Source organism: Apium graveolens, chromosome 7, assembly GCF_009905375.1.
Source record: "Apium graveolens cultivar Ventura chromosome 7, ASM990537v1, whole genome shotgun sequence".
NCBI classification, from domain to species: domain Eukaryota; kingdom Viridiplantae; phylum Streptophyta; class Magnoliopsida; order Apiales; family Apiaceae; genus Apium; species Apium graveolens.
The window spans coordinates 19,361,866-19,433,954 of record NC_133653.1 but is presented as its reverse complement, the minus strand read 5'-3'; the positions used below and the strand labels follow the sequence as shown (position 1 = coordinate 19,433,954).

The 72,089-nt window shown below is 35.7% G+C and overlaps 1 long non-coding RNA gene across 1 annotated transcript in view; it reads right to left on the bottom strand.

Moving 5' to 3' along the window:
• Positions 1-70,326: 70,326 nt before the first annotated feature.
• Positions 70,327-72,089, bottom strand: part of LOC141670746 (uncharacterized) — a 2,993-nt gene continuing 1,230 nt past the window's right edge. The window contains exons 2-3 of the long non-coding RNA XR_012554709.1: positions 71,524-71,724; positions 70,327-70,511 (exon numbers count right to left, since the gene is read on the bottom strand). This is a non-coding gene — a long non-coding RNA (uncharacterized LOC141670746). The remainder of the gene's footprint in view (positions 70,512-71,523; positions 71,725-72,089) is intronic.

Below are 72,089 nucleotides of genomic sequence, written 5' to 3'. Positions count from 1 at the left end.
TATTAGAAGCATATGTCTACAACTTCTGTGAAAAATTTGGCATTGGTGACTTGATACGGCTAAATTTTCTGGCTTCGCGCTCATAAATATATGAATAAATAACATTCAAATCTTAATTTATTGAGAATTAAAAGATATTCAAGTTTACACACATAATACTTTTATGCAAAATAAGATTAGGGTTTTGAGAGTCGACCCCCGAAACTAGAGTTCTAGCCACCACTTCTCCATTCTTCAACCTTCATCCATCAATCGATTAAGCCCCCTTCACTCTCCCATCTTCTCTTTATTTATCTATCATTTTCTTAATAAAACAAAGATCTAATTCTTTTCGGGTAAGATCTTGTCGAGTACCTTGTTATCAAGGTTGTTAGTCATGCCCATCTTTTTTAGATGTTAGTGTTTTATGTTATCATGTTATTGTTTCGGCCGCTCTGATAAGGATTTATATGATATTTTTTGAGATCCGTAAGGCAGATCTGAGATGGTGGTGGATATCGCAAAAGCTCACCTTTCACAACAAAAAAATGTTCATATTTTAGGGGCTTTTGTTGCTCTAATATCAATTGATATAATTGATAGTTCAGAACATTGAGCTACAGATAATGTTTATGTGAAGGTCAATTGTGTTACTACTAATTTTCGAATTGATGTAGGTTGGATTACCTTTCAGATTAAAGAATTTGAATATTCTATGCGTTAAACAATCTGAAAACAAAATAACTATTTAGTTAGCTCGATTTTTGTTTCACAATCAGGCTACAGTTGACAGTTCGGGGGTTTGTCACGGCTGGGTTCAATGTTTTAATGAATTCTTCATTTTGTTAGTAAAAAAAAAGATATTCAAGTTTTAATTAAACAACTTGCAAACTTAGAGGACTATTCAATTTATTTCTAAAGAGATTAAAATAATATTGTATTGAGCCAATTAACAATTAATCATTTACCCTTCCATTAGGGACATTATTATTTCCAAGGAACTAACAATGAGATTTACAAAAGGGGGGCTCAATGTAAATCTCAAAACTTTTTCAAGTTTTGAGCAGTTTCAAAAGCTAAGTGTATGATGAACAGATGCGTGTGAATTGCTTTGAGCAGGTGCAGATAGATGTATATTCAAGACACAAATATAAAGAACACAAAGGCTTTAAAAACTTTTTTGGTGGCTTTGTTGTTCCACCAGAGATGTGTATTTCAGAAAATCTGTGATACAAAGAATTATTCACAGCTGCTTCCTAGTATAAATTAGATGATTTTCTCTCTATGTTTTTCTAAACAGCTCTGGAAAATTCACACCTAATTACTAGCTCGAACTTGGTTTACATATGACACCAAGTTTACAAGTGAAGACAAAGATAAAATATAATCATAAAATAATTTTTCACATGTTTCTTCTTCATTTCTCTATCCAATACAATCTAAGATAATCTGTGAATCTTTGAATACTCCTTTGTTTGCATCAGAATGGAAATGCTGCTTTTTCTTGATTCCTCCAAGAGGCTACCACACTCCAATTATCTCTGTCAACCCATGTGCCTCTGTTACCTTATGAATTATCACTATCAACTGCTATGGAACTGAGAATCCATTGAAGCTTTCATCCATTGATGGCTTTTTCCGTTGATGCCTTAGTGACATCCGTTGATGCTTTAACATTTGAAACTTTTTCCGTTGATGCACTCATCCGTTGATGGATGTTATCCGTTGATGCTTTAGAGACATCCGTTGAAACTTTATTTCTCATCCGTTGAATGCCTTTAATCTATCAATTGACACTACTTCATTTATACAAAATTACAAGGCATGAAATATTTACAATTAGCCCTCCTATTTGCATATCTATTAGTAGTCAACATGACTTATAATTTCCCACAACTTCTAAGAATTATAACTTAAATACAGAGACTGAAATGTGCTACAATACTAAACTTATTTCTAAGTAAAGCTACTCCATCAACGGATAGCCAATAGTGGTCTTATCCGTTGAGGCTACAAACACTAGATTTCTACTTAAGTGTTTTGTTTAACTTATCATCAAACTAATACATATATTCCTAACAATCTCCCCCTATTTATATGTACTAGAATTATAGGCATAAATTCAAGGTTAACTTGATGATAACAAAACACTTAACAAATATATGAGTTGAAACCAAGTAGAAATTCAAAAGTACTGCAAAAGTGTATGTACTGAGATAGAATTGAAGATTTACAGTGTTTCCAAGGGTGCTCCTTTAGTCTGAGCAAATCATTTTCTTTTCCTTTGTTCCCTTATTTTCTTCCCTAGCCTCCTGTCATTTTCCTCTACTTGGAGTTGGAGTTAATTGTAGAATTCAGCTTCATCTTCTTCACTGATATCTAACTTAGATTGCATGTCCTTGAGAGTTTCATTACTGGCAATTTTAAGCTGGTCTTCAAGTCTAAAAAATCTTCTGACTCCTTTATTTTCTCTGAACTCCATCCACCAATGAGGTGATTTATAATTATAATTCCATGCTCAGGGATGAGTAATGTTCTAGGCAAGGAATTTAACTCCCACCAATTCTTCCTTATACTGTCATTGTTGTTTAGAATCTCAGTTTTGGCAGTCCTGGTAAAGCCAGTAATGAATAGCCCTCACATAGAATTCTTTGAAGAGGCCAAGTCCTTTCCAAACTTCCTTTATACTTGGACACTAACCTTTCTGGTAGCTGTCCATAGGTATTTATTCCCCTTACTTCCTCCAGCTCATCCAGGTAGAGTTCAATATCTGTATATTCTTTTATGTCACTAATGTGAACATAATCATCCTTTGAGGCTTGTGGCTTAGGCTTAGGTTTATGTTTCTGAGTGAATTTACTTGAGGTTAGAGGAGGTGTTGATTTGGATTTTCTTTTCAATTTCTTTGGTGGTGGAGAAATAGTTAAGAAGGTAGGCGATTTGATGTTGTCCCAATCAATAGGTTCCTCTTTAGGGATGATTTTTTCACCATGGATATTTATACTGGGATCAGCCACAACAGGTTCAGGTATAAAAGGTAGTTGTTTAGATTTTGATTGGGTTTCCTCAGTGTCATCTCCACTCTTCTTTTTTGCATTGGCCTTCTTTCTGTTCCTTTTCTGTCATTCCTTTCTTTCCTCACTTCTTTCCTCCACACTATCACCAACCATATTCCCCATATCCACATTTATGCTTTCAGTCTTGTCTCCTTCACTCTTGTCTTCAATCTTCTTCTTTTCATCAATTTGACTCGACTTTAGCTGTTTTTCAAGCTTTGCTTGTGCTCTTTTGTCAGCCTTCAGGTTTTTGGCTTCTTCCTTAAGCCTCTTGGTCTCTTCTCTCTTGGCTATTGAGAATTTGGGATGTCCTTGCATCACACAAATGCTCTTTCCCTCCCTATATATGATAGCCATATCCATTCTTTCCACTACATCCTTGGTCTCTTTTTGCTTTATGATATTACCACCCAAAACTTTGTCTTCATCAGGCTTTGGAAGAGGAAAATCCACTTCTTTTAGTTGAGCAAAGCTTAGGGGATTCTTTGTAGAGTCCTTGTTGAATCTAGTGGTTTGCTTGAGTACCATGGGCTTCAGGTTCCTCCAACCTTATTCCTCCTTACTGGCTTGTGCCCCATAATGATTGGCTCCACGTTTGTTCTATGTTTCATAGATAAGGATTTTGTAGTTGTAGAGCCAAACACTTATTGCATCCTTTCATCAATTCTTCTCCTTTGCTCTTTCACCTTCATCTCAGCTGCTACTAGCTGGATTAGATCAATTTTATCAATCTTTCCTTTGATTTGAAGTGTTGGAGAAGTAGTGATGGCTGGAACTAGCAGTTTTGATATTTGTATATGTGTAGATGGCTCCCCTTCCCCTTTCCCTTTATTCTCCCCCTTTTTATTATCATCAAGGAGAGGGTCAAGCCCTGTGCTTTAGCTAGTTGCATTAGAAGACTAGTCTGAGACTTTTGATTGTGAAGAATTGTGACCATAGAGTTTTCAATAATTTGAACTCTTTCCTCCAATTTGGCCATCTTCTTTTCAGCATCTGATTCTCTTCTCAGTCTCAGTAACAGTTCTTGCATGGTTCTAATGGGCATGATTGAATCCAGCTTCTCAATATTGTAGGACTTCAAGTCAGCTATATCCTTCTTGAGTTCATCCACACATAGATTCCATCTTAATTGTTGTAGCTTCATGAGATGTAGGGAATCTAAGTGGGATTGAATAATAGCCTTGGTACCAGCATTTGAAGTTTCCTGAATTGCCTTTTGGATAGCCATGACTTAGTTGACTAAGGATACATTGAAATGCCCTGGTGTAGACTCCTTTGTCAATGCCCATTCAGGTAACTCTGGAATAGAACTTAGGCCTTCATCTCCCCCTAAGTTCATGCTTCCATCAAAAGAACCAGAGTCATCATCATTAGAATTTACTCCAAATTCCTCAGATGGCTCACCAGCTGTAGAATGCATCATATTGATAACAGCTTTATCCCTTTATAGAGATTCTGAAGTATGTACTAGGTTTAAAGTCTTTTCTGCCTCCTCATTGCCCTGAGTAGCCAACAGTTGATAGGTTGACACAGGATGAGTAAAAGTATCAGAATTCAAGGAAATATTATCAATTACAACTTTGTAATGTTGTTGAAATTGTCTTTCCATTTCAGCATCATCAACAATCATTGACTCACTAGCAATGGTTGGATCCACCCTTATACCTCATGTACCTGCTTTTCTCTCAATTTATCTCTTTTCATGCATCAGGGGCTCCCCCTGGCTCACACTCCTCACACCCTCACCTTCACCTACTAAGGTGGTATTCTTCTTACTTTCTTTTGCCATGCTGGAAGAAATAGAATGCATATTTAGACTCTCAAGCTCTCCTTTTTCCTTGGAGCAACCCAGCCTCTCACTCAAGTTTTCACTCCCTTCCCTCAACCCTAGAAGTGATTGTACAGTAACCATGTATTCTACACTTGAAGTTAATTCAGTTGTTTGTGTAGAGACCATCAACGGATAAGGAATATTCGTTGAAGTTGAAACTGATGGTATCAACGGATAATTGCTGTTAAGCTTATCCATTGATAAACAACCACTTGTCAATGGATGAGGGATATCCGTTGAAGAAGAAAAAGAAGTAGAAATTGAAAGTGACATAATTGTTGAATCTGTATGGATTGATTTTAATTTAGGTAACACAGATTCTTCAACTAAGTCTGAAAGAATTGGCTGATGATCCAACAAATCATCTAAGAGATGATGATCACCAGTATTTGAGTGGGGCTCCTCCCTGAGTTGTAAAGAGGGAGAATCAGGAATTGATGTGAAAATCATGTCCACATCCAGAGATGGTGATAGAGAATTTGGTGGTTGGTGTGTGTCAATTTTGGGAGAATGGGACTGTGACTCCATATTTGTTGGAGTCACATCAAGCTGAATTTGAGAAGACATAGATACAGGTGGTTGTATATATGCAGTGTGTGCACCCTATGCTGAAACTAGGTTTTGACCTTCTTTCTTCTTGTGAAGGCTTTTACAGGTGAGTATGTGGCTTCAGTGTCCCTCCCTCTTTTGTTATGTGTCCCTGGTTGGGGACTATTTTCAATAGCTGCACCCATTTGGGAGGATGCAACTAGGGATGAGTTTGAATCCTTTTCAACCACCACAGTCTTTTGAGAAACTGTGGCTTGGCTAGCTTGGGTACCACTTACCTCTCCTACCTTATTCTGGGGGTTTTCTTGATGTTCACCCCTCCCCTCACCACTAACACCTTGTTCACTCCCCTGAAGGTTTATGGTAGGTATTACAACTGTTGTCTTTTGAGAGATAACAGAGGTGGCTTTCTTTGACTTGGATTTTGAAACTTTAGGTTTGGTGGCCTTGGTAGGAACCTGTTGGGGCATTAACACAGATTCCATGGTCACACTTGAAGGCAAAGAAATGATGGGGTTGGAAGTAGTAGGATTTGAAGAAGTATTTACCTTACTTACTTGAGATGCATCCATGATTGGTAAGTATACCAATGGCACCTTACTGTTGAGGTTAATCCTTAAAAGGTCTGCAAGGACCCTCTTCTCTTGTGCCCAGCATTTGAGTTTATTACTCTCATTATTTATGACCAAACCTTCAGCAACATGGTTAGCCAATAACATAAAGAATCTAGCATAGTAGATGTTATGAGGTCTATTAGCCTTGTTACCTAACCTAGTACCCAATTCTAGCATAACATAGTTGCTAAAATTGTAGTACCTATCAGAAACCAGCATATAGAGCATATTAACAAGAGATGAAGTTATTGCATCAAAATTACTAATTTTCCTAGAGAAAACCTTGATAAAGGCATCACTGAGAAAACTCCATTCTTTCCTAAGGCCTTTTCTCGTAATACTGCCTAAACTAGTAGAATCAAGGTAATAACCTATGGAATATAACATGCTAGATACATCATTATCAGTGTGTGGTGTCATGGCATTGTTTTCAGGTAATTTAAAATAGGACTGTATATCATCACAGTTAATACAGTAATCCTTACCTTTGAGAGAGAAAAAGATGGTCATATCAGTGGGGCTGAACTCAGCAGTTGTCCAAATTTCCTCAACTACCTCACAGTAAATCATTGGGGCTTCCAGCATTGCATAGCTCAGTTTGTAGTTTTTGATGAAGTCCATCATCTTGTGATAATCTGAGTGGGCTTCATTCTTTTCCACCAAAGCTACGAAATTGATTTTCTCATAGACAAACCCAGATTGGGACATTATCTTTACTACTGGTGCCATTGTTGTGGTTAGAAGTTGCAGAGAAAAGTTGAGAGTTTTGGGAGAGAAAGAGAGTAAAAGCTTTTGAAAATTGCAAGAAAGCATAAAGTGAAAATAAGAATTCAAAGGGACTTTTATAATTTCTCAAATTAAAACATAAAGAGAATGATTAAACAATATTTTTAAGTGAATTACAGCCGTTTGAGAATAAAAGAAAAACTTTATGTATTCTAAAAACTGCCATTAATACAAATACATACAACTTTATATATGTATCAACGGTTAAGAAAATAGAATCAACGGCTGTGACTCACTCAAAATGACTGATGTGACACTTCAACGGATGAGGTAAATAGTTATCCGTTGAAGAATAACACAGTTTTATTTGTTGAAGGATAAAATTACCAGAAATGTATTTATCTTTCAACGGATAATGGACATCCGTTGATAGAACAATTTTGACTTTCAACGGATAGGGAATATCCATTGATAGAATAAACTTTACTTAAAGCCAACTTTGTTCTTGCAATAAATTCATTTCAGGCTATATAACAAATTACAATTAGGACATGAGTTTAGGAATAATTAAGCATACCTAGCTCACTTACCAATCTTGTGAATGTTGATTCATCAAGTGGCTTGGTAAATATGTTTGTAATTTTTTTTTCACTTGGAACAAAATGAAGTTCCATTATACCATTGATCACATATTCCCTTATGAAGTGGTACTTGATGCCAATGTGCTTGGTTCTTGAATGCTGCACTGGATTTTCAGTAATGGCAATGGCACTTGTGTTGTCACAGAATATTGGAATTTTGTCAACATTTAGCCCATAGTCAAATAGTTGATTCCTCATCCATAATATCTGTGCACAGCAACTACCAGCAGCAATGTACTCAGCCTCAGCTGTTGATGTAGAAACATAATTTTGCTTCTTACAAAACCATGAAACAAGCTTATTCCCTAGAAATTGACAGGTGCCAGTTGTACTTTTCCTGACTATTTTGTAACCTGTATAATCTGCATCTGAGTAGCCAATTAGATCAAAACCAGACTCTCTAGGGTATCAAATTCCTAGATTTGGAGTCCCTTTAAGATATCTGAAAATTCTTTTAATAGCAACTAAGTGAGATTCTCTAGGATCAGCTTGAAATCTAGCACAAAGATATGTAGAAAATATTATGTCAGGTCTACTAGCAGTTAAATATAGAAGTGAACCAACCATGCCTCTATAGTTTGTAATGTCCACAGACTTTTCAGCCTTGTTTAATTCAAGCTTAGTGGTAGTGGTCATGGGAGTTTTTGCAGATGAACATTCCATTAAGTCAAACTTCTTTAAAAGATCATAAATATATTTAGTTTGACTAATGAAAATTCCACCACTAACTTGTTTAACTTGTAAACCAAGAAAATAAGTTAGCTCTCCCATCATGCTCATTTCATATTTACTTTGCATTAACTTAGCAAACTTTTTACAAAGTTTATCATCTATAGAACCAAATATAATATCATCTACATAAATTTGACAAGTATTGTAGATCCATTAACATTTCTAAATAAAAGAGTTTTGTCAACAGTACCTCTTGTGAAGTAATTATCTAGGAGAAATTTTGACAAAGTCTCATACGAGGCTCTAGGTGCTTGCTTTAGTCCATAAAGTACTTTCAACAGATAATACACATGGTCTGGAAATTTTGGATCCATTTTGATAGACTTTGAAATTGGCATGAGCTGCATTGGCTAGAAAAATTCTGATGGCTTCAAGTCTTGCAACAGGAGCAATGTCTCATCAAAATCTATTCCCTCTTGTTAAGAGTAGCCCTTGGCAACCAATCTAGCTCTATTCCTTATGACAATACCATTTTCATCTATCTTATTTCTGAATACCTACTTTGTGTCAATAGAACTCTTGTTCATTGGTTTGGGTACCAGCTTCCATACTTTGTTCCTCTCAAATTGGTTTAGCTCCTCTTGCATTGCTAAAATCTAATATGGATCCAACAGAGCTTCTTCCACTCTCTTAGGTTCCTCCTGTGATAGAAAACTACTGTATAGACATTCATCTTGAGTAGCCCTTCTAGTTTGCACCTTAGATGTTGCATCACCAATGATTTGTTCAAAGGGATGATTCTTGGTCCATTTTCTTTGAGGTTGTAGATTAGCTCTAGATGAGGTGGCCTCAGTGTTGTCATGATGTGAGATAGAGTGTTGATTGGTTGAAACTCCCCCTGAGTTATTGGTCCTTTGCAAGGAACTGGGAGTTCTATCAACTGATGATGTAAATTGATTATCCGTTGATGAACTATGATCAACGGATGCTCCATTATGTACTTCAACGGATGATGCACTTTGTCTTTCAACGGATGCTGCATTACTTCTTTCAACGGATGCTGAGTTATGACTTTCAACTAATGCAGCATTTTGTGTATTATCCAAAGCCAAATTTTGAATCCTTTTTGAAGTGTCTTCTTCATTATTCTCATCATCACTATCATCACAATATATCTCAATGTTGTCAAATTTGAGTCCTTCATGATGTCCCTCATCTGTTAGTCCATCAATCTTTTTATCATCAAACACAACATGCACAGATTTCATAACAATGTTGGTTCTTAGATTGTAGACCCTATATGATTTTCCAGCAGAATAACCAACAAATATCCCTTCATCAGCCTTTACATCAAACTTGCCTTTGTGATCAGGTTAGTTCCTTAGAATGTAGCATTTGCAACCAAAGACATGAAGGAAATTTAAGGTTGGTTTTCTTCTCTTGAACAATTGATAGGGAGTCATGCCTTTTTCCTGATTAATTAGAGAAATATTCTGAGTGTAACATGCACAGTTAACAGCCCCAGCCCAAAAATATGTTGGGAGTTTTGACTCTTCAAGCATTGTTCTTGCAGCTTCAATTAGTGATCTGTTCTTCCTTTCCACCACACCATTTTGTTGTGGAGTCCTTGGAGCTGAGAACTCATGCATGATCCCATTTTCTTCACAGAACAACCTCATGGTAGAATTCCTGAACTCAGTTCCATTGTCACTCCTAATGTTCCTTACTTTGAAATCTGGATGGTTGGTGACTTGCTTGAAATGATTGATATTGATTTCACTAGCTTCATCCTTTGATCCAACAAAATAGGTCCATGAAAACTTTGAGAAATCATCTACAATCACTAGGCAATATCTTTTCCTTGAAATTGACAATACATTGACTGGCCCAAAAAGATCCATGTGTACCAGTTGTAATGGTTCATCAATTGCTGATTCAAGCTTCTTACTGAATGATGCTTGCTTTTGCTTTCCTTTCTGACAAGCATCACACAGTCCATCCCTTGAGAATTCCATTAGAGGCATTCTTCTAACTAAGTCCTTTTTGACTAGATCATTCATTGTCTTGAAATTCAAATGGGACAGCTTCTTGTGCCATAGCGAACTTTCATCTTGACTTGCTTTACTAAAAAGACAAGTAATTGATTTTGCATCTATAGAGTTGAAGTCAGCCAAGTACATATTCCCTTATCTAACTCCAGTTAGAACCACTTTGTTGTCCTTCTTACTGGTAACAACACAGGCTTCAGAATTGAAGGAAACAATATTCCCTCTATCACATAGTTGACTGATGCTCAATAGATTGTGTTTGAGACCATCAACTAATGCAACTTCACCAATGATGACATTTTCCTTTGAAATCAAGCCATATCCCATAGTGAACCCTTTGTTATCATCTCCAAAGGTTATGCTAAGGCCAGCTCTCTCCTTGAACTCTATGAGCAGGGTGAAATCTCCTGTCATGTGCCTTGAACAACCACTGTCCAAGTACCATAGATTCCTTCTTTTTCCCAGCACACAACAAAATCAAATCAAGTTGATTTTGGTACCCAAGTTTCCTTGGGTACAGCCTTGTTAGTCTTTTTCTTAGACTTCATACTTCCTGCACCTTTTGACTTAGGTAACTTTGAGTCAACCTTGGTCTCAGATATAGTTGGTTAAAGTGTAGGGTTAGTCACAGAATCATTTAGCACATTTGGTTGAATTTGATAAGGCATAGATTGTGCAAATATATTATTCCACATAGGCATGTTGTATAGCATTTGAGGCATACGAAATGCAGCAAAATAAGGATTATTAACATATGGCATGTTTGTAAATATGCATGTGGATTATGTTGAGACATAACAGGCATAGCATGTAGTGGTGATATAGACATGTTAGGCATGGAAGGAGTTAAAGGCATGGGAGCATTCTTAACAGATTTTCAGTTAGCAGCTAAATGATTAACACTACTACAATGCACACAACTATTTCTAGGAGCATACTTATCAGGTGTGTAGATGTTATGTTTGTTAATCCCTACCTTCCCATTTCTATTAGATTTTCTTTTTGTTTCCTTCTTATCCTCAACCAACTTAAGCCTATTTTTCAACTGATCTAAAGTCATGTGTCCTATATTCACCTTACTGGTATCTTTGGATGTGCTAGCTTCTTCTTTGACAAAGTTCTTGGAAGTTGAACCAAACTTCTTATTGAGATTTTTCAAATTATCCCTTTTAGAATCATTTTCCTATTTCAATTGATATGCCTTCAACGGATGCTCCTTTTCTTCCTTCAACGGATGATTCTCATCATCCATTGATTCCACATCCGTTGACAGTCCATCAATTAATTCCAATTCCTTTTCATTTTTCTTCTAGGCATTCTCACAGAGTGATTCAATTCCTTGAACCTTGACAATTTGAGCACTAACATCCCTAGATGTTATCCAGGCCTTGATTACCTCTTGCTCACGTTCTAGTTGTTTAAAAAGAACATCTACTTTCTTAACAGACTCTTCTAGTTCACTCTCAACAGATAAGCATTTGATTTTAATCTTTTCAAGCTCAATTACCTTACCCTCTAACACAGCATTCCAATCACTTCAAAACAGATTATTCTCTTTAATTCTCGTGTTCTCTTTAGCCAGTGATTTAAGGGAAACGCGTAAATGATATCATTTATAGCTTCATTGCATTCATTTTTAGAAAGCAAAGAGAGGTCAGTACTGATTACCTTGTTTCTTGATGAACTAGTTTCATTTTCATAAGAATTAGCCATCAGGGCTAAGTTGACATACTCCATATCATCATCTTCATTGGCTCCATCAGCTGCCCAGTCATTTTCCTGAGTCGGAAAAGCCCTTTCCTTTTGTTTGAACAATTCAAAATATTTCTTTTTGTAATCCACTTGCTCAAATTTCTTCTTTTCAGAAGTTGGCTTTCTGCACTCACTTGGAAAGTGTCCACTGTTGGGTTCCGAAGGCATAAAACGCAGTAATTAAGGTCATAATAAATACATTTATTGAATGATCAACTGACATAAAGATTATAAAAGAATAATGTATTGCCTCTAGGGCACCTACACTAACAATCTCCCACTTGCACTAGAGCCAATCACCCATATATCTAATACCCATGGAACTAGTGTGACCATCGTGCTTCTGCTGCGACAATCCTTTGGTCAGTAGGTCAGCAATGTTATCATTTGTGTGCACTTTACATATGTGTATATCACCCCTTTCATTAATCTCTCGAATAAGGTGAAATCTCCTGAGTATATGTTTAGCCCGGGAGTGTGATCTAGGTTCTTTAGCCTGTGCAATGGCTCCATTATTATCGCAGCATAGATCAATGGGATCTGCGATCGATGGAACCACTCCCAAATCAGAAATGAACTTTCGAATCCAAACGGCCTCCTTAGCTGCTTTACAAGCTGCAATGTACTCAGCCTCCATTGTAGAATCAGCTACTATTTCTTTCTTTGAACTCTTCCAGCTTACAGTACCTCCGTTTAGACAAAAAACAAAACCAAACTGTGATACAGTATCATCTCTGTCTGTTTAGAAACTTGCATCGGTGTAACCTTTTACAACAAGTTTCTCTTCTCCTCCATACACCAAGAATGAATCTTTAGTTCTTTTCAGGTACTTAAGAATATTCTTAACTGCCGTCCAGTGACCTTCACCCGGATTAGACTGGTATCTGCTCGTCATGCTCAAAGTATACGAGACATCTGGGTGAGTACATACCATTGCATACATGATAGATCCAATTGCTGAAGCATATGGAACTTTATTCATGTGGTCCTTCTCTTCCAATGATTTCACACACCGGTCCTTAGAGATCGTTATCCCTTGAGACATGGGGACATATCCCCTTTTTGCATTTTGTATTCCAAAATGATGCAAAACCTTATCAATGTATGTGCTCTGACTTAGACCGATCATCCTTCTAGATCTTTCTCTATAGATCCTCATTCCTAGAATGTAGGATGCCTCTCCTAAGTCTTTAATGGAGAAATTGCTCCCTAACCAAGTCTTAACAGCCTTTAGAGAAGGTATGTCATTCCCCATTAGTAGTATATCATCAACATATAGTACTATGAATGCCACATAGCTCCCACTAATCTTCTTGTAAACACACGGTTCATCTTCGTTTTGAACAAAGCCATACTGTGTGACTATTTCATCAAAACGGATATTCCATCTCCTAGAGGATTGCTTCAATCCATAAATGGATCGACGCAATTTACATACCTTGCCAGCATTCCTTGGATCGACAAAACCCTCAGGTTGTGTCATGTACACATCCTCTTCAAGGCTTCCATTAAGGAAGGCTATTTTGACATCCATTTGCCAGATTTCATAATCATGGAATGCTGCAATAGAAAGTAAAATCCTTATAGACTTGACCATATCCACTGGTGAGAAAGTTTCATCATAGTTAATACCATGAATTTGTTTGAAACATTTTGCAACCAGCCTAGCTTTATAGGTCTGAACATTTCCATCCATGCCCATTTTCTTCATAAAAACCCATTTGCACCCTATGGGTTTTACCCCTTCAGGTGGATCAACCAAAGTCCATACTTGGTTTTCGTACATGGAATCTATCTCGGATTTCATGGCTTCAAGCCATCTCTTAGAGTCTGGACTGTTCATAGCATCTTGGTATATGAGAGGCTCATCTTCATCTATGAGCATAAAATCACCACACTGAGTCATGAGAAATCCATATCTCTCTGGCTCATGGCGAAATCTACCAGATCTACGAACAACCTGTGTTTGTTGAGCATTATCATTATTCTGCTCTTGTTCCACTTCAGGTTCAATGCTATTTTGCGGTTCTCGATCTTCATCGAGATCTATAGTTCTCCCACTGTTTCTTTTGGAAACAAAATCTCTTTCCATGAAGACAGCATCTCGAGCAATAAACACTTTCTGCTCAGAAGGACTATAAAAATAATACGCCTTTGTTTCATTAGGATATCCTACAAAAATGCACTCTTCGGATTTAGGTCCAAGCTTGTCAGATTCTTGACGTTTCACAAACGCCTTACATCCCCAAACTTTCATAAAGTTCATGCCTGACCATTTCTCCTTCCATATCTCATATGGAGTCTTTTGAACCTTCTTAGTAGGAATACGATTAAGTGTGAAAGCCGCTGTTTCTAGAGCGTAACCCCAGAAACTAATTGGAAGATCTGCATGACTCATCATCGATCGCACCATATCCAACAAGGTGCGATTTCTTCTCTCTGAAACTCCATTCCATTGAGGTATTCCTGGCGGAGTGAGTTGTAATACAATACCACACTCTTTCAAATACTCTCTAAATTTGGTGCTTAAGTATTCACCCCCACGATCGGATCGTAAGATCTTAATACATGCATCTCCGCCAATTTGCTTCTCTACTTCAACCTTGTATTCTTTAAATTTTTCAAAAGAATCGGATTTGTTCTTCATAAGATATATATATCCATATTTACTGAAATCATCAGTAAATGTTATGAAGTAGTAGTAGCCTCCTCTAGCCATTACACGCATTGGGCCACAAACATCACTATGTATTAGCTCCAGACGTTTAGTGGCCCTTTGACCCTTACCAGTGAAAGGGGCTTTAGTCATCTTCCCAAGCAAACAAGATTCGCATTCTTGGTATGATTCAAAATCAAACTTATCCAAGTATCCATCCTTATATAATTTGGATATGCGTTTCTCATTTATGTGGCCTAGACGAAAATGCCAGAGGTATGTTTGATTTGAGTCATTTATTTTAAGTCGTTTGTTTTCTATATTACAGACAGGGTTATCTAAATCAAGAACATAAAAACCATTAAATAAACGCACAACACCATAGGTTAAATCATTCAAAGCAAAAGAGCAACTGTTGTTCTTTATTGTAAACGAAAAACCTTTCTTGTCCAAACAAGAAACATAAATAATTTTTCTGCGAATCGCAAAAGTCTTCTAGTTCTAAAACAAGCCTAGAGGGCATAGATAAATAATAAGTCCCTACAGCTAAAGCAGCAACTTTTGCTCCATTGCCTACTCTTAGGTCCACTTCTCCCTTAGCCAAAGTTCTACTTCTCTGCAGGCCCTGCACATTTATACAAATGTGAGAAGCACATCCAATATCAAATACCCAAGATGTAGAAATAGACAAATTGACTTCTATAACATAAATACCTGATCCAGAAATCTGAACTGCTTTCTTTTTCTTCAGATCCTCCAAGTAAATTGGACAGTTTCTCTTCCAGCGACCATCTTTCTTACAGTAGTGACATTCACCCTTGGCCACACCACCTTTAGGCTTTAAAGCCTGTTTGGGACCTGACTTTGGCTTGGGTGTAGAATCAGATCTAATCTTCTTCTTACCCTTCCATTTGCCCTTCCCTTTGGCCTTACCTTTATTTCCCACCATCAGTATGAGAGCAGGTTCAGCTGTCTTCATGTTGGTCTCATATGTTCTCAACATATGCAACAATTCAGTAGGTGTTTTGTCAAATTCATTCATATTGTAGTTCACAACAAACTGAGTGAATTTATTGTTCAAAGAATTCATGATTAGGTCAATACCAGTTTTCGGACCAATCGAGAAACCCAAAGTTTCAAGGTACTCAATATAACCAATCATCTTCAGAACATGTGGGCCAACTGGTTCACTCGCCCCTTGTTTGCAATTAAAAAGTGACTTACTCGTGTTGAACCTTTCTTGACAAGTTTGGCTTGCAAACATGCTTTGCAAGTGCTCATTGATAGTATATGCATCCATATGCACATGTTGTCTTTGAAGCTCAGCACTCATAGTTGCCAACATAAGACATGCAACATCATTTGCATCATTCGCGTCCCTTGTGCGTATTGCTTGTTCATCAGCAGTAGCACCCTCAGAAAGGGGGCCTGGAGGAGGAATATCAATGACATGAAGCTTGCGCTCCTGCCTGAAGACAATCCTCAAATTCCTCTGCCAGTCTAGGAAGTTGTTTCCTCCTGTCAGCTTGTCCTTCTCAAGGACTGAACGTACGGATAGTGTGTTTGTGTTGTTTGCCATTACTCAGTATCTATAATAATAAAAGCGCAAAATAAACATTAGATTGTCTGAGTTAAAATTTTATGTTCATATGATTATGATATATTCATAATATATCTCCCACTATTTTTTTTATCAAATTAATAGCCCTAACTATTAATTCAGAAAGTATATCCCATAAATCTTTCTAGTGAGCCAAGATCCATATTTCGACATGTTCTAAGTCAACCACTGTTATCCTTAAAACATGATTATTTAGGTAGACAACAGTTGTCAATTATATCATATATAATTCTTGGATAATTTGGTGAACAACAATTGATCTTATCTATCTAATAGATTTTTAACCAAACTCTATGCTTCTAAGTTCATAATAGTTGAATATAACCGTTTATATTCACCTTATGATGACTCAGTTAAGTTAGACCCAATGATACAACGTCCGAATATAACCGTTTATATTCGTCGCATTTCACCATGATAGATAGGAGTCCCCTGCCACTGACAGCCCTTCCCCTTATCGATCTAGGATTTAATGAGTGTTCATTCATTGGAAAGCATCTGATTAAAACTTAATATTTTTACTTAGGGATTTTTAATTTAGAACGATCATGATCCCATCATAAAGAGAATCCCAATTTTTCCTTGAATAAAATACTTCAAATCAATACTCGTCAATGGTTTGATTTCCAGGTAGTAGAGGAGTCAAATCGGCTCGCTTAAAACCCATAGCCTTACAAGTTCTATAAACCCGTTGTTGACAAAATCGCCCCATGTCAGAAATAAAGAAAATTCGTATTTTATTCTATGTTTCATAAACACGAGAATCTCATGATCGTTTGTTAATTTTAAATCATGAGTCGTTACAGATTTTATCTTGTTTAAAGGCATGGCATGGATGATGTATATAATACATACATGCATCATTAATCTAATTAAAACATGTATTTTCTACTCTACACATACTATTTATACATTATATGAAAAGTGCGTAAAGTAAACGTGCAATAGCTATGGCCCAATCCTATGTGATCTTTTCAGGCTAATGAAAAGATCAAGGTCAGTCTATGGTGTAAAAATAACTATTACATATGTCTTCTCTATTGCATCCATTGTCTCCTTGGCCTCCATATGATGCCTCCTCTTTCTCTTGTCCTTCTTGGATGTTACATTAAGAATTATACTAATGAACTTACAAAGGAACTCGAGTTACATTCGAGATAAAACAACTACAAATAAAAAATGACATGCAAGTCATATTTATTACAAACCAAATGAATAAACCATTACAACTAAGGTCTTAAGTCCATAACTATGCACCATGCTCAAGTAACCATTAAAGAACATGATAGATCATATAAAGATGACATACTATTTATCACTTATCATGATCCAATCAAGAATAATAAATAAGTAAAGCATATGTCATAAGCACAAATTAAAAACAAAACCCTAAGCACGCGGATCGACCTCAAGTATCAGAATACTAGCAAAACATGTATTAGAATACTATTCCAGAAGCATGTATCAGTATACACACGATCCATATCCCAGTTACCAAAAACATGTATCAGTATACATATTTTAAGAGATCGCATACATATGAGTTATGGCAGATCATAAACATACTAGTATCATCATATAGATCATTAACAGATTCATCATATCATTCATATAAATAACTGTTATCATGGTAGACTCATATAACATAACTGTTATCATGGCAGACTCATCACACATGCATACTTGTAAAAATACAGTAAACACGTAACCAAATCAGCCCCTTATACACGTATCTCTGATGCCATTGTTGGGTTCCGAAGGTATAAAACGCAGTAATTAAGGTCATAATAAATACATTTATTGAATGATCAACTGACATAATGATTATAAAAGAATAATGTATTGCCTCTAGGGCACCTACACTAACATCCACTTGTGCCACAGTTATAACACTTGAACTTACACTTGTCCACCATGTTCTTGTTTGGCTTAGTGGCTCTAGTGTTTTTCTTAAATTTCATCTTTGCAAACCTTCTGGAAAAAAAAGCCAGATGTTCATGTGCCTTGAACAACCACTGTCCAAGTACCATAGATTCCTTCTTTTTCCCAGCACATAACAAAATCAAATCAAGTTGATTTTGGTACCCAAGTTTCCTTGGGTACAGCCTTGTTAGTCTTTTTCCTAGACTTCATACTTCCTGCACCTTTTGACTTAGGTAACTTTGAGTCAACCTTGGTCTCAGATGTAGTTGGTTGAAGTGTAGGGTTAGTCACAGAATCATTTAGCACATTTGGTTGAATTTGATAAGGCATAGATTGTGCAAATATATTATTCCACATAGGCATGTTGTATAGCATTTGAGGCATACGAAATGCAGCAAAATAAGGATTATTAACATATGGCATGTTTGTAAATATACATGTGGATTATGTTGAGATATAACAGGCATAGCATGCAGTGGTGATATAGACATGTTAGGCATGGAAGGAGTTAAAGGCATGGGAGCATTCTTAACAGATTTTCAGTTAGCAGCTAAATGATTAACACTACTACAATGCACACAACTTTTTCTAGGAGCATACTTATCAGGTGTGTAGATGTTATGTTTGTTAATCCCTACCTTCCCATTTCTATTAGATTTTCTTTTTGTTTCCTTCTTATCTTCAACCAACTTAAGCCTATTTTTCAACTGATCTAAAGTCATATGTCCTATATTCACCTTACTGGCATCTTTGGATGTGCTAGCTTCTTCTTTGACAAAGTTCTTGGAAGTTGAACCAAACTTCTTATTGAGATTTTTCAAATTATCCCTTTTAGAATCATTTTCCTATTTCAATTGATAAGCCTTCAACGGATGCTCCTTTTCTTCCTTCAACGGATGATTCTCATCATCCATTGATTCCACATCCATTGACAGTCCATCAATTAATTCCAATTCCTTTTTATTTTTCTTCTAGGCATTCTCACAGAGTGATTCAATTCCTTGAACCTTGACAATTTGAGCACTAACATCCCTAGATGTTTTCCAGGCCTTGATTACCTCTTGCTCACGTTCTAGTTGTTTAAAAGAACATCTACTTTCTTAACAGACTCTTCTAGTTCACTCTCAACAGATAAGCATTTGATTTTAATCTTTTCAAGCTCAATTACCTTACCCTCTAACACAGCATTCCTATCACTTCAAAACAGATTATTCTCTTTAATTCTCGTGTTCTCTTTAGCCAGTGATTTAAGGGAAACGCGTAAATGATATCATTTATAGCTTCATTGCATTCATTTTTAGAAAGCTAAGAGAGGTCAGTACTGATTACCTTGTTGCTTGATGAACTAGTTTCATTTTCATCAGAATTAGCCATCAGGGCTAAGTTGACATACTCCATATCATCATCTTCATTGGCTCCATCAGCTGCCCAGTCATTTTCCTGAGTCGGAAAAGCCCTTTCCTTTTGTTTGAACAATTCAAAATATTTCTTTTTGTAATCCACTTGCTCAAATTTCTTCTTTTCAGAAGTTGGCTTTCTGCACTCACTTGGAAAGTGTCCACTGTTGGGTTCCGAAGGCATAAAACACAGTAATTAAGGTCATAATAAATACATTTATTGAATGATCAACTGACATAAAGATTATAAAAGAATAATGTATTGCCTCTAGGGCACCTACACTAACAATCTCCCACTTGCACTAGAGCCAATCACACATATATCTAATACCCATGGAACTAGTGTGACCATCATGCTTCTGCTACGATAATCCTTTGGTCAGTAGGTCTGCAATGCTATCATTTGTGTGCACTTTACATATGTGTATATCACCCCTTTCATTAATCTCTCGAATAAGGTGAAATCTCCTGAGTATATGTTTAGCCCGGGAGTGTGATCTAGGTTCTTTAGCCTGTGCAATGGCTCCATTATTATCGCAGCATAGATCAATGGGATCTGCGATCGATGGAACCACTCCCAAATCAGAAATGAACTTTCGAATCCAAACGGCCTCCTTAGCTGCTTCACAAGCTGCAATGTACTCAGCCTCTATTATAGAATCAGCTACTGTTTCTTTCTTTGAACTCTTCCAGCTTACAGCACCTCCATTTAGATAAAAAACAAAACCAAACTGTGATACGGTATCATCTCTGTCTGTTTAGAAACTTGCATCGGTGTAACCTTTTACAACGAGTTTCTCTTCTCCTCTATACACCAAGAATGAATCTTTAGTTCTTTTCAGGTACTTAAGAATATTCTTAACTGCCGTCCAGTGACCTTCACCCGGATTAGACTCGTATCTGCTTGTCATGCTCAAAGTATACGAGACATCTGGGCGAGTACATACCATTGCATACATGATAGATCCAATTGCTGAAGCATATGGAACTTTATTCATGTGGTCCTTCTCATCCAATGATTTCGGACACTGGTCCTTAGAGATCGTTATCCCTTGAGATACGGGGACATATCCCCTTTTTGCATTTTGTATTCCAAAACGATGCAAAACCTTATAAATGTATGTGCTCTGACTTAGACCGATCATCCTTCTAGATCTTTCTCTATAGATCCTCATTCCTAGAATGTAGGATGCCTCTCCTAAGTCTTTAATGGAGAAATTGCTCCCTAACCAAGTCTTAACAGCCTTTAGAAAAGGTATGTCATTCCCCATTAGTAGTATATCATCAACATATAGTACTATGAATGCCACATAGCTCCCACTAATCTTTTTGTAAACACACGGTTCATCTTCATTTTGAACAAAGCCATACTGTGTGACTATTTCATCAAAACGGATATTCCATCTCCTAGAGGATTGCTTCAATCCATAAATGGATCGATGTAATTTACATACCTTGCCAGCATTCCTTGGATCGACAAAACCCTCAGGTTGTGTCATGTACACATCCTCTTCAAGGCTTCCATTAAGGAAGGCTATTTTGACATCCATTTGCCAGATTTCATAATCATGGAATGCTGCAATGGAAAGTAAAATCCTTATAGACTTGACCATAGCCACTGGTGAGAAAGTTTCATCATAGTTATTACCATGAATTTGTTTGAAACATTTTGCAACCAGCCTAGCTTTATAGGTCTGAAGATTTCCATCCATGCCCATTTTCTTCTTAAAAATCCATTTGCACCCTATGGATTTTACCCTTTCAGGTGGATCAACCAAAGTCCATACTTGGTTTTCGTACATAGAATCTATCTCGGATTTCATGGCTTCAAGCCGTCTCTTAGAGTCTGGACTGTTCATAGCATCTTGGTATGTGAGAGGCTCATCTTCATCTATGAGCATAAAATCACCACACTGAGTCATGAGAAATCCATATCTCTCTGACTCATGGCGAAATCTACCAGATCTATGAACAACCTGTGTTTCTTGAGCATTATCATTATTCTGCTCTTGTTCCACTTCAGGTTCAATGCTATTTGACGGTTCTCGATCTTCATCGAGATCTATAGTTCTCCCACTGTTTCTTTTGGAAACAAAATCTCTTTCCATGAAGACAGCATCTCGAGCAATAAACACTTTCTGCTCAGAAGGACTATAAAAATAATACGCCTTTGTTTCATTAGGATATCCTACAAAAATGCACTCTTCGGATTTAGGTCCAAGCTTGTCAGATTCTTGACGTTTCACAAACGCCTTACATCCCCAAACTTTCATAAAGTTCATGCCTGACCGTTTCTCCTTCCATATCTCATATGGAGTCTTTTGAACCTTCTTAGTAGGAACACGATTAAGTGTGAAAGCCGCTGTTTCTAGAGCGTAACCCCAGAAACTAATTGGAAGATTTGCATGACTCATCATCGATCGCACCATGTCCAACAAGGTGCGATTTCTCCTCTCTGAAACTCCATTCCATTGAGGTATTCCTGGCGGAGTGAGTTGTAATACAATACCACACTCTTTCAAATACTCTCTAAATTCGGTGCTTAAGTATTCACCCCCACGATCGGATCGTAAGATCTTGATACTTGCATCTCCGCCAATTCGCTTCTCTACTTCAACCTTGTATTCTTTAAATTTTTCAAAAGAATCGGATTTGTTCTTCATAAGATATACATATCCATATTTACTGAAATCATCAGTAAATGTTATGAAGTAGTAGTAGCCTCCTCTAGCCATTACACGCATTGGGCCACAAACATCACTATGTATTAGTTCCAGACGTTTAGTGGCCCTTTGACCCTTACCAGTGAAAGGAGCTTTAGTCATCTGCCCAAGCAAACAAGATTCGCATTCTTGGTATGATTCAAAATCAAACTTATCCAAGTATCCATCCTTATATAATTTGGATATGCGTTTCTCATTTATGTGGCCTAGACGAAAATGCCAGAGGTATGTTTGATTTGAGTCATTCATTTTAAGTCGTTTGTTTTCTATAATACAGACAGGGTTATCTAAATCAAGAACATAAAAACCATTAAATAAACGTGCAACACCATAGGTTAAATCATTCAAAGCAAAAGAGCAACTGTTGTTCTTTATTGTAAACGAAAAACCTTTCTTGTCCAAACAAGAAACATAAATAATTTTTCTGCGAATCGCAAAAGTCTTCTAGTTCTAAAACAAGCCCAGAGGGCATAGATAAATAATAAGTCCCTACAGCTAAAGCAACAACTTTTGCTCCATTGCCTACTCTTAGGTCCACTTCTCCCTTAGCCAAAGTTCTACTTCTCTGCAGGCCCTGCACATTTATACAAATATGAGAAGTACATCCAATATCAAATACCCAAGATGTAGAAATAGATAAATTGACTTCTATAACATAAATACCTGATCCAGAAATCTGAACTGCTTTTTTTTTCTTCAGATCCTCCAAGTAAATTGGACAGTTTCTCTTCCAGTAACCATCTTTCTTACAGTAGTGACATTCACCCTTGGCCACACCCCCTCTAGGCTTTAAAGCCTGTTTGGGACCTGACTTTGGCTTGGGTGTAGAATCAGATCCAATCTTCTTCTTACCCTTCCATTTGCCCTTCCCTTTGGGCTTACCTTTATTTCCCACCATCAGTATGGGAGCAGGTTCAGCTGTCTTCATGTTGGTCTCATATGTTCTCAACATATGCAACAATTCAGTAGGTGTTTTGTCAAATTCATTCATATTGTAGTTCACAACAAACTGAGTGAATTTGTTGTTCAAAGAATTCATGATTAGGTCAATACCAGTTTCCGGACCAATCGGGAAACCCAAAGTTTCAAGGTACTCAATATAACCAATCATCTTCAGAACATGTGGGCCAACTAGTTCACTCGCCCCTTGTTTGCAATTAAAAAGTGACTTACTCGTGTTGAACCTTTCTTGACAAGTTTGGCTTGCAAACATGCTTTGCAAGTGCTCATTGATAGTATATGCATCCATATGCACATGTTGTCTTTGAAGCTCAGCACTCACAGTTGCCAACATAAGACATGAAACATCATTTGCATCATTCGCATCCCTTGTGCGTGTTGCTCGTTCATCAGCAGTAGCACCCTTAGAAAGGGGGCCTGGAGGAGGAATATTAATGCATGAAGCTTGCGCTCCTGCCTGAAGACAATCCTCAAATTCCTCTGCCAGTCTAGGAAGTTGTTTCCTCCTGTCAGCTTGTCCTTCTCAAGTACTGAACGTACGGATAGTGTGTTTGTGTTGTTTGCCATTACTCAGTATCTACAATAATAAAAGCGCAAAATAAACATTAGATTGTCTGAGTTAAAATTTTATGTTCATATGATTATGATATATTCATAATATATCTCTCACTATTTTTTTTATCAAATTAATAGCCCTAACTATTAATTCAGAAAGTATATCCTATAAATCTTTCTAGTGAGCCAAGATCCATATTTCGACATGTTCTAAGTCAACCACTATTATCCTTAAAACATGATTATTTAGGTAGACAACAGTTGTCAATGGTATCATATATAATTCTTGGATAATTTGGTGAACAACAATTGATCTTATCTATCTAATAGATTTTTAACCAAACTCTATGCTTCTAAGTTCATAATAGTTGAATATAACCGTTTATATTCACCTTATGATGACTCAGTTAAGTTAGACCCAATGATACAACGTCCGAATATAACCGTTTATATTCGTCGCATTTCACCATGATAGATAGGAGTCCCCTGCCACTGACAGCCCTTCCCCTTATCGATCTAGGATTTAATGAGTGTTCATTCATTGGAAAGCATCTGATTAAAACTTAATATTTTTACTTAGGGATTTTTAATTTAGAACGATCATGATCCCATCATAAAGAGAATCCCAATTTTTCCTTGAATAAAATACTTCAAATCAATACTCGTCAATGGTTTGATTTCCAGGTAGTAGAGGAGTCAAATCGGTCTCGCTTAAAACCCATAGCCTTACAAGTTCTATGAACCCGTTGTTGACAAAATCGCCCCATGTCAGAAATAAAGAAAATTCGTATTTTATTCCGTGTTTCATAAACACGAGAATCTCATGATCGTTTGTTAATTTTAAATCTTGAGTCGTTACAGATTTTATCTTGTTTAAAGGCATGGCATGGATGATGTATATAATACATACATGCATCATTAATCTAATTAAAACATGCATTTTCTACTCTACACATACTGTTTATACATTATATGAAAAGTGCGTAAAGTAAACTTGCAATAGCTATGGCCCAATCATATGTGATCTTTTCAGGCTAATGAAAAGATCAAGGTCAGTCTATTGTGTAAAAATAACTATTACATATGTCTTCTCTATTGTATCTATTGTCTCCTTGGCCTCCATATGATGCCTTCTCTTTCCCTTGTCCTTCTTAGATGTTACATTAAGAATTATACTAATGAACTTACAAAAGAACTTGAGTTACATTCGAGATAAAACAACTACAAATAGAAAACGACATGCAAGTCATATTTATTACAAACCAAAAGAATAAACCATTACAACTAAGGTCTTAAGTTCATAACTATGCACCATGCTCAAGTAACCATTAAAGAACATGATAGATCATATAAAGATGACATACTATTTATCACTTATCATGATCCAATCAAGAATATTAAATAAGTAAAGCATATGTCATAAGCACAAATTAAAAACAAAACCCTAAGCACGCGGATCAACCTCAAGTATCAGAATACTAGCAAAACATGTATTAGAATACTATTCCAGAAGCATGTATCAGTATACACACGATCCATATCCCAGTTACCAAAAAATGTATCAGTATACATATTTTAAGAGATCGCATACATATGAGTTATGGCAGATCATAAACATACTAGTATCATCATATAGATCATTAACAGATTCATCATATCATTCATATAAATAACTGTTATCATGGTAGACTCATATAACATAACTGTTATCATGGCAGACTCATCACACATGCATACTTGTAAAAATACAGTAAACACGTAACCAAATCAGCCCCTTATACACGTAGCTCTGATGCCATTGTTGGGTTCCGAAGGCATAAAACGCAGTAATTAAGGTCATAATAAATACATTTATTGAATAATCAACTGACATAATGTTTATAAAAGAATAATGTATTGCCTCTAGGGCACCTACACTAACATCCACTTGTGCCACAGTTATAACACTTGAACTTAGACTTGTCCACCATGTTCTTGTTTGCCTTAGTGGCTCTAGTGTTTTTCTTAAATTTCATCTTTGCAAACCTTTTGGAAAAAAAAGCCAGATGTTCATCAACATCATCAATATAATCTTGACTGGAATTGTCTTCAACCTCAGCTTCTTGCTCCTTACCCTTGCTTGATTCTGATTTACTTGTGCCAATTTTGAGACTTGGCATTGTCTTTCTTCATTCCTGGCTTCAGTCCTCTCATTTTCAGCTACAAGTGCAACTGATCCCCCTTTTCTCTTTCCTTTCACCAACAGCTCATCTTGCTCCATCTCAAGTTCATAGGTCTTCAAAATTCCATATAATCTTTCAAGTGTGAAGTCCTTATAATCTTGAGAATTCCTTAGTGAAACAGTCATAGGCTTCCATTCCTTTGGTTGAGACCTCAGAAATTTTAAGTTAGAATCCTTGACTTTGTACACTCTGCCATACAGCTTCAATCCATTCAATAATTTATGAAATCTATTAAAGGTATAATTCAATGATTCTCCTTCTTCAGAATGAAAATATTCATATTGTTGAATGAGAAGCTGCATTTTGTTTTTTAAAACTTGTTCAGTAGCTTCACAGATAAGTTTGGCTGTTAATGACATTATCAAACATATCTTTGTCTAGGCCATTGAACAGAACGTTCATGGTCTTCTTGTCCTTGTGCACCTCTTCAATATCTTCATCAGTCCATTCTGATTTTGGCTTGGGAATAGATTGTCCAAGAGCAACTGTGGCAGTGACAGCTATGGTCACTTTGTGAGGGATGTGAGGACCATTCTCAATGTCGTTTATGTAGCTTTCATCTTGAGAGAGAAGATGTAGATGCATCTTCACTTTCCAGTGATGATAATTATCTCTTTCCAGGATTGGAAACTTCACTCCAATATCCTTCTTACTCATTATGTTGGTAGAATAGATCTTTAAACTCTTTGAATGTTAAGAGCTTGCTCTGATACCAATTTTTATTCACAAGGAACTAACAATGAGATTTACAGAAGGGGGGTTGAATGTAAATCTCAAAAGTTTTTCAAGTTTTGAGCAGTTTCAAAAGCTAAGTGTATGATGAACAGATGTGTGTAAATTGCTTTGAGCAGGTGCAGATAGATGTATATTCAAGACACAAATGTAAAGAACACAAAGGCTTTAAAAACTTTTCTGGTGGATTTGTTGTACCACCAGAGATGTGTATTTGAGAAAATCTGTGATATAAATAATTGTTCACAGCTGCTTCCTAGTACAAACTAGATAATTTTCTCTCTATGTTTTTCTAAACAGCTCTGGAAAATTCACACCTAATTACTAGCTGCAACTTGGTTTATATATGTCACCAAGTTTACAAGTGAAGACAAAGATAAAATATAATCATAAAATAGTTCTTCAAATGTTTCTTTTTCATTTCTCTATTCAATGCAATCTAAGATAATCTGTGAATCTTTGAATACTTCCTTATTTGCACCAGAATGGAAATGCTGCTTTTTCTTGATTCCTCCAAGAGGCTACCACACTCCAATTATCTCTGTCAACCCATGTGCCTCTGTCAGCTTATGAATTATCACTATCAACTGCTATGGAAATGAGCATCCATTGAAGCTTTCATCCATTGATGGCTTTATCCGTTGATGCCTTAGTGACATCCGTTGATATTTTAACAGTTGAAGCTTTATCCGTTGATGCACTCATCCGTTGATGGATGTTATCCGTTGATGCTTTAGAGACATCCGTTGAAGCTTTGTTTCTCATCCGTTGAAGGCTTTTAATCTATCAATTGATACTACTTTATTTATACAAAATTACAAGGCATGAAATATTTACAATTAGCCCTCCTATTGGCATATCCACTAGTAGTCAACATGACTTATAATTTCCCACAACTTCTAAGAATTATAACTTAAATACAGAGACTGAAATGTGCTACAATACTAAACTTATTTCTATGTAAATCTACTCCATCAACGGATAGCGAATAGTGGTCTCATCCGTTGTGGCTACAAACACTAGATTTCTATTTAAGTGTTTTGTTTAACTTATCATCAGACTAATACATATATTCCTAACAAACATCCAGTTTCAAAAAAAAAAGACCATATGTCCTTTTGTTGAACCACCAACAAATCATGAGTATACATATATCTTAATAATCTAAAAAACATTGTTTCACTTTAAAAATATATTATGGATAAATATACATATTCATATATTACTACCTATTTAATATTTGTCCTTATCGTTTTTGTAAAAAAAAAAGTGCCCCTTACTACTAAAATAATTTATTTTGGATATACTATCTCTTACTATCCAAAATTACATCATATTTAAAAATGTTTGTTTCATATTGTTGTTAAGTTACATTGTACATAATATTAAAAAAATATGTATATTGTGCATTGTGCATTGTATTCCAATAATTTATTTTTAAATATATAAATACCTCTCATCAATTAAAATTGCATATTATTTAATAAAAAATGTGTCTTTCATATTATTGTCATAACATAATAAGGAAATTTCGTTTGCACCCATGATGGCATTTGGGGTGATAGAGATGTTCTAAACTATTTTTTTGTTTGCACCCATGATGGCATTTGGTCTAGTTTTATAATTCTCGCTTAGGGAGTAAGAGGTTCCAAGTTCAATTCTCACAATTCCCTATTTTCCCAACTATTTTAATTTGTTTTTTTATTGCCCAGCTTATCGCATAATACTATAAGTCTATAAGTAGTTTTCCACTTTCAGAAGACTTAAAATTACTTCATAGAAATTCTACTACATTCACATTCCAATCAAACAAACATCAAAATATAGGAATTGTCTAACATAAGGAAAGCAAAATTTAAGTAATATAAAAATTTAAGGTAAAAACAAAACCAGTTCACTTGCAAACAAAGCACTAGAAACTAATTACTAAATCTCTTAAATTAAGCTGACTTGAAAAAATAAGATATTTTTTTATCTCGTTGCCTTAAAGAAACTCTTACCTCGAAATTCTTGAATGGTGTCTCTGTTTTAATCCCCTTTACGCACCAAGCACCCTTAGCACATGTTATGGTCACAATCATTTAGGGTAGGACAGTATTGACACTGTCAAGCATCTGTCAATTGGCCATGCTTTTCTTTCACTAGAGTAACATCAACTTCAGATAGCCAATTTTCTAATCCTTTGAGAAAGTTCGAAAAATATCTTCGAGTTACCTTAGTTAAGTTTATAAGCTCCTTACGAATTTTTTTATTAAATTCTTCTAAGCTAGTCCCATCTTTAAAGTATTTTTGCACCTTATTTTCTACGTAATCATAGAGCCTTTCTAAAGCCACCTCAGCCTCACCTTGTGGTTACTCAAATAGTTTTGTTTTCGTATATGCTTCTGGTGGCATAAAATATCCATAAATATAAGTCCATTTTAACACTCGCCTTTATTCAAAAATCTCCTCCCAAGCTTCCGTAAAAAATCTTAGGTGTTCTCGCTCACCATATTTTTTCTCAAGTTTCTGAAGTTTCTTATTTTATATCTGGCTTAGATTTGCTAATGCTTTTTCTCTTGACTTTTCATTTAAAGCCCACCTTTCATAATAATTAGCATATCTCTTGATGTATTCGTGAGCCAATGCTCTAAGCGTAACAACTTCACATTTTCCTCTCCTCACATCTCCTAATAATCGTTACACGCCTTAGGATCATGTGCATTCCATAGTCCTGGGCATATCCAATAAGTACTCAGTAGCATCCTCTACCTGTACATACAAGCATCAAAAGATCGTGTTCTCTCATTTAGATGATAGATGCATCTAACATGTTTTGAAGACTAAAAGTGTATTATTTTTTATTTCTTATTCTCTTCACAATGACAAGAAAGTGTCTATGATTAAACAACAATGCCATCATAAAATCTTACATAAGTTATCAACATTTCCCTGTATATATGATACATTTATTTGAGTTTTTTAATAGTAATATATATATATATTTTTAATTATGTGGTAAGTTGTATAAAAAATCTATTAGAAGAAATAATGCAAGGCTTATCACGGTAATCTTTAATGTAAATAATGGCAAATTGGTAATGATTACTAAAATATAAGCTAAAGAAGCTTGACAGGTAAATAGTTATATTATCAATGATTGATTAAGCCTTCAAAATGTTAGAGACCATCCATTTATTCAAGGCATATGTCTACAACTTATGTGGAAAATTTGGCATTAGTGACTTGATGCAGCTAAATTTTGTGGCTTGAGGCTAGTAAATATATGATTAAGTAACATTCAAATCTTAATTTATTGAGAATTAAAAGATATTCAAGTTTTAATTAAACAACTTTGTAAACTTAAAGGACTATTCAATTTATTTCTAAAGAGATTAAAATAATATTTCATTGTGCCAAATAACAATTAGTCATTTACCCTTCCATTAGGGACACTTGTATAGTCCAGTTTCAAAATAGCTCATGTGTCCTTTTGGTGAACCACCAACAAATCATGATGTATGCATATATCTTAATAATCTAAAAATCATTGTTTCACTTTAAAAATATATTATGGATAAATATACATATTCATATATTACTACTTATTTAATATTTGTCCTTATCCTTTTTGTCAAAAAAATATGCCCCTTACTCCTAAAATAATTTATTTTTGGATATACTATCTATTACTATCAGAAATTACATAATATTTAAAAATGTTGTGTTTATATTGTAGTAAAGCTACATTGTACATAACATTAAAACAAATTATATTGTGCATTGTGCATTATATTCAAATAATTTATTTTTAAATATATAAATACCTCTCATCAATTAAAATTGCATATTTTTTAATAAAAAATGTATCTTTCATATTATGGTCATAACAAAAATTGTTGTGAATAAGTGAATACACTTCAATCAAACTTGTTAGAGTTTAATGAAATACGTGGGAAAATACACAATGTATGCTAACTAGAAACAAATGACTTAGCTACATACAAACTAGGAGAACATGGCAACTAACTTTCTATTACAACTCATTATTGAAACGTCACCGATAGACACCTAAAAAGACTCCACGAATACATTGACTATGTCCAACACATGGACTCCAGTGTTGCAGATGGACCCAACCAAAAAGGACAAACAAATAGCAAAGCCCACAAACTCAGATTATAGCCCAATAAAAAAGTCCAACTATATAATATATAAATATATGTAAAAAATTGTACTTTATTTTTTCCAGTTGTAAATAGATATCACAAATTAAATGAGTATTTATGAAATTTGCATTTAGTGGACGTTATCCAGCTGTAAACATACGTTATACTTTGAAATCATTGGTAATGTTATTGACTTATTTTTTCATATCCGCCTATTCTATTATAAATACCTGCACAATCTATGATCCTGATACACAAATTACAAATCAAAGAGTGTCCTTTTTTATGTATTTATGTATAGAATGATAGTAAGAGGACCTCTCATATAATGATAGTGTAAAAATATTTAAATTTGTAAACAAAAATGTGTTATAGTTTATCAAATCCATATAATTTGAGGATGTTCCTGGTACATCATTATATTGGAATAAATTTTTTTAAGATGATGATGTTTGATGAACAATCCTTAGATGATAAAGATTTCGTTTTTTAACAGTTGTATTCATAGAAATCGAAATACATATTAATTGAAGAAAATTGATGATACAATTTTCTTTTATATTATTGGTTAGTTATATTATCGAGGATTTGTGAATGTAATGAGTTGTTTCAATAATTTGGAAACTTGAGCTAATCTGATCCTTAACCATATGGGATATCGGATTGCAAAGTCTTTTTGCCATAATTTTTATTTTTGTGTTTATTAATTTTAGTCATCTATGTTTATATTCATAGGTGAATATAATATGGGGTACCAGTGATACATCACTATATCAAAATTCAAATATTTAAGTGATGATTTATCATACTTTAGTTTATAATATCAATATGTATCAATGGTAGAAAAATAATTAGCTAATTTTGTTAATATGGCTATTAAGTACTTTAATTACAATCGATTTTTCATTTGATGAAGAGGTGTTTGGAAAATCATCTAATTTCCTTGTTGCCTCTATGTCATCTGGTATCTCACACCCGTAATTCCATTCTAATCCGCTGATGTGTGTGTAATGAGTTTTATAAATTTTAATTTGACCGTGGACTACAAGATAATGAGTTTTACTTATGATACTAAAAAATATAGCTTTCCAACATTCAAATGGGGTATAGGAGTGTTACAAACTTCTATTTGAAAATACTAGTTTATTATTACTACATGTCAAATGAGAATTTGTGAAATCAATTATCCAAGCGTCTAAAGGGTTTTTAGCACATAAACGCAACGAAAACGTAAATTTAAATCAATAAGAAACTGAAACCCTCTGCAGGATCCATGCGAAAAATAATATTTAATTCGTAGTTCAGAATGTTTACCTTAAGAAGCTTTACGTTAATGGAAAGATCACTACAAGAAAACAAGGTTAAATACAACTGATTTAAATTCGACCGGGGTTAAATTCGACTGCTGGCGGTCAAATCCCTTAGACACGCCTAAATTCGACCGGCCTCGGTCGAATTCGAACGGTCGTATTTAAACGGTCGTATTTACAACCAATTTTAACCGAAAACGGTTGAAATTAAAACGGTCGAAACTATATCGGTCGAATTTAACCCCTAAATTCGACCGAATTTTTTTTCGGTCGAATTTAGCCCTAATAAAAAAGTGGAGGGAATTTTCCAACAAAGTAATTTATTTGGCCCTCCTAAATTCAACCGATTTCAGTCAAATTTTATATTTAAAAATGGCGGGAAATTTACACAGACTTTTTAAATTTTCGAAAAAAGTGAGGGAAATTTCTCGCCCGTTTTGAAAATATATTTCAATGGAATTCGGTTGTATTTAGGATTTTTTAAAATTTATTTATTTTGTTAAAAAAACTTATTTAAATGTTAGTGAATATTTTGAAATTATGAATATGGGAGAGAATAAACGTTATCCAAATAAAAAAATGTAATTCTTGAAAAAATAAATTGTGCGTTAAAAGAATTTTCTAATTTCTTTATTTGATAAAAAATAAAATTGATGCTTGATTTAGGACACAACACTAGTTATATGTACTAGTCAAAATGATGTTTGACTAGTAAAATGGCAATCCAAATAAATTTATTTTGATCTAAAACTTTGGTTATATCACTAATTTATAAATTTATTAAGATCCATACGGTTGGATCATTGAAAAATATTTTTAAATAAATCAAAACGCCAATTCGGGACTAAACACTAGTTAGTTGTACGAGTTAAACTGATGCCTAACTGTTAAAATGGCAACCAAATAAAATTATTTTGATCTGAAAATTTGGTTATATCACCAATATATATATATATATATATATATATATATATATATATATATCTGTTGACATCCATATGATTGGATCGATAAAAAATATTTTTTAAAAATTCAAAATACCAATTTAGGACCGAACACTAGTTATATGTACTAGTTAAAATGATGTTTGACTGGTAAAATGGCAATCAAAATAAATTTATTTTGATCTGAAACTTTGATTATATCACTAATATATATATTTATTGACATCCATACGGTTGGATCGATGAAAAATATTTTCCAAAAATTCGAAACACCGATTTAGGACCGAACACTAGTTATATGTACTAGTCAAAATGATGTTTGACTGGTAAAATGGCAATCCAAATAAACTTATCTTGATCTAAAACTTTAGTTATATCACTAATCAATAAATCTATTAATATCCATACGGTTGGATCAATGAAAAAATATTTTTAAATAAATCGAAACACCACTTCAGGAATAAACACTAGTTAGTTGTACTACTCAAACTGATGCCTAGCTGTTAAAATGGCAACCAAATAAAATTATTTTGATATGAAAATTTGGTCTTATCACTAATATATATATCGATTGACATCCATATGTTTGGATCGATGAAAAATATTTTTAAAAAATTCAAAACACCAGTTTAGGACTGAACATTAGTAATCTGTACTAGTCAACCTAATGTTTGACCGGTAAAACGGCAATTCAAATTAATTTATTTTGAACTAAAACTTTGGTTATATTACTAATATATATATATATATATATATATTGACATTTATACAATTGGATCAATAAAATATATTTTTAAAAAACTCGAAACACCAATTCAGGACTAGTTGTACTTGTTAAACTGATGTTTGACTTTTAAAATGGCAAACCAAATAAAATTATTTTGATCTGAAACTTTGGTTATATATTTAATATATATATATATATCTATTAACAACCATACAATTGGATCGATGAAAAATATTTTTGAAAAAATCAAAACACTAATTGAGGACTGAACACTAGCTAGTTTTACTAGTCAAACTGATGTTTGACTTTTAAAATGACAAACCAAATACAATTACTTTGGTCTGAAACTTTGGTTATAAAACTAATATATACATTTATTGACATCCTTACAGTTGGATTGATGAAAAATATTTTTAAAAAAATCGAAACACCAATTCAGGACTAGTTGTACTAGTCAAACTGATGTTTGACTTTTAAAATGGCAACCCAAATAAAATTATTTTGATATGAAACTTTGGTTATATCTTTTATATATATATCTAGTGACATACATACGGTTGGATCGATGAAAAATATTTTTAAAAAAATCGAAATACCAATTCAGGACTAAACACTAGGTAGTTGTACTAGTCAAAATATTTTTATATATTATTATATTTACTTAGTTTATTTTTTCATACTATATTTTGAACTTTTTTTAAAGAAAAATATGTGAATGGTAGAGAATAAAATTTATCCAAATATTAAAATTTAGTTCTTGAAAAAATAATTATGTTTTTCGAGATAATGTATTTTAGTTTATTTATAAGTAGTGGGCCAAAGTAATTTTGTGATACATGAAATTAGAAAAAAGTAAACCCAGCCCAAGTTGATCACCCAGAAAAAAACACAGGTGACTAGGGTTTATTTACATACATAAACTAGATGCAGTGCATAAAATTGACCACGGCGGCCAAGTGAGAGGGAGGCGGCTACAGAGCGAGAGAGAGGCTGAGTGAGTGTATCTAATTTGCTACTGCCAAGCTACCATTTATCCCTCACCAACACACGACCAAAAATTACAAACCAGTACCACCCCTCCCCTGCTTCTTTTCAGAAAAAAACAGAGAATATACTCTGAATCGAAGCCATGCTCCCGGTGTTCTTCAAGATAGAGGCCCTGAATCGAAGTGTAACTAGTGTCCGATCAAAATCCCAAAAGGTAAGGTAAAGTAGAAAAGTGAGTACTGAGTAGTAGATAATAAACGGATAAATATGGAAATGGCACCTTTGGAAGTCGTCATCACCATGTTTGAGAAAAGTGGTCGCCTAAAATCTTCTAAGTAATGTCATGTAGCTTTACTGAGATCTGTAAGTGAGAATGAATTGTTTAGTTTTCACTTTTCAGATCTATTTTTTAACCCATTAAGTGTTCAGGTCTTGTGAGCTTTTCAGGTGGTCTTGTTGCTGTAGAACTTATGGCTCAAATTATTATCTGTAGAACTTATGGCTCAAATTATTATCCAAGACCAAGCTGCTCATCAATGACATATTTCTTTTTATTTCCTGAGATATATTTTTACCAATGTTGCGGTTTTTTTTCCAGAAAATTATTCCTCATACAGAGGCCGCTTCTGTAAAATCTCAAAATGTGGAGATTGAGGAGGCCATCACTTCCAACCAAGATTGAGAAGTTGGGGGTGCAAGAAGAGCACGTGGTGCAGAATTCTGAAGTTCAGGTTGATGCTTTGGTTGAAGGGACATGTAATGATCAGGTGAGCGCTTCTAGGGCAAATATTTACTCTGGGGTGCGGGGCTATGAAGTTGAAGCAGAGTTTATTGGTCTGCTTGATCAGATTATGAGTAAATACCCACGCACCTTTGAACACCTTACAACCAATAACAAGAAATTTTATAAATTGAAGCTGAACATGTTGTGCAACTGGGTGATTGACTTCACAAAAAAACCTTTGACTGAGGTTGATGCTAAGGTGATTGCTGAGTACAGAGACATATTTGCTGAACTGCAGAAATTGGGATTCAGTATAAGTTGGCTTGTTAATCGTCTACACTACCTGTTACACATTTCCCGGCCCTTACCAGAGCTTAATTCAGTTGGCTGTCATATTGATGACGCTGAAAGTGAATTACAAGATCTACAAATTCATACTGATGATGCCCAAATTAAATTGCAAGATCTATAGACTCTTCATTCTGAGAAGATGCAAGAGATTGAGAAATCTTTTGGAACTACTGGTACAAGTCTTGGACACTCACCGGTTTTTGGAAACTTTCCAAATTCCGGTGATTTTTTTTTAAAATGGTGTTCTTTAAATTTGACTGAAGGACATCGAATTTAAGATTGTATTTTCGACCATATATGGTTGAATTTAATTATTGGGCGGGACTTTTAAATTTTTTCATAAAATTTAACTATTTGGGCGTGATATTCAATTTTTTTGTCAAAAATCAAATTCGACCGCCCTTGGTCGAATTCTTCCGGTCGAATTTAAACGGTTGTAATTTTCCGGTCGTAATTAGACGGTCGAATTTAGTTAAATACGACCGAACTACTAAATTCGACTCCCTCTATTACAACCGATTCAAAATCGGTCGAATTTAGCTTAATTCAACCGCGCGCGGTCGAATTAAGCTAAATTCGACCGATTTTTTTCGGTCGAATTTAGCCTTTTTTCTTGTAGTGGATGGAGGTCTTTAATAGCGATCCAAGAACGATGAGCGGAAATCCCTAGCAGCTGCTCCTCAATGTGAAGCACTCCACCGGTATCCACCAAGAGATCAATGTAATGGAGGAGGAAGAGGTGGAGAGAATTAGGGTTTTATAAAAATTTTAGGTTGAGGCAAAAATAGGGTTTATAATAGTATATTTATAGGCAAAATTTTCAGCTGAGAATTTTTCCATTAAATATTATTATTATTAACCCTTTAGTATTCTCATTAATAATTAAAACACCTTTTGATTATTAATTCTTTTTCTAAACACTTTAGAAATAATTCTCTCTCTTGATTTAATTTCAAAAAATTAAATTCTTAATTAATAATATTAAGAACCTTTTCTTAATTAATTTCTAATCAATTATTAAATTTTCCAATTAATTATTTATTTCATAAGTAAGTAATTATCAGTCATTATTAATTAATTTCTCCACCATTAAATCATTCTCTTTTATGGTGTGACCTTGTAGGTTCAATATTAAGCCGGTAGTAGAAATAAATAATAATAAAACTATATTATCATTATATATATAAATTTTCTAATTCATTAAATATGATTAATTAATTAATCATATTTATTCTACATCGTGAGGGATACTTCTCAGCATATCACGACTATCCGGATAATACGAATTCACTGCTTAGAATACCAAGAACCTATTCAGTGAGTAGTTACCGTACAATTAATTCCTTCTACCCTGCAATGTCATGATTAAAGACAAGGCATGGAACTTTTGTCAAGCCTATCTTATTTAATCACTTGCTTTCTCAATCACTATTCTTAGTTCTATTTAAAGTAAATTAGAAACTCCTTTCTAATTTCATTCACTCTGGCCAGAGATTCCTGAACTAACATAAGTGGATCAACATTGAACATTCTCTTCCTACACTGGAAGAGGTAGATCCTTTATTGATCATACACTATCTTCGTGTACAAATTCCTATACCTAGTAGAGCCCTTATAATTGTCCCTTGAAACTAAAAACTAAACCAAAGCATTGTTCAGTATACACAAGATTACTATGATGACCTCAAGTCGAAGGATACTTGTACAACTATCACTATGTGAACAACTGCTGACATGTGAGTGAACTCCATCAGTTGTTCAGCTGTATGAGTCATGTTCAGTGAACTTATTCTATAATAAGCACCTACATACTAGCTATAGTGTCACCACACAAATGTCTATGAGAACAGACATCCTTCATAATGAAGCAAGCGTAGTATGTACCGATCATTGCAGATTATTAATTACCAGTTAGTAATCCTACGACCAGGAACTATTTAAGTTTAGAGTTTTCATCTTTTAGGTCTCATTATTATGATCTCATCACAATCCATAAAAAGCTTTACTCTAAACTGTGGTATATTTTATTTAAACATTTAAATAGATAGAGCCTGTAATAAAAACAAAACAAGTCTTTTATTAATATCAATAAAATCAAAACAGATTACATAAAAGTTATTCTTAAATCCTCATACATGATTGGACTTAGGACATACCTCTTTCAATCTCCCACTTGTACTAAAGCCAATCACTCTGGTATCTAATACCCATCTTGTCTTTATGACGATCAAAGTGACTTTGAGAAAGTGGCTTTGTGAGTGGGTCTGCTACGTTATTATGTATATCAACTCTCTCGACGTTGACATCTCCTCTTTCAATAATCTCCCTAATCAGATGAAAGCGCCGCAGGACATGTTTGGAATTTTTATGAGACCTAGGTTCCTTGGCTTGTGCTATTGCCGCGTTGTTATCACAATACAACACAATAGACTCTTCAATGCTAGGAACAACTCCCAACTCAGAAACAAATTTCCTCATCCAAACGGATTCTTTTGCAGCCTCACTTGCAGCTATATATTCTGCTTCCGCTGTGGAGTCAGCCGTTATAGACTGTTTGGAACTCTTCCAACTAATCGCACCACCATTCAGAGTAAACACATACTCTGACATGGATTTGATATCACTTTCTGATTGAAAACTAGAGTCAGTATAACCCTCTATTTTCAACTCAGATTCACTACCAAAAACAAGAAAAATGTCCTGAGTCCTTCGCAAGTACTTAAGGATGTTTTTCATTGCTTTCCAGTGGTCTTCACCTGGATTGGACTGATATCTACTCATCACACTAATTGAATAAGCAACGTCAGGCCTTGTACACAACATCGTGTACATGATAGATCCTATTGCTGAAGCATAAGGAATCTTACGCATACGCTTTCTTTCCTCAGGTGTCTTAGGAGACATTTTTTCGGAAAGGGACAATCCATGGCTCATCGGTATGAGACCTCTTTTGGAGTTTTCCATGCTAAACCTTTTAACACTTTCTAGATGTATGTACCCTGGGTAAGACCTATCCTTCTTCTAGATCTATCTCTATAGATCTTCATACCGAGAATGTAGGATGCTTCTCCCAAGTCCTTCATGGTGAAGTTCTTTGATAGCCATACTTTGACTGATTGTAGCATCGGTATATCATTTCCTATAAGAAGTATGTCATCCTCATACAATACAAGAAATGTTACCGCGCTCCCACTAACCTTCTTGTAGACACATGGTTCATCTATGTTTTTGATAAAACCAAACTCTTTGATTGTCTCATCAAAACAGATGTTACATCTATGAGAGGCTTTCCTTAAACCATATATGGTTCACAGCAGCTTACACACTAGGTATTCATTTCCCTTAGAAAGAAAACCCTCTGGCTGTGTCATATACACTTCCTCCTCAAGTTCGCCATTGAGGAAGACCGTTTTCACGTCCATTTTCCAGATCTCATAGTAGTAGTAAGCAACAATCGCAAGCAAAATCTGAATTGATTTTAACAGGGCTACAGGCGAAAAAGTTTCATCAAAGTCAATCCCTTGCCTTTGTTTGAATCCTTTTGCCACGAGCCTGGCCTTATAGGTCTCCGCCTGGCCATCTGCTCCAATCTTTCTTTTGTATACCCACTTGCACCCAATAGTCTTAACACCTTCAGGCGCCTCAACCAGAGTCCATACTTGGTTGGTATACATAGATTTCATTTCGGATTTCATGGCACTATGCCATTTCTCTGAGTCAACACTACTCATAGCCTCATTATCGGTCACACGGTCGTCATCATCAATGATTGACAACTCATTGTCGTTCTCAATGACAAGGCCATAATACCTCTCAGGTTGGCGAGACACTCTCCCTGTCCTACGAATGGGCTATTCCACAGAAGGTTGTTCAGTCTGAATAGGTGTTTCCACTTCATCCGTAGTAGTTTGTGCTTCTTGAACTTCATCAAGTTTAATTTTGCTCCCACTGTTTCCTTCAAGGATAAACTCCTTTTCCAAGAAGGTAGCATGTTTGGAGACAAACACCCGATGATCGGTGTAAAAGTAATACCCCAAAGTCTCTTTAGGATATCCCACAAAATTACATTTTACGGATCGAGATTCCAGCTTATCTGGGTCAACTTTCTTGACATAAGCTGGACATCCCCAAATCTTAACCTGTTTAAGACTCGGTTTCCTTTCTTTCCATATCTCATATGGTGTTTGAGGAATAGATTTGGAAGGCACCTTATTCAGTAAATATGCTGAGGTTTCCATTGCATAACCCCATAGGAATACTGGAAGATTCGCATAGCTCATTATGGACCGAACCATGTCTAACAAAGTTTGATTTCTCCTTTCAGATATCCCATTTAACTATGGAGTATATGGAGGAGTCCACTGGGAGACTATACCATTTTTTTGAGATAATCTAGAAACTCTTCATTCAAGTATTCACCACCTCAATCTGATCGAAGAGTTATAACACTGTGTTTGGTTTGTTTCTCCACTTCATGTTTATATTCTTTAAACTTTTCAAAGGCTTCATACTTGTGTTTCATCAAATACACATATTCGAATCTAGATCTATCATCTATGAAAGTAATGAAGTACGAAAATCCACCCATGGCTTGCGTAGACATTGGTCCACATACATCTGTGTGTATAAATCCTAGAAAATCTGCAATCCTCTCTCCATGTCCACTAAATGGAGATTTGGTCATTTACCCAATAGACAAGACTCGTATGTAGGATATGATTCAAAATCAAAGGGGTCAAATAACCCTTCCTTATGCAATGTCCGCAGTCTATTTTCACTAATATGGCCTAGCCTACAGTGCCATAAATAGGTCAGATTTTCATCATCTCATTTTCTTTTATTAGTTTGTTCAATCTGAAGTAAATCATGCTCTACGTCACATACATACAGACCATTATTTAAAATTTCACGTCCAAAAAGAACATTATCGCTAAGGATAGAACATTCATTATTCTTAATAATAAATGAAAAACCATCCACATCCAACATAGGAATATAAATAATATTCCTCATAATAGAGGGAACGTAATAACAATTATTCAAAATAATAGTCTTGCCCGTAGGCATATGTAAACTAAATGATCCTATAGATATGGCCGCAAGCCTTACTCCATTGCCCATACGTAGAATCACCTCATCTTTTTCAAGAGTCCTACTTCCCTTTAGTCCTTACAACGAATTACAAATATGAGAACCACAGGCGGTATCTAATATCCAAGTAGAAAATTATACTAGTGACATATTAACTTCGATCATGAACATGCTTGAATCAGAAGCGGTAGTCTTACTACCCTTCTTCTTCTTCAATTCTGCAAGGTAAACCTTGTAGTTCCTCTTCCAGTGCCCCAACTTGTTACAGTGAAAATAAACAGCTAAATTAGGACCAGTCAACTTGTGAGCATCTAGTATGCTCCGGAGTGATAGTGCAGAAGGCATGACGAATATAGTAAATCTGTAAATGATAAACACATAACAATACTTAGCAAATATTCAATTTCATTTCAAAACACTATATGAATCGGGTCTTTATTCATAAGTGTCTCCCACTAGTTTATCTAATTTTTTTAACCCCCTAAGTGAAAATTAAGCATTCATAATGCTAGTGGGAATAGAGATCCTACATTCCATCACACAACCTCGATTGTGGAATGAAACATCATGTGATGTTCAATAGGAAGACAACTCTTGTCAATTACATCTTATGTTATTCCCTAATATAAGTTTAGCCTCTTGAATAATTGAGTCACGGCTGTGGCACGACAAACTCAATATTATAAGTCAAGTCTAACCCAACATTTCGTACAACTAGATCAGTCTCCAACAGCCCATGGATGTAGCACATACCGACCATTAGATTCTAATTCAATGTACACACCTCTATGTAATAGACAAGTATTTCTTATTTCAAAATCAAAGCCCTCGGCTGTAGCACCAAATGACAATGATTTAAAAATAAGAACCACTTTCTAACATGTTGGAAGGCTATGACCGACACAAGCCCGTTATGTCATTGGCCAATTACTACTTGATATTATTTAATTTTAGAGGGATTATATTACGTTACAATCATAATCATATTATAAAGAGATTCTTCCTTTTAAATTAAATATTTCAAATTAATAATCGATAATCAGATGATTCCCAGATCGGGTGGAGCCTTGTCAAGAGGCGTCACTTAATAACCCTTTCTTACAGATAGAAATCTGTTGTTGACACAATCATCCTTTCTCTCAATATTGAAAATTCATATTCAATTACGTGTTTCATAAACAAAAGAATCTCATGATCGTATTCATAATATTTATTGTTAAGGAAAGAAACGATTCTTATTCTAGATTTTCTAGAGCACGCCTTATATTGATTTAAGTTTACCTAAATCTATCATCGCATGGTAAACATAGGCATATATCTCATATATAAAATTAAATAAACAAGTAACTGTAAAGTGCAATAAAGTAAATGTGTTTGGTTATGGCCCCATCCTATGTGATCTTTATCAAGCTCATGATAAAGATCAAGGTCAATCTAATATGGTGATGGAAATCAATACAACTACTTATTACATAAGTCTTCTTCTTTGTTTAGTCTTCTTGTATGCCTCGTCTTCTTCTTTGTATCACCTCCATTGGATAGCCTTCTTGAGTCTTCAATTACATTACATGATTGAAAGTAAAACTAATGTAATGAACTTACATGAATAACTCGAGTTACATTCGAGATTTATGATTACAAAGATTGACGACATGTAAGTCGTATTTAAAATCAAAACCATTATACTAAGGTCGCAAATGCCATAACGATCCACCATGCTCATACAACACATAAAAGCATGTTAAAACACATAATCTGATCTTAACATATCATATTATTCATGATCTAATCATAAAAAGAAAATATGACAAAAATCAGAAAAATCAGAATCAAATAAAAAAAACAAGAATCACTGTTTACGGGCAGTAAACGACGTCAAACGCCTGAGAAACGAGTTATTGATAGCTTCAGCTATCAGTTTTGTTCAGACGCTCGGTTACCTATGGAATAGAATATTCGTTTGCGTAAATCGGACACCAGACCCAGATTGCAGCAAATCTGCAGCAGCCAATTCAGAATCCGTATCTAATATGATTATCATAATTAGAACAAACATAAATCATGCATATATCAGTATATATACAGATTACATAATCATCTTATGATTATACAACTCACATTAATATCATATATTCAAAACCATACATATATAAGCATATTATATCAACATCAAATCATGGTGAATCACGTAAATGCTCATATATCGAAAACAGTTAAACACATAAATGAATTAAAAACTTTTTGCAAGTAGCTCTGATGCCATTGGAGGGTTTTTAGCACATAAACGCAACGAAAATGTAAATTTAAATCTTAAAAAAACCGAAACCCTCCGCAGGATCCATGCGAAAAATAATATTTAATTCATAGTTCAGTATGTTTACCTTAAGAAGCTTTACGTTAATGGAAAGATGGAGGTTTTTAATAGCGATCCAAGAACGATGAGCGGAGATGCCAAGCAGCTGGTCCTCAAGTGTGAAGCACTCCACCGATATCCACCAAGAGATCAATGTAATGGAGGAGGAAGAGGTGGAGAGAATTAAGGTTTTGTAAAAATTTTAGGTGACACAAAAATAGGGTTTATAATAATATATTTATAGGAAAACTTTTCAGCTGAAAATTTTCCCATTAAATATTATTATTATTAACCCTTTATTATTCTCATTAATAATTAAAACAACTTTTAATTATTAATCCTTTTTCTAAATAATTTAGAAATAATTCTCTCTCTTGATTTAATTTCCAAAAATTAAATTTTTAATTAATAATATTAAGAACCTTTTCTTAATTAATTTATAATCAATTAAATCTTATTTAATCAATTATTAAATTTTCCAATTAATTATTTATTTCATAAGTAAATAATTATCAGCCATTATTAATTAATTCCTCCACATTAAATCATTCTCTTTTATGGTATGACCTTGTAGGTTCAATATTAAGCCGGTAGTAGAAATAAATAATAATAAAACTATTTTATCATTATATATGATTAATTAATTAATCATATTTATTCTACATCGTGAGGGATACTTCTCAGCATATCGCGACTATCCGGATAATACGAATTCACTGCTTAGAATACCAAGAACCTATTCAGTGAGTAATTACCGTAGAATTAATTCATTCTACCCTGCAATGTCACGATTAAATACAAGGCATGGAACTTGTGTCAAGCCTATCTTATTTAATCACTTGCTTTCCCATTGATTATGCTTAGTTCTATTCAATGTAAATTAGAAACTCCTTTCAAATTTCATTCACTCTGGCCAAAGATTCCTGAACTAACATAAGTGGATCAGCATTGAACATTCTATTCCTACACTGGAAGGGGTCGATCCTTTATTGATCATACACTATCTTCGTGTACAAATTCCCATACCCAGTAGATGTGGCGCCCTCCAAACCCGGGTCAGAAGTTTGGGGTCCACAACACAAAATATAAACCTGTATATGAAATATTATTTGCAATGACCCTGCTTTACATAACCACGGATCGCAACAAGTTAAAGTATGAAAACAAGCCACAACCTTAACTTTTATTACAACTTACTAAATCCCAACTAATTTAACTTACAACTGGTAATGAAATTATTCTTACAATCTTACTATCTCACTACCGTAGTAAGCTCCTGCTAGCTCGATCCAACTCAATCTGGACTCCTAGCTCGTACATTGAACTGGGAAACCCCGCTATCAACCGTATCCTTCTTAACTGTAAAATATATAAAAAGATTCGCAAGAGTGAGCTAACTAGCTCAGCAAGTCATATTACCAATAACTGAGGTTAAACAATGATCAAACGAGATGATTTAAAAGAATCAAGTTTCTTGTTAAACAACTAATAGAATTGGATATTCATTTTAAGTTTTTAAAACCAAGGTTAGGCTGCTGATCAGTCACGCACTAACCCCGAGCAAAGCACATATCATTGCTCTAACTCCTGGATCCAAGACACACATTGGCCTAACTTGACCATTGTTATGGTCTGACCACGAATCTGGTCGACATAAAGAAAACTATCCAATTCTAAAGCAGTTCACTATGATAAACAATAGAATTCAACAAAACCAGATCATAAACAATAGCCATAAAACATTTGTATAAGAGCATGGTGAAAATTCAAGGGTATCAAAAGGGTAAGTCGGAGTATATAAAAGAAGTAGCCTCCAGCCTGTAGGATAATCGGGTATTAGATGGATAATGTTTTTACAAGGTTTTAGTACTTTGATATCACAAGGTATGGTTGAGTATAAAAGTTTCTGTATGGTTAAACAATTTTGTTCCAGTGTTTGGTATATGATGGTTATATATTTGTGGGGTAGTATCGTATTTGTGTGGTTTATTATCTGGTAAATCAACAAGGAATAGTTCACAAAGAATAAGGTTTGCGGCTCAAAGCTCAAATAATGTGGCTCAGCTTCAGGGCTGAAGGATTTAAAGTATTTACAATATAAAACAGAGCTATTTTGAATACTTAACAATATGTTACGAGAAAATTTAGAAATATTTGCATTATATCTCGAAAAGGTTTAGAAGTACTTGCCTTATCACAATCGATTCCAATTTCACTTGTATTCATCAAATGACTCTCTTCAACAATCACTTGTCTACTTTTCCTATACCTCGATTCTACTTTCTGATCACTTGCTGTATTTTCTACATGTCGATTCCATTTTCTGATCACCTGCTTCCCTTTACTACGCCTTGCTTACTCTGCTAGGCATCATAAGTATCTATCAATATTTACCTCATATGATTCTATTCGACATATAATTCTATCTACCCTTCGTTTCACCCAAATCTGATTAACGGGTTGAAAATTACGCTATAAACGAGTAATCACGGAACATATAGACCGACAGTCAACCAACAAGTCACATATAACACATAACACATCAAATAATCAATGACATATCATTTATAAAGAAGTTTCGGGTCATAAAAAGGCTTTCGGGTATTTAAAATGATTTTTAAAACATTTTTCGGAATTAAAACGGGTCGTTAGATCAGTTTCGAAGTAATAAACAGGGTTCGGCTGGCCAATTCTGGCTTCAAAACAATTTTATAATAATTATCGAGCCTTGAAAACAATTTAAAATAATATTTTAAAGCTCGAAACTATTTTTCAGAATTTTTAAATCATTTTTAAATAATTAAATCTAATTAAATAATTAATTAAAATCAATTAATAATTAATTAAATCAACTAATCAATTAATTTTTGAATTAATTGACCAATTAATCAATTAAAAATTAACTGAAATTAATTAACTAATTAATTCAAATTTATTTTTGAATTAAAAATAATTTTTGGAATTAAAATAATAATTTTTGGAATTTTCAGAAATTAATAACGAATTTTTATTATAAAGATAAATAGAAAATATGATTATTGACTATTTTTAAAATAGGAATCCAAAATTTGCAAACTTTGGAAACCTGGGGGACTAAACTTCAGCGTTTTTAAAACTACAAGTACTAAACTGCAATTTTTCCAGCCCTCGCCGGAAAATAATCGGGGTTCGCCGGAGAACTCGCCTCCGGCATCCTCCCACCACCATCACCTCCAGATCACCTCTACACTTCACAAGTAACACAATCATGCAATCAAATCATTCCAATAACCCCAGACTTGGCCGGAAATTGGCCAAGAACATCGCCGGTTTCCAGCGAAACATCGAAAATTTAAAAACACAACTCCCTTCGATTCACTAATCCTCTGTTAACGATCTATATACCAAACGATTGCAAATTTCATAAGGAACATAACCCACTATAAATCAACAGCTAATAACCCCTAAATCAAAAAGCCCTAAATTTCAATTAAGAACATTCATACGGGTTATAAACCCTAATTTTAAAATTCGAAAATCAAACTCAATTTTTAACATCTTATTGAACTCCAAATCAGTCATATAATATATCAAAATCATCAGGAGAACAAGCTCTACAACATGCAAGCATCAAATCATTCAAATAATCATCCGAACAAAAAATCATATTTTTAATCAAAATAATTCGAAAATAAATAAAAATATATAAAATCAACCTTTGATTCTGCAGTAAAACGAGTCCTGGAATCTGAAAGTACTCCTTGAGACCCTCGATTTGGTTACTCCAACTTTCCAAACGGATTTCACTAACACCTTGAAATTGTGGTTTGATTTTCAGAAAGGTTTATGAATATATGAATTTCCTCTGGAAATTTAGATAATTACTGACTGCAAATGATTTTTGATACGAAATAAAATACGGTAAGGGCTATTTATAATTACGGAAAATTAGTATCCCGTTGGATCATTCCGGATATGAAATGGTACGTTTATTTATAAAAACTGATCCAAACGGTACCGGTTTTCGGGATAATTATCCAAATCAGTACAATTCGTATTGCGGTCTTGGTCTCAGCTCCTGGTTACACGTATTACGAGGTGATAATTGTGATAGTTTAATAAAAAGATCTCGTTTATCGAAAATACGATTTTTATTGATTTACCGAAATGAATAATGCATCGAAAATGTTACGGCGGGACCCGCGCAGGACCAACCGTACGCCAGATCGAAAAAGTCAAAACATGGAAAATGCTCGGAATATTGCAATTAAGTTAGGAAGGAGTTCTCGGAAGAGTTTCGGGTTATAAAAACGTAAAAACGGATGACGTCGGTTGGTTCCCGATTTCATAAAATAATTTTTAAATACTCGGAAAAAGTTTTTATAAAATCCATATATTTCCTATAAAATCATAAATCATCATAAAAATAAATAGGAAGATATGACAATTATCTATATTTTATTTTGGACATATAAAAATTAAAATACTCAATTAATATTATTTTTAAACATCCAAACACATTTAATACTTATCAAATAATTCACAGAATAGATACTGAACACATATAATAATTATTTATTAGAAAAAATAATTACACGATATAATCCCGGATACTACAGTAGAGCCCTTATAATTGTCCATTGAGACTAAGAACTAAACCAAAGCATAGTACAGTGTACACAAGATGACTATGATGACCTCAAGTCTAATGATACTTGTACAACTATCACTATGTGAACAACTGCTGACACGTGAGTGAACTCCATCAGTTGTTCAGCTGTGTGAGTCATGTTCAGTGAACTTATTCTATAATAAGCACCTACATACTAGCTATAGTGTCACCACACAAATGTCTATGAGAACAGACATCTTTCATAATGAAGCAAACATAGTATGTACCGATCTTTGCGGATTATTAATTACCAGTTAGTAATCGTACGACCAGCAACTATTTAAGTTTAGAGTTATCATCTTTTAGGTCTCATTAATATGATCTCATCACAATCCATAAAAAGCTTTGCTCTAAACTGTGGTATATCTTATTTAAACACTTAAATAGATAGAGCCCGCAATAAAAAAAAAAATCTTTTATTAATATCAATGAAATCAAAACAGATTACATAAAAGTTATTCATAAATCCTCATACATGATTAGACTTAGGACATATCTCTTTCAGTGTCAACATATTAGAATGAACTCGGGTGTCTGATACTAAATAACACTGGCAGCTGCAGGATTGAAGTTTCTACTTCATGATGGTGATATGCCTGTAAGTAAACCCGATAAATATAATCCCATATAATTTAGAAATTCAGTTTAATTCAATTCTTTTGATGGTCTTCTCTTAGTAAAATGAATAATGATATGATGAATAGAGGAGGTAACTCAAAGGAAAACTGGGATTGCTTTGCAAGTGTTGTGATGGAACTAATGGAGAAGCAGTGTGCATAAACTACACGGGTTCACTCTTGCTCTAGCCTTTAGTGTAATCCATGGAAGCGACCAAGATCAATTTATACTTATGGTCCGTGTACAATATTCTCTAAAAAATGGGTGTAACATCAAAAAAGCATATATATGTGACCAACTGCATAAATTGTATAACATTATGTTTATAGATTCTTCACTTTGTTTAACAGCATCCTGTATATTCCTTTTTGCTTTATCTTATGTTCCTTTCTGCTTTGAATTATGTCTGCATTTTCTAGCGAGTCTGGATATGAAATTTAATAATAAAAAATAATAAGAAATTGATGGGTTTCATTTAAGGCTTTACAAATATGTAATAATGGTATGTCGCCATTTACATGTATAATAATTTGAATTGTGAGCCGGGAATTGGACATCTGTAGTGTGTGGATGTTTCTATTTGTATTAAATGAACGTGTTCGAAGTTGATTGGTATCTTAATCATTTTATAATTAAATAACAGCGGTCGAATACCCGAATCTGACTTCAAAATGATTTAATAATAGTTATCGAGCCTTGAAAATAATATAAAATAATATTTTAAAACTCGAAACTATTTTTCAAAATTTTTAAATCAAAATAAATAATTAAATCTAATTAAAAATCAATTAAAATTAATTAAATCAATTAATCAATTAATTTTTGAATTAATTGATCAATTAACTAATTAATTATCCACTAAAATTAATTATTTAATTAATTCAGATTTGTTTTTGAATTAAAAATAATTTTCAGAACTAAAATAATGATTTTTAGAATTTTTAAATTATTGAAAACAATTTTCTGAAAATAAATATAAATAGAATATCATTTTTATAATTTTTATAAACAGAAATCCATTTTTATAAGATTTTAAACAGAAGTCCATTTTTAATTAATTCTGAGAAAGTTCGATGTCAAAGCTGCAATATGCCACCTTCTTCCTCGGTCGCCGGCGGCAGCCATTGCCGGCCGACCTCAAGCTCGAAAATCTGTCCAGAATTCCATCAAAAGAGGCAGATTAAAAGCACCGGAGAGATGGAACCTCATCGTGGTTTCTTAGGTCGTAAACGATACCCCAGTCGGCCGGAAAACCGACTGGAAGTTCACGTCGCCGGCGATGTCAGATTTTCTGACGACCTTCAATTGACATCCAACAGACAAAATTTTAGAATGGTTTGATTGCTGGTGAGACGATCTACATCTCACAGTCTCCAAACATGCCCAGATTTAACGGGATTAAAAATCCGGCCAAAACATGAATTTTCCGATTAATTTATTCAAGAACACCAAGAACATTCAAACTCGAAGATCAAACCAACTTTTCTACATGTTATTGAACTCTAAATTTGACATATAATATACCAAAATGAAAAGGATAAAATTATCTACAAGATACAATCATCAATCATATGAACAACATCAACATCAAAAATTCCTATTTTAATCATTAATTATTTTGTATTAACATAATTAAATAAGAAAATCACCTTGATTTCTGCACTAAAATGGATGATTGATTATGAAAGAACTTTTCGAGAGCTTCGATTCAGTATATGGCACGCTTGATTCTGAGTTCGATAACGCTTTTGGATTTGAGTTTGATTCTCAAGAACGCGACGATTTTACAGGGTTTTCTCTGTATTTTCTATATTTTTACTGATTGATTATGATTATATGAATAAAATGAAATAATAAATAGGCTATTTATATTTATGGAATATTAATACGCGTCGGATCGTAATGGATCAAAAAATAAGTTACTTTGCCGCTAAGTAACTGCAAAAATGATTCGATTGGACAATGTTTTGGATAACTATTAACTTGTTTTGGATAATTATAAAAACTTTTGGATAACTATTAGAACTTTTGGATAATTATCAAGACCGGGCTTCTTATAAAATATTTTATATGAAGATAATGTTATTGAAATGGTTATCTTATCGAAAATTTTGCGCCGGTACGCGCACAGGTCAAACCATAATCTGAACGAAAATGTCAAATCACGGGAAATGTCCGGAATTATCAGATTGGGTTAGGAAGGAGTTTTTCGAAGAGTTTCGGGTTGTAAAAATGCAAAAATGATTGAAGTTGGACGATTCCTGGCTTTATAAAATAGTTTTGTAATTATTCAGAAAATAATGAATAAATTCATAAATCATTATAAAATCATATAACAGTCCAAAAATTACCAAAAAAATATCATAATTATCTATATTTTATTCTGGACATAATAAAATTAACATGCCTATACTCTACCACATATAAACATCCACGTAACAACACCAATCATCAGATAATTCACCAAAAATCACATAATAAATACGTAATAATCACATAATAATTATTTATTGATAGAAACAGTTACACGTTATCTCCCAAATATTACAATAGAGGAGGTAACTCGAAATTATAGGGAATGTTGGGATTGATTTTTCAGTGTTGTGATGGAACCCATGGAGAAGCAGTCTGCATAAACTACACGGGTTCATTCTTGCTCTAGTTTTAAGCGTAATCCATGGAAGAAACCAAGACCAATTTATACTTGTGGTCCGTGTACAATATTCTCTAAAAAAATTGGTTAAAAAAACAAAGAAGCAAATATATGTGATTGAATGCATAAATTGTATAACATTATGTTTATATATTCTTCACTTTGTTTAACAGCCTCCCGTATATTCCTTTATATTTTTGCCAATGTTCCTTTTTGCTTTGAATTATGTCTGCATTTTCTAGCAAGTCTGGATGTAAAATTTAGATATAAAAAAGAATACGAAATTGATGGGTTTCATTTAAGACTTTACAAATATGTAATAATAGTATGTCGCCACTTACATATATAATAATTTGAATTATGAACAGGGAATTGGACATGTGTAGTCTGAGGATGTTTCTGTTTGTATTAAATGAACGTGTTTGAAGTGGATTGGTAGCTTAATCGATTTGTGGTTCGGGATGTGATGGACGTTTGTAGCTCTTCGGCTCCTCATCAAAAATCAATTTCTTAATATCTATATTCAGTTGTACTTTACAATAATATTTTAGATCCTAATACGCTTGACCCCAAGGCCATAACAAACGGTTAGAAACAAAAAGGTATGAGGTAACTGCAGTTCTAGTGAATTACAAGAGAAACCATAATGAATACTTCAATTCTCACAATTCCCCATTTTCCCTCACATTCCAATCAAACAAACATTAAAATATAGGAATTGTCTAACATAAGGAAAATAAAATCTAAGTATTATGAAAATTTAAGGTAAATACAAAACCAGTTCACTTGCAAACAAAGCAGTAGCAACTACTTACTAAATCTGTTAAATTAAGCTGAGTTGAAAAATATGAAAAAAATTTATCTCGCTGCCTTAAAGAGGCTCTTACCTCGAAATTCTTGAATGGTGTCTCTGTTTTAGCACCCTTTACGCACCAAGCACCTTTAGCACATGTTATGGTCGATCACAATCATTTAGGGCAGTACAGTATTGACACTGCCAGACATCTGTCAATTGGACATGCTTTTCTTTCACTGGAGTAACATCAACTTCAGATAGCCCATTTTCTTATCCTTTGAGAAAGTTCGAAAAATATCTTCCAGTTACCTTAGTTAAATTTATAATCTCCTTACGAATTTTTTATTAAATTCTTCTGAGCTAGCCTCATCCCTAAAGTATTTTTGCACCTTATTCTCTATGTAATCATGGAGCCTTTCTAAAGCCACCTCAGCCTCACCTTGTGGTTACTCAAATACCTTTGTTTTTGTTTATGCTTCTCGTGGCATAGAATATCCATAAATATAAGTCCATTTTAATACTCATCTTTATTAAAAAATCTGCTACCACGCTTAGGTATTCTCGCTAACAATGTTTTTTCTCTAGTTTCGAGTTTCTGAAATTTCTTATTTTTTAACTTGCTTAGATCTGATAATGCTTTCTCTTTTGACTTTTCATTTATAGCCCACCTTTCATAATATTGAGCATATCTCTTGTTGTATTCGTGAGCCGATACTCTAAGTCTAACAAATTCACATTATGCTCTCCTCACAGTCTCCTAATAACCATTGCACGCCTTAGGATCATGTGCATTCCATGATCCTAGGCATATCTGACAAAACTCGTGCTTGCAAGGACGCTTACAAGTACTCAGTAGCATGCTCCGTACAAATATCGAAAGTTCGTGTTCTCACATTTAGATGATAGATGCACCCAACATGTTTTGAAAACTACACGTGTATCATTATTGATTTTTGTATTCTCTGGACAATCACAAGAAAGTTTCTATGATTAAACAACAATACCATCATAAAATCTTACATAAGTTATCATCATTTCCATGTATATATGACCATTAAAAGATATGACCATACTTTAATACCCAGATATATTTATTTGATTTTCTAATCAGAAAAATAAATATTATATTAATAATGTGTTAAGTTGTATAAAAAAGCTATTAGAAAAAATAATGAAAGGCTTCATCAGGGTAATCTTTTAAGTAAATAATAGTAAATTGGCAATGATTACCAAAATCTAGCTCGTAAAGAAGCTAAAGAAGGTTGAGAAGTAAATAGTTATAATATCATTGATTGAAAAAACCTTTATATAGTTGGTAATGAAGCTAAAGAAGCTTGACAAGTAAAAAGTTATAATATCATTGATTGATCAGTCTTCTAAATGTTATAGAGCATCCATTTATTCAAGGCATATGTCTACAACTTCTGTGAAAAATTTGGCATTGGTGACTTTTTGTGGCTTCAGTCTCATAAATATAAGATTAAATAAAATTCAAATCTTAATTTATTTAGAATTAAAAGATATTCAAGTTTTAATTAAATAACTTTGCAAACTTAGAGGACTATTCAATTTATTTCTAAAGAGAACAAAATAATATTGTATTGAGCCAATTAAAAATTAGTCATTTACCCTTCCATTACAGACACTTGTATAGTCCAGTTTCAAAAAGGCCCATATGTCCTTTTGGTGAACCACCAACAAATCATGAGTATGCATATACCTTAATAATCTCAAAATCATCGTTTCATTTTAAAAATATATTATCGATAAATATTCATATATTACTACTTATTTTTGTAAAAAAAATGTGCCCCTTACTACTAAAATAATTTATTTATGGATATACTATCTCTTACTATCCAAAATTGCATAATATGTAAAAAATATTTGGTTTATATTGTTGTTAAGTTACATTGTACCTAACATCAAAAAAATAAGTATATTGTGCATTGTGCATTCTATTCAAATAATTTATTTTTAAATATATAAATACCTGTCATCAATTAAAATTGCATATTATTTAATAGAAAATGTGTCTTTCATATTATTGTCATAACAAAAAAGTCCAACTATATTATATATAAATATATGTAAAAAATTGTACTTTATTTTTCCAGCTGTATACAATTTCACAAATTAAATGAGTATTTATGAAATTTGTATTTGGTGGATGTTATCGAGCTTTAAACATACGTTATACTTTGAAATCAATGGTAATGTTATAGACTTATTTTTTTCATATCCCTCTATTCTTCTATAAATACGTACACAATCTATGTTCCTGATACACAAATTACAAATCATAGAGTGTCCTTTTTTATGTATTCTTGTATAGAATGATAGTAAGAAAACCTCTCATATTATGATAGTGTAAAAATATTTAAATTTGTTAACAAAAATGTGTTATAGTTTATCAAATCCATATAATTTGAGGATGTTCATGGTACATCATTATATTGAAATTAATTTTTTTAAGATGATGATGTTTCACGAACAATCCTTAGATTATATAGATTTTGTTTTTTAACCCTTGTATTCAGAGAAATACAAATGCATATTAATTGAAGAAAATTAGTGATACAATCTTCTTTTATATTATTGGATAATTATATTATTGAGGATATGTGAATGCACTGAGTTGTTTCAATAATTTGGAAACTTGAGCTAATCTGATTCTTAACCATATGTGAGATGGGATTGCAAAGTCTTTTTACCATAATTTTATTTGTCTGTTTATCAATTTTAATCATGTATGTTTATATTCATTGCTGAATATAATAATGGGGTATAGGTGATACATCACTATATGAAAATTTAAATATTTATGTGATGATTTATCAAACTTTAGTTTCTAATATAAATGTGTATCAATGGTAGAAAAATAATTAGATAATTTTGTTAATGTAGCTATTAAGTACTTTTCTTACAATCGATTTTTCATTTGATGAAGAGGTCTTTTTTAGTAATTCCATTCTAATCCGCTAATGTGTGTGTAAGGGATTTTATAAATTTTCATTTGACATGTAGTCATGGACTACAGGTAATGAGTTTTACTTTTGATACTAAAAAATATAACTTGACAATATTCAAATGTGGTATAGGAGTGTTACAAACTACTATTTGAAAATGCTAGTTTAATATGACTACATGTCAAATGAGAAATTCTCAAATCAAATATCCACGGGTCTAACATATTAGAATGAACTGGGGTGTCTGATACTAAATAACATTGGGAGCTGCACCGGATTGAAGTTTCTATTTCATGACGGTGATATGGGTGTAACAAAACCGTGCATGAGACTTTCATCTCACACGGCTAAACCCCATAAATATAATGACTTGTAATTTAGAAATTCAGTTTATTTAAATTCATTTGATGGTCCTCTCTTAGTAAAATGAATAATGATAGGATGACTAGAGGAGGTAACTCAAAGGAAAACTGGGATTGATTTGCAAGTGTTGTGATGGAACTAATGGAGAAGACGTCTGCATAAACTACACTCGTTCACTCTTGCTCTAGCCTGTATTGTAATCCATGAAAGCGACGATGATCAATTTATACTTATGGTCCGTGTACAATATTCTCTAAAAAAATTGGTTGAAACATCAAAGAAGCACATATATGTGACCGGATGCATAACATCATGTTTATAGATTCTTCACTTTGTTTAACAGCATCCCGTATATTCCTTTCTATTTTTTCCTATGTTCTTTTCTGCTTTGAATTATGTCTGCATTTTCTAACGAGTCTGAATATGAAATTTATTAATAAAAAAATACGAAATTGATGGGTTTCATTTAAGACTTTACAAATATGTAATAATGGTATGTCGCCATTTACATGTATAATAATTTAAATTGTGAGCAGGGAATTGAACATGTGTAGTCTGAGGATGTTTCTGTTTCTATTAAATGAACGTGTTCGAAGTGGATTGGTAGCTTAATCCATTTGTGGTTCGAGATGTGATGGACGTTTGCAGCTCTTCGGCTCCTCATCAAAAATCAATTTCTTAATGTCTATATTCAATTGTAATTTACAATAATATTTTAGATCCTAATACGCTTGACCCCCAGGCCACAACCAACGGTTAGAAACAAAGTGGGATGATGTAAGTCCAGTTGTATTTAATTACAAGAGAAACCATAATGAATACTTCAAAATAGTTTGTCCTATAATCGTCTAAAAAGGAAAGACAGCTAGAAAAATATTTGCTCCCAAATTAATGTTGTTTGCTACAAAATTAATGATCTCCGACATAAAATAATTACCTAATTTTGTTAATGTAGCTATTATGTACTTTTGTTATAATCGATTTTTCATTTGATGAAGAGGTCTTTGGAAAATCATCTAATCTCCTTGTTGCCTATATGCTATGTGGTATCTGAAACCCGTAATTCCATTCTAATCCGCTAATGTGTGTAAGGGGTTTTATAAATTTTCATTTGATATGTAATCGTGGACTACGGGTAATGAGTTTTACTTATGATACTAAAAAATATAACTTGACAACATTCAAATGTGGTATATGAGTGTTACAAACTTCTTTTTGAAAATACTAGTTTAATATGACTACATGTCAAATGAGAAATTCTCAAATCAAATACCCACGCGTTTAACATATTAGAATGAACTCGGGTGTCTGATATTAAATAACACTGGTAGCTGCCGGGGATTGAAGTTTCTACTTCATGACGGTGATATGCGTGTAACAAAACCGTGCATGAGACTTTCATCTCACACGGCTAAACCCGATAAATATAATAACTTGTAATTTAGAATTCAGTTTAATTAAATTCATTTGATGGTCCTCTCTTAGTAAAATGAATAATGATACGATGAGTTGCACAATAGTTGCTAGATAAAGTTTGTGCAATATAATTGTGTAATGTGTAATATAAATATTATAAAGATATTAGTTACAACTTTATACAAAATGAAGTGTCTAGGTGGCCCATATTATGCGTTAACATAGATTTGAATTAGTGTATATAGGCTTCTTTATATGCTCTAATATTATTTTTGTTTCCAAGAATCAGAGGTATGTTAAGTTTATAAACAAGTCACATGAATACAATTCAGCAAAATATCAGCTCTACCTTCTCCTCAGGCTGACCCGTCTTCTAAGATAGCTCTTTATTGTGAATATCATCAGCCTGTTAATTATTAATATAAATTACACATACTTTACTCCATATAATTAAACTAAAATGGTACAGCTTGTATAAACATATTATATCTAATTCTGAGTAGGTAAGACATAGTCAAACCTGACCCCGAGCAGTCCCAGTAGGGGATTGTAAGGAAACTCTTGAAAGAGGCATTGTGTTTCGATTTCCCTTCATAATGAAAAAGGAATAAGAGATAACTGTAAGGAGGAAGCTTATATACTACCAAGTAGACTAAATAATTTTGAAATTCAACTTTGAAACCTTAAATAAACTCATATAAGTGATAGCTTATGGTTTGCCTCGGATAAAAGTATGGCTGAAGGAAAAAAATTATGCTTTCAAAATGAATATAGCTACAAAATTTATAATTGACGGAGACATGGAAGTTTTCTCCTAAACTGTTCTAAATAAAAGAAACTAAGAGAAACTCCAAAGTTCAGAGTCGATATATTATGATATTCTAGTTGATAGTACATATAGCTCCTGGGAGGACTACTCCTAGTCTTTCAACTCTATACAGCTCCTAGAAGGACTACTCATAGGCTCCTAACTCTATATAGCTCCTGGGAGGACTACTCCTAGGTTCCTAGCTCCACCCAGCTTCTGGAAGGTGTAGTCCCGCATAGTACCACTCCTAACCAGCTTAGTCCCGCAATCCTAACCGTGGTAAATCCCAGCACGTGAGACGTTGGCCCAGGCACGTGATGGGGATAACTGTCACACATCAATCATGGGAATAATCAGGGCACGTGTCAGAGGATCTTCAGAACATTCCTCTGCCAGTCCCGCACTGACACGTGTAAAGCATCCACTCCGGCCAGGTGTCTTCCGCTCCCAGAACTAGTGGCTATGATCTAAAGGTACCAACCCCAAAACCCTACCCTTGGGAAATAAATAGCTCAAGAAGGTGAGGTTTTGGGGTTAATCATTCTTTCACACCCATATACACACACAACCACCCTCATTCCTTTTTATCTTCATCTTCCCAAAAAGCGAGTTCTTACTCTCACACCGGAGGCACCGCGGGACTCCAACCCCCCTTCCGGTGTTGTTTTGTAGGAACTCAACCACAGCTATACCTCTACAGCGGCGAAGAATCCAGGACGGCGTAGAAGGAGCGGCCGCGCCACTAGGAGTTATTATTTGGCGCTAGAAGGAGGGGCTCTCCATCCTTGGGTCTCATTGCCCCTGGATTCACCTTCATCAACAAGCTCTTCAAAGAGTCCATTTATTCAAAATTGTAAGAACCCAAGCAACCAACCTCTTCCATAAGAATGAATGTTGTTTATTTAAGCCACGTTTGTGTGAGCTGTTTTGGTTATTTAAGCCACGTTTGTGTGAGCTATCGTTAGTTTTAATCATTTTTGCACTAGCTTGAATATGGCATTTGCGTTCTACTACATTGTTGAGTAGTCCCAGGAAATTGTTTAAACTGCTCGCAGGAAGCTATTTGGTAGTGTTTGTTGTTCATCTGGGTACTTTTTGCAATTTTCAAAAAGCAACCTTAAACCGATATTCTGTGTAGCATATTGTTGTTATTTGTTGTTAGTATTGTTGAGAAATGGCTAGACCAGGAAAGAATACCTCTGGAAGACCATCTGCTAGTGCTCGGGTCCAAGAGCCAGACCACTCCCAGGCCCTTGACCCAGGAGCCGAGAGAGAAATATTCCATGAGCAGCCACTACACACTCCTGTTGTGGAGAGAATTATAAATACCAGGGATGCTAGGACCCTCATAGAGCTCAATCAGTACAAGTACACCAACGTCCCAGTAGCCGAAGAGCACATGGCTAACCTTACAAGCGATGAACTAGCAGAAGCAATCAGACTATATAGGTAGGAGCAGACCTGGCTCCAAGAAGAAGCTAAACTCGAGGAGGAACCGGAGGAGTCCGGGGACTCCTAGCAATCGAAGAGATCTGTGTTTGATCGAATTGAAGCCAAGGGGAAGAAAAGCAAAAAGGATCAAAGCAAGAAACAAGTAGAAGCTGCTAAGCAGAGAAAGTTGGAAGAGGTCCGGAAGCAAATCAGGAAAGAAGAAGAAGCAAAGCTTGAGCTAAAGATCCAAAAGAGAATGCAGCTAGAAGAAGAAAAGCTATTGGCCAAGTCTAGTAGCAAAAGAACCCGGAGAGGTCCTACTCCAGAGCTGATTTCTGATGATGAAGAAGAAGAGAAGCAGAAGGACCTGAAAGACATGATTTATGAATTGCAAAGAAAAATGGACAGGGATTCAAGAGTAGAGATTGGTGAAACACTCACTCCTTTCAACCATTCCTTGGAAGCTATCCCCCGGCAGCGGGGCTTGAAACATTACAACTTTGACTCCTTTGATGGTCTAGGAGACCCAGAGGAGCACCTGAACTACTTTGAGGAGATAGCGCAGATATATTATTACAATGACTTGACGAAATCAAGGTTTTTCGCCTCAACTCTTAAGGGAGGGGCCCAGAGATGGTTCAACAGAATCCCCTCCCGCAGCATCCACTCTTGGAGAAAAATTCGAGCCTTCTTCCTTCGGAGATTTCTGGCAAACAAAATGCACGAAATGCACATGTGTCACCTGTAGACAATCCGGCAGCATGACAATGAGTCCCTCTCTGCATACATGTGCCGGTTCCAGGAAGCAATCAATAAAGTTTCAAGTTTGGATGAAAGGGAAGCTTTAAGCATTTTCAGGAGGAACCTGGACCCAGAGCACAATGAGGGATATATAGTGGAGCTAATCAATAAGGAGCCTCAAAGTCTGGCAGCAGCCTACTCTATGGCTGCCAGATTCATCAAGGAAACAGATGTGCTCCAGGCAATGTGGATGACCCGGAATGGGGGGTCCAGGAGTAAAAACACTGATGACCGACCAAAAGGGGGTTACCATCAGGATAAGAAATTTAAGCAAAGCAACCAAAGCCAAGAAAGACAAACTACTCCGGTTTTCCAGAGACTTGGTCCTAAGAAGGAGTCGAGCTGTGACCCAGGACTTGCGAAGCAACTCCGGGAGCCGAAGCAGGAGCCGGACTGGACTCCTCTCAATATGACCTGGGGGGAAATCTTGAAAGAGGTAAAAGACAAGCCTTTATATTATCCTCTGAAACCAATGCAAACTCCTCCGGAGAGAAGGCCTTACAATAGGCAGTGTGATTACCACGAGACCCATGGCCACAAGACTGAGAACTGCTTATCACTCAAGTACTTCATCGAAGACCAAGTGAAGAAGGGGAACATGAACAATTACTTAGTCCAGGACAGCAGAGGGGAAGTGTAGAATAAAGGAAAGAATGTAGTCAATGTGGTCCTAGGTGGATCATACTCCCTACCCCGGAGCCCGGACTTCGGCGAAGAAGTACTCTCAATACAATCACTCCCAGACCTGGTGATATCCTTCAGCAACAGGGACTACGAGGGAGTCAACCCTCGTCACAATGTAACTTTAGTTGTCACTCTGGATATTTTTGATAATGAAGTAAGAAGAATGCTCATAGACAATGGTTCCTCAGTAAATATTCTCTTCAAGAACACGGTGGATAGAATGCAGTTAGGGAGCGTCCGCTCAAATGTGTGTCAGGAGGACTAACTCTATGGTTTCGGCAACAACTTAGTCTCGATCCAAGGAACTTTATATCTGCCAGTCATTTTTGGATCTGCTTCTAACCAAGTGACTCATGTCATCAAATTTTATGTGATCAATGCTATATGTCATCAAATCATTGGTAGATCAGCTCTAACCATGATGCAAGAAATAACTTCAAACTCCCATCTCAAGATCAAATTCCCAACCCCGACAGGAGTCGGGGAGATTAAAGGAGATTATGGAGTTGCTGAAACATGCTACAACCAGGGGTTAGTTATGGAAGAAACCCATCAAGATAACAAAAGGAAAGCTACGGTCGTTCGCAAGCAACAAATCATGAAGAAGCACTGACCCCGGACAAGGGAAGAAGCAAACAAAACAAGTCCAGAAGGACTGGCAAGCAACTAAGTCATGGTAGTGGACAAGGAAAATTAAGTCCCAGACCATGCTAGTCCTACCATATAAGCAACCAAAGAATCTGAACAAGCAAACTTCTATCTAAAAAAGAACTCTGAAGCCCGAATTTATCAAATGGTTTCAAACAAAGAGCATGCAAAAATTGAAGCTGTGGTCGAAACAGAAGAAGTCGAGGTAGATTAAAGCAATTCCAGCAAAAAACTGAAAATTGGGTCAGGACTCGAGGAGTCCTTCAAGGAGAGATTAGTGTCCTTACTCCGGGAGTACAAAGATGTTTTTGCCTGGAGACCAAGGGATATGCCAGGACTACATGAGTCCATAGCAATGCACAACTTGGATGTCAACCCCAACAGAAAACCAGTCAAACATAAGAGAAGAAACTTTGCCCCGGAGAGGCAAAAAGCCATTGACGAAGAGGTGAAAAAGCTACTCAAAGCAGGAATCATCAAAGAAATCAAATATCCGGAGTGGCTAGCTAATGTGGTCATGGTGAAGATGTCCAACGGCAAATGGAAAATGTGTGTAGACTACACTGATCTGAATGATATATGCCCGAAGGACCCGTATCATCTCCCAAATATTGATCAACTGATAGATGCCACCTCCGGACACATCATGCTAAGTTTCATGGACGCCTTCTCCGAATACAACCAGATAAAGATGAACCCAAAGGACATCCCCAAGACAGCATTCATAACTCACAGAGTAGTCTACGCTTATGTGATGCTACCCTTCGGGCTTACCAGCGCAGGATCCACTTACCAAAGAGTAATGAACAAGATATTCAAGTCCCAGGTTGCGAGGATCTTGGAGTGCTATCTCGATGACATGATTTCCAAATCAATAACTATTCCAGGGCATGTGGAAACCTAAGAAAGAACCAACTCAAGCTGAATCCGGAGAAATGTACCTTCGGAGTAGGAGCAGGCAAGTTCCTAGGATTCATGATCAGCAATAGAGCCGTAGATGCCAATCCGGAGAAAATAAAAGTAATCCAGGAGATGAAGGCTCCCAAGACATAAAAAGATGTACGGAAGCTAGCAGGATCCCTAGCAGCACTCAGGAGATTTGTCTCAAAACTAGCAGAGAGGTGCCTACCATTCTTTGATTTACTCAAAGGAGCAACCAACAATGAAGAGGTGAACTGGAGACCGGAGTGGCAAAAGGCATTCGAAGAAATCAAGTCCTACCTCTCTCAGCCACCAGTCCTAACTAAGGCTCAACCAGGAGAGCCTCTCTACTTATACTTATCAACAGGAGCATAAGCTGTAGGAGCTGCCCTAATCAGAGAAGAGAATAGAAAACAACAACCAGTTTACTATGTAAACCAAGTCTTAAAAGATGCGGAAACAAAATACCCAAGATTGGAGAAGTTTGTCTTTGCCTTAGTCACAACTTCAAGGAAACTCAGGCACTACTTCCAAGGGAGAGAAATCAGAGTAGTAACAAATCAACCACTAAGGAAAATATTTCACAAGCCACATGTCTCGAGAAGACTTATCAATTGGGCTGTGGAGTTGAGCCAGTTCAATTTAAGCTTCATTCCCAGGACGGAAATCGAAGCTCAAGGTCTTGCAGATTTCATAATTGAATGCAACTTCGCAAAAGAAGAACCGGAACCAATGGACATGGATCAGGAGCCAATAAAGGAAACAAGTCCGGGAGCCTAGACCCTAAAGGTAGATGGTTCTTCAACAAGCGAGAGGTCGGGAGCCGGACTCATACTCAGAAGTCTAGAAGGATTCAAGATACATATAGCTATATCTTTCGGCTTCCCCGTAACAAACAATCAAGCAGAATATGAGGCATTGATCATAGGACTAAAGCTCTCCAGGAGTCTAAAGATCCAGGACTTAAAAATTTACAGCGACTCCCAGATAGTGGTCTAGCAAATAAATGGAGAATACATAGCAAAGGACCCTACTCTAGAAAAGTATCAAGCTTTGGTTCAGAGCTACTTAGCTTCAATACCAATCCATCAAGTCATTCAGATATGTCGAGAAGAAAATGAAGAAGCAGATATCCTATCCAAATTAGTCCAGGACTCATCAGATCTAGACTGCTCAGTTTATTTCAAAAAACTCCTCAAACCATCCATTGAATCCAGAGAGGTCTTGGAGATCGAAAGCAGCCACAACTGGATGACTCCCTTCATCAAATACTTGGAGAATGGAGAACCCCCAGAAGACAAAGGAAAAGCTCAAAGACTGAAAGCAAAAGCAGCCAAGTTCTTCCTCGAAGAAGTAATACTCTACCGCAAGACCTTCTCATCTCCTATCCTGAAATGTATTGGCCCAGAAGAAGCAAAGTACTGTTTGGCAGAAGTGCATGAAGGGATATGCGGAGACCACATGTCTGCAAAGGCCCTAGCTCATAAGATTATAAGACAAGGCTACTACTGGCCAACCATTCATCAGAATGCAATTGAATTCGTCAAGAAGTGCAAAGAATGTCAGCTTTTCAGCAATATGTCCCGAATCAGCCCAGTTCTACCATCCTCAATCCTGTCACCTATCCCCTTCGCTGTTTGGGGTATTGACATCATCAGACCCTTCCCCCGGGCCAAATGAGACCTCAGGTACCTGCTAGTCTCCATTGATTACATGATAAAATGGGTTGAAGCAAAAGCAATGAGGACAAACAATCAACAAGACTGCATAAAGTTTATGGACAACATTTTGATGAGGTTCGGGATACCACGAGTCCTAGTATCAGACAATGGGCCCCAATTCATTCGATCAGAGTTCGATTCCTACCTCCAGGAGCGTGGGATCAAGCACAAAAAATCATCAGTGGCATATCCCCAAGGAAATGGCCAAGTAGAAGTAACTAATAGAATCCTGCTCCGAGGCATCGAAAAAAGACTCAAAGAATGCAAAAGCAAATAGCCAGAAGAACTACCAAGTGTATTTTGGTCGTACAAGACAAGCCCAAGGATAAGCACCAGAGAAACTCCATTCAAACTAGCTTATGGAACAGAAGCAATGCTTCCTATTGAATTGGGCTCTCCTTCCCACAGAGCAATAAACTTTGAAGAAGAAGCAAATGAAGAAGGACTCAGAACAAACATGGAGCTAATTGATGAGGTCCGGGACCAAGCTGTAGAAAGGATGGAAAATTACAAGGAGAAAATAAGAGAGCACTTCAGTAAGAAGTCAAGAGTCAAAAACTTCCAAGTTGAAGACTTAGTTCTTGGAGACACTGAAGCATCAGATCCCACAAACATTGGAAAGCTAATGCCCAAATGGGAAGGACCATACAAGATCAAAGAAGTCCTCAGGACAGGAACCTACAAGCTCCTGAACATGGATGGCTCAGAAGTCCCAAACACTTGGCATGGACTAAGGCTAAGAAAATTCTACCAGTAGGAGAACAAACAAAGCAACCAAAAAGCTTGTAGCCAATATGGCAAGCAACGAATTTGATTCTCCTTCTATTTTGTATGAATGATTAATGAAAAGCTTTTCCCCCTTTATATACTTTTGAAAACTTGCCACTAGTCCGGACAAGCTATTAGTCAGGACTAGAGCAACCATTCTTACTTAGAATTAATTTTCTCTCACCAAAAGCAACCACTAGTCCGGACAAGCTATTAGTCAGGACTAGAGCAACCATTTTTACATAGAATTAATTTTCTAACTAAAAGCCACCACTAGTCCGGACAAGCTATTAGTCAGGACTAGAGCAACCATTTTTACTTAAAATTAATTTTCTAACTAAAAGCCACGACTAGTCCGAACAAGCTATTAGTCAGGACTAGAGCAACCATTTTTACTTAGATTTGACTTTCTAACTAAAAGCAACCACTGGTCGAGACCAGCTATTAAGTCAGGACTAGTCCGGACAAGCTATTAGGTCCAAACACATGCAACCATTTTACTTAGAATTAATTTTCTAAGTGAAAAAGCTAACACTGATCCGACTAGGCATTTAGTCCGGACAAGTGCAACCATCTTAATTGGAATTAATTCTCTAAGTGAAAAAGCTGACCACTAGTCCGGAAAAGCTATTAGTCAGGACTAGTACAACAATTTTCACTTAGAAATTTTTTTTCCTAAGGCAAAAACAACCAACAACAGCAAATCAAAATAACAACAATAAAAGAAAATATTGGAAACAGTATCCGGACTAAACAAGTCCAGAGTAAAATGCATTTATTACAAAAATTGAAGTTACAAAAAGTCTTAAATCCATAACAAATTTAAAAATCAAAGGTAAATCAGGACTCCGGAGCATTAGGAGGCTGGAAACTGGGGCAAGGGCCGTCGAACGGCTCCGGTTCACCTAGTTCGAGCTCAATGTCCTCTTTTACCTTAATGAACTCAGTAACGAAGCTGTCCCAACTGGCCTATGGGTCAGTCTTAATGTGCCATTTAGCAATCAACCATCAACGAGCTATCTCCGGAGCACCAGCATTAGCAAGAGCCTTGTCATACTCCTCAGACCTCTTGAACTCTTCAATGACTCCAGCTTCCGGACGCACAGCAGACATATACCTCCGGAGCTCATCCAATTCAGACTTCAAGTCAGAAACCTCCTTTTCAGCATTTTCAGCCCGGATGGTCACTTCATTCAGGTGCTTGTTCAATCCAAAGAGAGAATTGTCCTTCACGATTATCTAGTCCCGGAGCTGACTAATCTCCGACTCCTTATCGGCAATTGCACTCCGGAAACCTTTGATCTCATTGTAGGCCAGAGAAGCAGATCCGGCCATATACCCACAAAGCTGCAAAAAATGGAGAAACTTAGAAAATATTCTAAGGCAAAACAAGACAAGAAACGAGAACAAGATGAAGATATACCTGACCCCAAAGCCGGGAACACTCCTTCATAGTCGCATTGAATCCGGACTGATTCATCCTCCTCTACTCACCTTGAGTAGGAATCTCAGTCATGAACCGAGCAACTTTCTCCTCCAGCCCCGGACCACGTGCATCCGGACTCCCTTCACCAACAGTTTTTCCTTTACCAGCCCCGAACCCAGAGCCAGCCTCAAAGTTTTCAGCCCGAGGAGGTTTTGTACTAAGAGTCCGAAGCCTCCTCCTATTCCGTCCAGTCTCAACATCCGTAATTTCCCCAATAGGGCCGAGATCATCAAGATTATCAAACTCATTTCTGATATCCACCTCAGCATCCGGATCCGCAGTATACTGGTGCACATCAACTTTGGGCTCCGGCTTCGGAACCACATTGCTCTGGGATCCTTGCTCCGCAGAAGCATTATATCCGGACCCAGCAGCAACAGCCTTCTTTGGCAACTTAAAAGCTTTTCCAAGACCTTTCAGCGCATCACTATATGCTGAAGACGACATATCAGGATTATAATGAGGCAAACCTGCAACGGAAAAAAAACACAAGTAAAAAAGAATAAACAATCATAGCAAAAGAAAGCTAATAACATGTCCAGACAAGAAGGCATATAAGAAGTCCGGGAAAAAGAGGAAACTACTTACAACCTAGCCTATTCATGGTCCTATGAATCATAAAAGTATTACGAGTCATCTGAAAACCCAAGCATTAGCAAAAAGCAAACATCAGCCGGATAGATTCACCCTGGAGCACATCCCTACGGAACCGAGTCCGGACTCCCTCCGAGGCAACATGGGAAAGATAATACAAATCAAAACCCCGGAGCATGATCAGCTCTCTCTTACAGTACTTCAACGAAGACTGCTGAATTACAAGCCTGTAGGAGCCGCCGTACCCACACTCCGGAGCCCGAAACTGAAGCTCATACAGGGGGAACTGGCTGGAACGGACTAAATGAAACATATGATGCCACAGCTTAAAGGTGAGCTGAACTTTAAACTTATTGCAATTAGCAATAAACCACATCATCCATTTTATACCGTTGGGCATTATCTGCATCGGAGAAACCTTATATACATAGTTACACAAGTGCTTGAGAAACAAGTGTCAATGCGGGTTCCATCCGGACCGGAGATGCTCCAGCCACACCGTAACAAACCCATCAGCCGGCCTGTGATAAAGCCGCTTGTCCGGCTCCGGCCACCTCCACTCGATCCGGGGATCCAACTGAAAAGTAGCACGGACTGCCGAATCATGAGCCACGCATTCTAAAGAAGCATACTCATCGTTTAGCTCATAATGCTCCTTAGCCACTATGCTATCCGCAAACTTCCTATCGAAAGCTTCCATATTATAAGGCCCCAGACCTGCATTAGGATGCCTAGCGTACCCGGACCTAATACTCCTATAATATAAGCTATCTTCTATCTCCTCACTCTTACTAACAAAGTACCCCGGATTCTCGACCCACAGACCCTCCAGACTGCAAGGTACCTTTCTGAAAGAAATCTTGGCAACTGAAAGCTTCGTTATAGCTTCAGAGTCGGAAGTGGAAGCCTTCTTCCCTATACCATCTCGTTCAGAATCAACAGAAGACTCAAGATCCGAACCAGATGGCCCCGGATAACAAGTTATGTAAGCTTTGGCACGCGCCTTAGTCCGGACCATTAACCTAAAACAAGTGATAAAGGTTAGTCTAAGAACCATACAGTTTATTTATCTTGAAAGCTACATGGTCCAGACTACCCTATGTTCAATTTTGTTATAAGTCAAAAGCAAACAGTCCGGAGACCCAACCCAAAAGACAAAAATAAAACCCAGAACGAATCATCCACTTCGGACTACACCCCTAACCTATTACTCCGAACTCAGAAGCCCACAATAAAAACAAAAAAAAAACACACTAGTCCGGACTAGTTAACCAAATCCGGACCCAAACAAAAAACCATAATCCCAGAAACACGATTCAACAAAATCAAAACACCAAAATATGCCAAAAATGTATATATACATACATATATAAACAAGAAACACAAAAAACCTACGAAACAAAGAAAATAAGAGACAAAAATTCAATACATAGGAAAAATCAAAAACAAAGAAGGAGAACAACACTTACAATATCGAGATTAAGGAGCGGTTGGGGACGACCAAGCAAAAACAAGCAACCTCCAAGAACTATCCTCACCAAACGGTGGCGACGGCAAGAAAAGAAGGAAATACAAAGAAAAAACGAGAGAAGAAAAGAAGAGAAAGTAAAAAATGAAGTAGGAGGGGAGGAGTGCCTTTTATAGGCACGGTGAAATACCAACAACCATGCCACGTGGCAACATCTGAACGACCCATCAAAACCGTAATTAATAAAGCGAATAATGGGGCACGTCTCTCCACACTCTTACAGCTATAACAATTCAAATAATTGGGGGGAAATCCCCAAAACTGTTTCAACTTCCAAGTCCGGACCCTTTCACACTCAGCAATCCGGACTGGGGGACAAGAAAAGCTCAACTCCTGCTAAATACAACCACCTCATTCCTGATTCTCCGAACTCATCGCAATCCGGACTGGGGGGCAAGAAAAGCCCAACTGCCGCTAAAGTCAACCACCTCAGTCTTGGTTCGTCGAACTCAGCGCAATCCGGACTGGGGGGCAAGAAAAGCTCAACTCCTGCTAAAGACAACCACCTTAGCCCTGATTCTCCGAACTCAGCGCAATCCGGACTTGGGGGCAAGAAAAGTTCAACTCCTTCCAAAGACAACCACTGTAGTCCTGATTTGCTGAACTCAGTGCAATCCGGACTTGTGGGAAAGAAAAGCTCAACTCCTGCTAAAGACAACCACCTTAGCCCTGATTTGCCGAACTCAGTGCAATCCGGACAGGGGGGCAAAAAAAGCTTAACTCCTACTAAAGACAACCACCTTAATCCTGATTCTCCGAACTCATCGCAATCTGGACTGGAGGGCAAGAAAAGCTCAACTCCCGCTAAAGACAACCACCTTATTCCTGTTTCGCCGAACTCAGCACAATCCGGACTGGGGGGCAAGAAAAGCTCAACTCATGGTAAAGACAACCACCTTAGTCCTGATTCTCCGAACTCAGCGTAATCCGGACTGGGGGCAAGAAAACTCAACTCCTTCCAAAGACAACCACCTTAGTCCAGATTCGCTGAACTCAGCGCAATCCGGACTGGGGGGCAAGAAAAGCTCAACTACTGCTAAAGACAACCACCTTAGCCCTGATTCGCCGAACTCAGCGCAATCTGGACAGGGGGCAAGAAAAGCTCAACTCCTTCCAAAGGCAAAGACCTTAGTCCTGATTCACCGAACTCACCGCAATCCGGACTGGGAGGCAAGAAAAGCTCAAATCCTTCTAACAAAACAATCAAAAACTCATGCTCTACAAACAAACCCAAATTCACTCCCCCATCCATAAAATATGCGTAAGGGAGTGGGGGGCACATGATAATACATATAGCTCCTAGGAGGACTACTCCTAGGATTTCAACTCTATACAGCTCTTAGATGGACTACTCCTAGGCTCCTAACTCCATATAGCTCCTGGAAGGGCTACTCCTAGGTTCCTAGCTCCACGCACCTCCTGGAAGGAATAATCCCGCACACTACCCCTCCTAACCAGTTCAGTCCCGCAAGCCTAATCTTGGTAAATCCCAGCACGTGAGACGTTGAACCAGGCACGTGATGGTGACAACTGTCACACATCAATTATGGGAATAATCAGGGCACGTGTCAGAGCATCCTCAGAACAGTCCATCCAGGTGTCCTCCGCTCCCAGAACCAGTGGCTATGATCTAAAGGTACCAAACCCAAAACCCTACCCTTGGGCTATAAATAGCCCAAGAAGGTGAGGTTTTGGGGTTAATCATTCTTTCACACCCATATACACACACAGCCACCCTCATTCCTTTCTATCTTCATCTTCCCAAAAAGCGAGTTCTTACTCTCACGCCGGAGGCGCCGCGGGACTCCAACCCCCCTTCCGGTGTTATTTTGTAGGAACCCAACCACAGCTACACCTCTACAGCGGCGAAGGATCCAGGACGGCGTAGAAGGAGCGGCCCCGCCACCAGGAGTTATCACTAGTCAATACATTAGAGTGTCTCAGATATTGTAGTAATATTGTATTAAAATCAAATCCAATCAAACAACATAGAGTCATAAATAAAGACAGAAAAAAAAATGAAAATACAGAAGAAACAAACCTCATGGATAGCTGATGACCGCCCTGATAACCAATAATTTCAATATGAAAGTACTTAAACAACTCTGGACAGCAAAAGATATTCCAAATAGGGCACATTCGAACCCAATTCAATCACCGAATCGGTGAAAACCCCTTAACAATTAGTACACAAGTCAACTCAACTCAATTACCTAACTCGACTAAAAAAAAAACAAAAACAAAGGTAAAATTTTAATTACCTAACTGAATACAAAACCCTAGCAAGTCAAATAAAAAAACAATTACTAATCAAAGCTTGATGGGAGGGAAGATGCTAAGAAGTTCAAAGCCCTTAATATTACCTGCAAAAATTAAATCAAAAATTAAAAATTAGAAAGTCTACGGGGGAGAAGAAGATGTTGAAAAGTTCAATTATCGGGGAAACGAAGGAAGTTTGTGTTCGTCAAGAGAAAGGACGGTTATGACGAGAGGGGATAAGGTGAGTGAGAGAGACGAGGGTGAGTGAGAGAGGGGAGCCTAAGGAAGAGAGATACCCGAGAAAAGGGGGTAAATATTGAGACAAAAAATATTATTTATTAAATAAATAACTGAATTTTTTATATATACAATACATTTTTTAATTTATATAATATTTTATATTACATTCTTCATTCATTAGTCAACCAAAATATAATTTTAATAATAATTTATGATAATAATTTCACTTTAATATTTTTATAAATTAAAAAAATTACCTAAAGTAACACCAGCTGCTTGTCTTACATGTTGTGCAACACCGCCGTTTCAATGCAACACTAGCTTTATAACTATTGTAACACTAAATAAGAGTTGTTACAATATGACAAAAATTTATTAGTTAATGTAACGCTTCATTACAGTAGCGTAGTGACAACTCAAAATCTGGGGAATAAAAACCAAACAAAGCTGCTAGACCCACAACAAATACCTGCAGAAAATATATCTGAAGCACACACCCAACTGCACACCTACAGCTAAGACTACTCACAGCTACAGCTACAATTTTTATAACAACTTGGAATGATCCATATAAGCAGCTAATGAACAGGAGGGGCATGAATTAAAGTACAGGAAGCTTTCAGGTTACAAAATACATGCCACCTTTCAGTAATTAGACTAATTGGATGGAAACTTGTACATGTTAGAATACTTATTCAGCAAAGTAAATAGAATGTTGCAACTGCCATAATCTATTCGGAAGCTAAGATTAAGCATTTAAAATCAACAGACTAGGCTGCTCAATTCGGAAGCTAAGATTTAGCATTTAAAATCAACAAAATAATGCCCCTCATAGCACTAAACATATGGATTTTGCGAAGGGGTTATTCTACTAACCGCATAAATAACAGCCATAATCCTTACGTTTGATTGTAAGGATTAGTCTTGAGGTATGTTTCTCAAGGATTAGTGCCTGAAAATATCAAATTAGACATTTTTTTATGCAGAAACAACAATGCATTCCACCTGCTAGCTACCATCAGTAACTTGTCCATTAGACCTTCTGCTCTTCCCTTGGCATTGCCCTCTAGGCTAAACCTAAAAGAAAATTTTACTGTAAAACAAATATAGGAGCTAACAATGTATAGGCAGCCAAAAAACAAAGAACAACCAGAACACACATACAATACATGCCCAACTACCCAAGCGTGGCTAACTGCCCATAATCATTCAAAAACACCCAATCAAGATGCAAGTTTAGCAATGTACAGGCAGCCAAAAACTAAAGGAAAGCAACTGACATATACAAGATGTGTCAAACTACCCAGGCCTAGCTAACAACGCATAAAACTGCAGAAACACCCAATATAGATATAAGTCGAGCACTCAATAAAATGAAACAAGTCATTAACCATATGATAGAAACACAGTACCATTATTGTAAGAATTTAAGAAAATCTTAT